The sequence below is a fragment of the Giraffa tippelskirchi genome, chromosome 1, assembly GCF_054371585.1.
Source record: "Giraffa tippelskirchi isolate mGirTip1 chromosome 1, T2T-mGirTip1v1.2.pri, whole genome shotgun sequence".
In the NCBI taxonomy this organism is placed as follows: domain Eukaryota; kingdom Metazoa; phylum Chordata; class Mammalia; order Artiodactyla; family Giraffidae; genus Giraffa; species Giraffa tippelskirchi.
This window is the reverse complement of record NC_137275.1, coordinates 37,701,901-37,773,989: the sequence shown is the minus strand read 5'-3', so window position 1 is coordinate 37,773,989 and position 72,089 is coordinate 37,701,901. Positions and strand designations below refer to the sequence as shown.

Below are 72,089 nucleotides of genomic sequence, written 5' to 3'. Positions count from 1 at the left end.
GATTCCAGTTTATCAGTCATCCAGCCAGGCATGTCATAAAGGAGGAGGCTTTTAAAGTCAGTTTCCACAGTAAAGTCCCATGAATTTATCATATCCAGATAAACAGAAAATAATGCAAAAAGAAAAAAAATTAACTTTTTTTTAATATCAGGAAGATCCACTGTTTGATAGTTTTATGACAACAAAATTCAGTTATTTCTATAATTAGAAGACAAGCTAAGCATTCAAAAAATCAAATATTTGAGTTTTTAGCCGTATGAAAATAAAAGAAGCAAAAATGGTCCCGTTGAAGAGGTGGAGCATGCAAAGCACTTTTCTACAATTCCCCTGGTCTCTCACTCACTAAAATCTATTAATATGTTATGTAGAATTTTTCAATTTTATAGAAAGTCATTTTCCCATTAAATATTAATGTATAAAGTCATTAAACAACAAAATCCAACTCACTGACACATGACACTTAGGTAAAAACATATCTATTTTATTAATGTTCAAGATAATTTATGGTTCAGACATAATTAAGAAGTACCTATATCTAGGAAGAAAATATGCCCTGTTTTCCCACTCATATGAATAACAGAATCTCATGAAACAACCACCCACTCCTGTTACCATATTCCCTGAGCACTGTCAGAGGAGACAGCTTAGAATTCTGTATCCCACCAATATTAATCCTCTCTCAAAGGAGATCAAGACTAATAAGATAAATGTATTCCCTCTTTCTTGGTCTCCCAACATTCTCTTAATTTCTGTCCTCACCCTCCTGTTACATTTCTTGTTCTTGCATGAAGATCTGACTCTCTCCCTGATTCCTTAGAAAATTAGACTTGAGACTATAGGGTTAGGCAGCAGATTCTGAAGTGTGTGCCCATTAGTGTCTCACCTTTCTTTACTTACCTTCACCTTCCCTATTAAAAACACATATAATAATATCAACCTTGTAGGATTTGGAAAAGATAAGTGCAAAGGATATATAAAATCTCCTAGAAAAACTGATCAGTCTGAAGTTGAATACTCAATCTTTCTTTTCTAAAACTCAGTCATAGGTGCACTCTAAGTCATGGTTATCTGTATTATTCTATTCCTTCTCACTTAATGTATGGTTTAAATTTTCAATAATAAGAGTATCATTCAGGACAAATTGTTATGGAAATTAGAATGCTGAAAAAAGTTACATACAAAATCACTTTATATCTAAGAAAAATGATATTTAGATTCTAATGGAGGAGATAAACTAAGTTCATAAGACACTTTTTTTCAGCAGATTTTGGGTGAGACTAAAATTCTCACCTGTATGAATATTTACCTCAAATTTATATGTGCATGGAATTATTTTACATTTCATCCAACAATACTGTATGATTTTCCCAAATATTTTGTGTAATAGTTACTGTAAGTCATGAAGCATAACTGTGGAATTCTGGAGAAAAAAACATCAGACAAACAACCCTATGGAAAAAGCAATGGCTGAATCATTTTAAAGGAATGTGTACTTCAGTAGAGGCTGGAATTTTAATTAATTTATTTATTCTTAATTGGAGGATAATTGCCTTACAATTGTGTTGGCTGGAATTTTAAACCTGGCAAAATATACAAAAGAGGCTAATCTGACTTCTTCCACAGCTTTGGCTCCCAGTCATAATTTTGTCTTTTTTAGACATATCTATCTTCAAAATAATACAGGAGGGGGTAAACTGTTACATTATGATTTTTTCAAATTTTCAAAAAAAATTTTATCAAGTTTGCTTCACCTTCTATCTATAGGCAAGATTCAACTATTCTGAATTAGACAATATTTCAGCTTTACCATCTGCATTTGATGCTACATAAGTCACTAAGGATTAATGTGAATAGTAGGTGTGCCTTATTGTTAACATTATTTTCCTTTCATTTTTCACAAAAATAATATTAATATAATACTGGAATAATCCAAAAGCACCTTTGGTTTGAAATAACTCAAAAATAATATACAAAGTAACCCTTTACTGAAATGTAGACTTAGCTGGCAGAGTGGCAATCACAGTGTCCTATTTTTAAAAAGGAGTCAGACTGGTTGGTGTCATAGATTTTACACAGTTCGTTGTTTCAGTTATGTTTATTCAGTTTACTTTCAAAAATAAAAGTGTATAAAGATGAACTTATATCACTAAATCATTGATTTCTAAAAAACTCTCATGGAAAAGAATTAGTTCTTACAAATGTAAGTTTAGGCAATTTAAATGAAATCTTTTGAGAAACTTGTATGATGTGCTCTACTTTGAAATTCATTGCCATACAGGGCATAAGAAAATGATATCTCTACCTGGTTATATGGGATTTCATAGAAGCAAAAGATTATTTTAAATCATTGTTAATTCAATCATATGCAGTATTTACTAATGGTTACTATTACTGACATTTCATACAGATTAATTCAGACGTCACAGCATTGTCAGAAATCTATCAGTTCTCTCATTACAGTGAGTTACATTCATTTCTATGGTACATCAATTAAAGCATTAGACTAGTCCATAAATTAAAGTATGAAATTATTTTATAAAAAATGTTCAGAAGTAGCTGTTCAGCATTGCTTTAAAAATTATAAACATAGTTAAAGATTACAGTTCTTGGCTCCCTTTTGGGTTATTTTGATCCTGAACCCTCACTTTTTAAGGGATATTTTACTTGTAAGTCTAAAACAAAGTATAAAAAATGATACAATAATAGTACTATGAAAGCAAGAAAATTGGTACATAATTTATAGTTTGAAGACTTCTTTTCTTTTTGTAATAACAGAAGCCTCCTGGCTATTTAGAGGACCATATGAGTAAGTAATATCATGATATCAAAGAACTTGATGAATGAATGAGATATTTTAGTAAGACATATCTAGTAACTGGCCCAATATATTTAAAGAAAACCTTACTCCTTTGGTTTCCTGGTTACCATTACTTGGTGGGAGATTACAAAAATCTGCTCCCAGAGACTCAGGACAGTACTATTCCATATGAAGAGGGAAATATATCAGCAACCTCACTCTCAAAAATCTTGAAGGACCTACAATTTATTGACATTTCTAGTCCTGACATTGCAAGGGCAATGGCTATTATTAATAGGTTCTCTATAATTCTCATCACTATAACCCCACGGGCTATTATTCCAACAATTCAGGTTTTAATGTGCCCAGAAAAGGCAAGCTGTGTATGAAATCCAAACACTCCCCACTCTGCTTCCTCAATAGTCTAACCCAATACTTCTCAATATGAGTTTCAAAACACATGCATCAGAATTATGTTTAGTCAGTAAAAACACAGCTCCCTAGGGAGTTGGGTTGCAGAGAAGATAGGAACTCTGGTATTTTCATAAGTTTTCCATTAATCTCAGATTTTCTAAAATTAAAAGCAAATATTTTATAAATGCAGCTCCCTAAATTCCAAAATTTATCTGTCAAATCATAATTCTTGAAGTGGTACGAAGAAAAATGCATTTAAATAAACACCTCACCTGATTCTTACACACACTAGAGTTTTCATGCTTCTAAGGATAAGCTTATATTTTTTAGGATCTCTGGTGTTGCCTAGTTGGCTGACTAATGCACTTTCAATGTGAATCTGTGGCATGGATATTATTACTCTTTGTCCATGACTGTTGTCATTGGATGTATCTATTGTGGTTTATATCTTCCTAGGCATAGAAGTTAGGCCTTCGCCTGAAGGCATGCCAACTTCCAAATGATCTCTTGGCATTAGTAACTGGCATAAATACCAGACTTCCCTCACCAGGTCCAATCTTATTCCAGCAAGGTTATAGCCTCCCTTACAAATTTTATTTTGCTTAGATCATAAAAGGCTGCCCACTGCCATAGTCCTCAGTTAGCATGGAGGCAAGAAAGAGAATGAGAGATTCTGTTTTGAAAAAAAAAAAAAGTGTTGCTATCACAGACTTATAAAAAATAAAATAAAATAAATGGATATAGTAAAATGGGAGTGTTTAATATGTTTCTTATGATTTTCAAGAAACAGAACATTAATTATTATATATTACTTATACTACATTTATTAATTTCCTTATTTAAAATGTTTCCCATTAGGAGTAGAAGAGGTAAATTTGTCATTGTATGCAGATGACATGATACTTTATATAGAAAAACTTAAAGATTCCACACAATTATTAGAACTAATAAATTTAGCAAAGTAGCAAGATATAAGAGAAGGTAATGGCACCCTGCTCCAGTACTCTTGCCTGGAAAATCCCATGGACGGAGGAGCCTGGTAGGCTGCCGTCTATGGGGTCGCACAGAGTCGGACATGACTGAAGTGACTTAGCAGCAGCAGCAAGATATAAGATTAATATACAGAAGTCTGCTGCAATTTCTTACACTAACAATGAAACATCAGAGAAGTTAAAAAAAAAATCCTGTTTAAAATAACATTAAAAAAAAAAACCTAGAAAAAAAGCCTAAAGAAGTGAAAGACATGTATGTTAAGAACAATAAAATAATGATAAAAGAAACTGATGATGATTCAAAGAATGAAAAGATATACCATATTCTTTGGTTGGAAGAATTATTGTTAAAATGGCCATACTACCCCAAGCAATCTACAGATTAAATGTGTTCCCTTTCAAATTACTCATGACATATTTCACAGACCTAGAACAAATAATCCTCAAATTTGTAACCATAAAATACCCAGAATTTCCAGAGCAATCCTGAAGGAAATGAACAAAGTTGCAGGCATAACCTTCCTAGACTTTAAATAATACTACAAAGTTACAGTAGTCAAAAGAGTGTGGCATTGGCACAAAAACAGACATATACCTCAATGGAACTGAATAGAGAGTCCAGAAATAAGTCCACACACCTCTGGTTAATTAATCTTTGACAAAAGAGACAAGAATATACAATGAACAAAATACAGTATCTTCAGCAAGTGATGGTGGGAAAGCTGACATCTCCATTAAACCAAATAAATTAAGGCACTCCTTCATATTGTACACAAAAATAAACTCAGTGTCTTAAAGACCTTAATATAAGACGTGATACCATAAAACTCCTAGAAAAGAACATAGACAAACATTCTCTGACATAAATTAAAGCAATACTTTCTTAGATAAGTCTCCCAAGGCAACAGAAATAGAAGCAAAAATAAACAAATTTAATTAGACTTTAAAACTTTTGCACAGCAAAGGAAACCATCAACAGCAGGAAAAGACAGCCTACAGAATGGGAGAAAATATTTGTAAATGATGAAACCAACAAGGGCTTAATTTCCAAAATATATAAACAGCTAATACAACTTAATATATATATAAAAAGAAAAAGGGGGTAGAAGAGCTAAATAGACATTCCTCCAAATAAAACATACAAATAGGCTACAGGCACATGAATAGATGCTCAACATCATTATTAAAGGAATGCAAATCAAAGCCATAGTGTGGTATCGCTTCACATTGGTCAGAATGGCTATCATCAAAAAGCCTGCAAATAATATATGCTGGAAAGTGTGTAGAGTAAAGGAAGCCCTCCCACACTATTTGGTGAAAATGAAAGTCACTCAGTCGTGTCCAACTCTTTGTGACCCCCATGGACTATACAGTCTATGGAATTCTCCAGGCCAGAATACTGGAGTGGGTAGCCTTTCCCTTCTCCAGAGGATCTTCCCAACCCAAGGGCCAAACCCAGATCTTCCACATTGCAGGCGATCCTTTACCAGCTGAGCCCCAAGTGAAGCCCAAGAATACGGGAACGGGTATTCTATCCCTTCTCCAGCTGATCTTCCTGACCCAGGAATTGAACCAGGGTCTCCTGCATTGCAGGCAAATTCTTTACCAACTGAGCTATCAGGGAAGCCCTGTTTGGTAGGAATGTAAATTGGTGCAACCATTATGGAAAACAGTATGAAAGTTCCTTAAAAAATAAAACTAGAGCTACCATATGATCCAGCAATCACACTCCTGGGCATATATCTGGAAAAGATGAAAACTAATTTGAAAGATACATGCACCCCAATATTCACAGCAGCACTGTTCACAGTAGCCAAGTCATGGAAGCAACCTAAGTGTCCACTGTCAGATGAATGAATTAAAATGATATGGTATATATATATATACATATGTATATATATATTTACACATATGTATATATGTACACATCCATATGGAGAAGGCAATGGCAACCCAATCCAGTACTCTTGCCTGGAAAATCCCAGGGACAGAGGAGCCTGGTGGGCTGCAGTCCATGGGGTCGCGAAGAGGCGGACACAACTGAGTGACTTCACTTTCACTTTTCACTTTCATGCACTGGAGAAGGAAATGGCAACCCACTCCAGTATTCTTGCCTGGAGAACCCCGGGGACAGCGGAGCCTGGTAGGCTGCTGTCTATGGGGTCGCACAGTCGGACATGACTGAAGCAACTTAGAAGCAGCAGCAGGACACATACATATACATACATGCAATGGAATATTAGTTTAAAAAAAAATGAAATATTGCCATTGGCAGCAACATAGGTTGACCCAGAGATTATTATACTAAGTGAAGTAATTTGGACGAACACAAATATCATACAATATCACTTATATGTGGATCTAAAAAATGTTACATATGAATTTATTTACAGAATACAAATAGAATCACAGACATACAAAACAAACTTATGGTTTCCAAAGCAGAAAGGGCAGAGGAGAGAAAAATTAGTAGGAGTTTGAGATTGACAGATACAGTATATACAACTTTACCATACATAAAATAGATGAGCAACAACTATTTACTGCATAAGACAGAACAATATGCAGTCTTATAATAATCTATAATAAAGAATAACCTGAGAAAAATTGTGTGTGTATATATATATATATATATATATTTATAAATATCTGAACCACTTTGTTCTACTTGAAACTAGCACAATATTATAAATCAACAATACTTCAACTGAAAAAAAAGAGAAAAATAATTCTCACTAAGTAGTCTCTAACAAAATGTAAGTTACTAGTTACTTAACTGTAATAATCTAATATAATACAAATACATTAACATTTCTGTAATCATCCATCAGTATTTGTAGAATCATCAAAAATTGTTCATATTTGCTTTGTATGAAACATTCCTCCTATGAAATCTGAAAATTACTTTGAGAAAATAAGCAGATCACTTTGGACTCTTTTTGTAAATGATCTTTACTACTCTTTTCACTCAAAGGAGCCCATAAATAAAATTAATATTATTTTAAGGCACAAATTGTGATACCTAACCCACTTTACCTTCCCATTTTCCCTCTTAGATCATTTTCCATACTGTTCAATTTAAATGCAACATTCAAGTCTCCTGGTCCCCAAATGATTGCAAAGAGTTATGTTTCTAACAGACTTCTTAAATTACTTGATATCAATCTCACTTTGTTTTCATAATTTAAATTAATGAAGAGAAAATGTCTATGTGTGTCTAACTAGAGAAGAAGCTGAAATATTAAAACAACCTGCTGAAAACTGATTTCACATCACCCAGTGCTGGGGAGCCGGGGTCAGGCGTCCTGGCCCCCTGTGCTGCTCTTGTTCAGTGGGGACCACGCCAGAAACAGCTAGTCATTGTGGAGAATTGTTTAAAAATGAATGTGCTGAAGATTTTCTGATTCACATTCATTATCCACTGACCTGTTCTCTATGGATTTCACAAAGAGAAGCAAAACTAATTACCTCAGGCCAGGCTGTCTGGAAAATAATAGCACAGTGATTTAGAGAAAAGCATTCATGCTGTACAGCCCTTCTGGAATAGTGTATATTTTTAAATTAAATATCACACTTTTTTGATGACAAAACTTTTGCATTTGAACTAATGCACCATCATTTCCTTTTTTAAAAAAGCTGTACTAAACAACTGAGACCTTTGTGAGCTAAATATCAATAACATTAGTTTTTTCACGTTAAGTCATTTTAATATACTTAAAAAAAGAGGCACATAAAATATAGAGATCATATGTGTAGAAGGAGAGTTTTAGAAATGAGGAAAGAATAACATGATAAACTATTTGGGAAGTCTAGATTAAATTATCTATTAATACTAGTTATTATGTGTTTTAATTTACCACAAAAACCTTTGTTGTTTCTTATTAAAACATACCTAATGGTAAAGAGAATGATTTCTAATGAAGCCTGTCTTGTTACAGGGGATTGCTGATCATACAAATATGCAGGGAGATTATGCAAATCTCTTTAATATATTAGGTAGTGGAGACAACCTAGAAATTATTGCTTTGTTTTAGGGCAAACCATCAGAGTCGGTTATTACAAATATAACATGAGGTGTCCATGCATTCTGGAAACACAGAGTTCACAAGGCCTTTGAGAAAAATAGCTAATATAAAAGGGGACAGGAAATGTAAAACAATTATATTCTTGTGACCACAAAAGTGAGGCAAATCAAGAACACAGTGGGAGTTTAACCAAATGCTGGATAGCTCGGCTCCCAGAAGCCGTCATTATAGGGTCCTCTCTCTTGCACTGATAAAGAATAATCACATCCAAATTAGTATAAAAGAGTTAGAAATGGAGCTTAATTTAGTGTTCAAGTTGGCTCCATTTTGGATGAAGTCTGGAAGGATTTGGAAAAAAATTATATTGTATTCTAAACCTCAGGTCAAGAGGATATTAGATCGAGTTATACACAAAATATTAATGGAAGAATTGGGTTAGATTCATGCAAGTTAATTTTCCTCCTGAGCACTGTGAAGTCATTTTAAGTAGCAAAAGACACAATTGACCTTTACATGGTTTTACCACAGAAACACACTTGGCTTCCTTATGGAGTGAAAGGGGAACCTGCTGCTTTCAGTCTTCTCTCTTTTTTCACACTGGAGATGACTATGGGATTGGAACTGAAAATTAACTGCTCAAAACTGTTTTTATTTCTTTTTTCTCCCTTATCTTAATCTATCCTATTACTTGTAGAGAAAAGCAAATAGAAACTTCACATTTAACTTAATGAAGAGAAAATATAGCAGTATTGTTTTATATATTTGTAGACTGACAGTTCCCATAAATGTCAAGAATCACAGGAGAAACAAGCTTATTTCTTTGAGCCTAAAAAGAATGAAATTATTAGTATTTTCTGGAACATGTAAGTATATGTATAATCTTTGGTTACTCACAATAGACATAAACAGAGTGTCCTGCTTCCTTTAATGGTGAGACCAAATATTTATGTACATATTTAGATACAGTATATTACATAAACTTCTCCAAAGGCTAAGCGATTGGAAAGTGGAGAAAACCATTAGAACATCCAGGTATGAGCTAAATCAAATCCCTTGTGACTATACAGTGGATGTGAGAAATAGATTTAAGGGACTAGATCTGATAGACAGAATGCCTGATGAACTATGGACAGAGATTCATGACATTGTACAGGAGACAGGAATCAAGACCATCCCCGAGAAAAAGAAATGCAAAAAATGTAAATGGCTGTCTGAGGAGGCCATACAAATAGCTGTGAAAAGAAGGAAAGTGAAAAGCAAAGGAGAAAAGGAAAGATATAACCATTTGAATGCAGAGTTCCAAAGAATAGCAAGGAGAGATAAGAAAGCCTTCCTCAGTGATCAGTGCAAAGAAATAGAGGAAAATAATAGAATTGAAAAGACTAGAGATCTCTTCAAGAAAATTAGAGATACCAAGGGAACATTTTATGCAAAGATGGGCTCAATAAAGGACAGAAATGGTATGGACCTAACAGGAGCAGAAGATATTAAGAAGAGGTGGCAAGAATACACAGAAAACCTATACAAAAAATATCTTCATGACCCAGATAATCATGATGGTGTGATCACTCACCTAGAGCCAGACATCCTGGATGTGAGGTTAAGTGGGCCTTAGGGAGTATCACTACGAACAAAGCTAGTGGAGGTGATGGAATTCCAGTTGAGCTATTTCAATTCCTAAAAGATGATGCTGTGACAGTGCTGCAGTCAATATGCCAGGAAATTTGGAAAACTAAGCAGTGGTCAGAGGACTGGAAAATCAGTTTTTATTACAATCCCAAAGAAAGGCAATGCCAAAGAATGCTCAAACTACCGCACAGTTGCACTCATCTCACACCCTAGTAATGTAATGCTCAAAATTCTCCAAGACAGACTTCAGCAATACGTGAACCGTGAACTTCCAGATGTTCAAGCTGGTTTTAGAAAAGGAAGAGGAACCAGAGATCAAATTGCCAACATCCGCTGGATCGTCCAAAAAGCAAGAGAGTTCCAGAAAAACATCTATTTCTGCCTTATTGGCTATGCCAAAGCCTTTGACTGTGTGGATCACAATAAACTGTGGAAAATTCTGAAAGAGATGGGGATGCCAGACCACCTGACCTGCCTCTTGAGAAATCTGTATGCTGGTCAGGAAGCAACAGTTAGAACTGGACATGGAACAACAGACTGGTTCCAAATAAGTAAAGGAGTACGTCAAGGCTGTATATTGTCACCCTGCTTATTTAACTTCTATGCAGAGTACATCATGAGAAACACTGGGCTGGAGGAAGCACAAGCTGGAATCAAGATTGCCAGGAGAAACATCAATAACCACAGATATGCAGATGACACCACCCTTATGGCAGAAAAGAACTAAAGAGCCTCTTGATGAAAGTGAAAGAGGAGAGTGAAAAGGTTGACTTAAAGCTCAACATTCAGAAAACTAAGATCATGGCTTCTGGTCCCATCACTTCATGGCAAATAGATCGGGAAACAGTGGAAACAGTGGCTGACTTCAGTTTTCTGGGCTCCAAAATCACTGCAGATGGTGATTGCAGTCATGAAATTAAAAGACGCTTACTCCTTGAAAGGAAAGTTATGACCAACCTAGATAGCATATTCAAAAACAGAGACATTATTTTGTCTTCAGTGGTCCATCTAGTCAAGTCTATGGTTTTTCCAGTATTCATGTATGGATGTGAGAGTTGGACTGTGAAGAAAGCTGAGCGCCGAAGAATTGACGCTTTTGAACTGTGCTGTTGGAAAAGACTCTTGAGAGTCCCTTGGACTGCAAGGAGATCCAACCAGTCCATCCTAAAGGAGATCAGTCCTGGGTGTTCATTGGAAGGACTGATGTTGAAGCTGAAACTCCAATACTTTGTCCACCTCATGCGAAGAGTTGACTCATTGGAAAAGACCCTGATGCTGGGAAAGATTGAGTGCAGGAGGAGAAGGGGACGACAGAGGATGAGATTTTTGGATGACATCACTGACTCAACGGACGTGGGTTTGTGTGGACTCTGGGAGTTGGTGATGGACAGGGAGGCCTGGTGTGCTGCGGTTCATGGGGTCGCTAAGAGTCGGACACGACTGAGCGACTGAACTGAAGTGAATGGCTAAGCAGTAAAAGATCTGCCTAAGATGCAGATCAATGCAGGTTCAGTCCCTGGGTCAGAAAAATCCCCTGGTGGAGGAAATGGCAACCCACTTCTGTATTCTTGCCTGGAAAATCCCATGGGGAGGGGAGACTGGGTCACAAAAGAGTCTGACATGACTGAGTGACTGAGCACAGCACATATTACATATATTACACTACGATGTGAATTTTATTTTTATAATATACATTTGATTGGTTGTATAGACAACATAGAAGACATAATGATAATTGTCCAAAATAATACAGTTTTACTAGCATTGAATTTACAGTTATATTAACTTTTTCTGTCAAGTTGATTATCATCATGGGTTCTTTGTTTCTTTCTAACTTTTATCATAAAAGTGTCTTTGTCTTTCAACAAACTATTACTCAAAACACTCTACAGGTCTTTTCTTCATGCCCTAGCACAGAACCCACTACCTACAGTATTTCTACTACCTGATAACCTTGTGCTTAAGTCTGTATTGCTAAATTTATTGCACCACATTATAAGCAGACATTTGCCCTCAATACACTCTGTATTTCAATGCCAAATAGTTGAATGTTAAAATCAATATTAGAGTAAGCCACTAATACCATCACAGAATGGGACTTAAGGAAAAAAAAAAAAAAACTCTGAATATGTTTCCAAAAAGGTAATTATCATTGTACTTTCACTATTAAAATTGTTAAAAGCCAATTCTAAAAGTTTGAAGATTTAGTTAGAGAAGGACAGTTTCTCCACTCACTTCCAAATGAGGTCAGTGGGTGTGTAAATGTTTGAAGATAATTCCGCCAATATAGTCTACTGTTGATGGTACCATTGCCACTAAGTTTGAAAGTTTTTTTTTTATCATCAAAGTAACAATTTATCAGCTTTCAAATTCCTGTAATTTCATCTAATCAATTCCTCAAATTACAGATGTCTGCACTGCTTGAAGAGATTCTCTATATTTTTGGAAGAGTTATGTCTTCACATATTATTTTATCAGGAATATTTTTGCTTAGGTGCTATTTTAAATTCACTTGTGGAAAAAAAGATTCCCCCAATCTTGGATCTAGAAATACAGTCATGGAAAAATTTGGTTTCAATATGACAAATCTCCAAATGTCTACCTGCATCTCAACTTTTATTTCATACACACCAATTTCAGCATGTTCTTTGAAGAAAAATATTGGGAGACTCCTTAGAGCAGGCACAATGTAAGAAATACTTTTGCTCTCAAGTCACAACTGTTTGATTTTTCTTACCCAGTTCTAATGAAACATGTTCTTTATAAGCAATCTCTCTTGAAAGCTGGCTTTATTATTGGCAGAGTGCAATGTTAAATCTTTAATTCAATCTTTTTTAAAAAAAATGTAATAGCTTCTATTCCATCTTGCTTGAACATCTGATATCTGACAAAGCAGTTCCATCGGCTCTTTTATGTCATGTATTAATAGATACTTTTGAATTAGGTAGAGTGACAACATTGACTCACTATTTTCCTGCCTAAGGGCAGTAATTCTGTTACATTTTTTGTGTTATAATTACTTTTCTAATATGTAACTGAAAGATGTGAAAAATATTCATCATCTGATTATTTACATGTCATTCCCAGCTTTGCTACATTTGTTTCATTGTCAATCACAATTATATGACATCTGTTTTACTGATTTTCCATTCCATAAATAGTCCATCAATCAGATCCACTCTGTTATCAGCTATGTGAGACCAAGAGGCTTCTCAACAAGTAAAGCAGGAGAGTAATTAAATTCTTTATTAACTTAGCATAGAAAAAAAATTAAATATATATGGTTGTACCTTTACATAAGTAGGTGATTATAAAAAATCAATTCAGTAATATTGCTAACATCTTTGTTAATATGCATAGCAGAATATAAATCAAGAACTACTGTTTCAGCCACATGTCTTATACTAGAATTCAGTTACTTAAAATTTACAGGCTGGTTTAAACTAAAAGTTCTTTGATCTTCATCCACAGTAAATGCTTGCTATTCTATTGCAGTCATTTCAATAAGACTGCTCAAAATTTTTGCCTCTTTAGGCTTAAAATCATCAGAAGATCTATTCCTAAATCATTTGTGAAAACTCTTTCAAAGTTCAATAAATGAAAACAAAATACATTTTTTAGTTCACTGTTTACTCTAATTTTTAAAATTCTCTTCTTATCCATTATTTTAATGTCGTAATTAAAGATAATTTATCATAGATATTTAGGGAATCTTTCTCATGAAATTTTATAGTGGCATTCTTCTCTTAAATCAATTTCTCAACTTGTACAGAATTCCCAAAAAGGAATAATAAGGTCAAACCAGATTTCCATGCTTCAACTGAAGTGACTTAGCAACAGCAGCAGCAGAAATATGTTTATATGAATACTTTCTCTACCAGACTGTGAGACTCATAAGAAAAGTGACTGCATTTTATTTCTCTCAGTGTCAAGAGTAAAGCATGACAGATACTAGGCACTCAGTGAACACTTGTAGATTAAATATATATATATATATGTGTTTAAAATAATGCACCAATATGTAATAGAAAAGACTTACATTTAGAAAGATACATCTTCTATTTGCTCTTACTGTGATGCTGGGCAATTTAATTAACATCTCTGAACATACATTTGCTCATCTGCAGAATATTCCTTGAAACTCCCTGAGTTATTTAAATATAAGTGTATTTCAAAACACCAGCACAATGCTTGCCATCTAATGGGTGCTCAGCATGGTGACTAATAGGAAGGAAAGAAAAAAGAAATGGGAGTTAGTATAGCCATTGATTAAAGAACTATTTGTTTCACAATATATGACCACATATGTTGTTTAGTTGCTAAGTCGTGTCTGACTCTTTTGCAATCCAACGGACTGTAGCTTGACAGACTCTTCTGTCCATGGTGTCTCCCAGGCAAGAATACTGGAATGGGTTGCCATTTCTTTCTCCAGTAAGTACGTATACAGTTGGCGAAAATTTGTTTAGAGTTTTCCATAACATAGTATGATAAACCCCGAACAATCTTTCTGGTCAACTCAATATTTAAGGTTCTAATTTACTGAACTGAATTTATTGAAATGAAAAAAAAATAGTAATCTTCCATTAAAATAATTAATTATTAAAAATTACAGAATAGATTAGGAATATTACAAACATTAGATATTTTCTGAGAAGTCTCTTGAAGTTTGTCCAATTAACTTTAGTAAAAAAAAATGACCAAATTTTGTATGTCCAATGTCTATGGATGCTTTAGCATTTGGGTCATATTTCTATCAAACTGGGGTTCCCTTGTAGCTCAGCTGGTAAACAATTCACCTCCAATGTGGAGACCTGGGTTCGATCCCTTGGTTGAGAAGATCCCCTAGAGAAGGAAAAGGCTACCCACTCCAGTATTCTGGCCTGGAGAATTCCATGGACTGTATAGTCCATAGGGTTGCAAAGATCCGGACATGACTGACCGACTTTCACTTTCACTTTCTACGAAACTATAAAGAAATCCCGTAGATTGTTATATTATCTCCTCACAGTCTCTTTTATTTCTAATAATTAGTAGGACTATTTCTTGGCTTACAACAGCAAACACAAAGGAATCTCTCCATTTTGATCTCTGCAGACTTCCAGATTCATACGAAAAATGATTTCAATTACTCACATTCTTCATGCTTTCCAATTCCCTTAAGTATTGCATAGTATATTAACCAGAATAATGTTAAAATATTAATATTCTCATCTGTCATTTCAATTTCTCAGTCTTGGTCACTGCTACCAATCACTCTTTGTATGAATGCTTTTTAGTTTCACTACAAAAGGGTGCATATGCCCTCAAGTTAATGAGAACCTGCTATATCAAGTGTCCAGTAAACATTTCCTTATTGATAGTTTGATGACTTATTTTCCCACTGAATATATATATAGTCCATAGACATATATGTGTGTATACATACAAGTTATTTTAGTGGAATTATGAAGTTATAAAATAGGAATTCATTGAAAATATTGATAGTTTTCAATCAATTCTTATTAATCATTAAAGAATACTATTTAGCTGTTCTATATAATATTACATATATTATAATCTATATAGTATTATAATTGGCTGTTCCTACTGCCTGATATTTAACTCTATGATTTAAACAGTGCACTGCTGTTGCTTAATTTTAAAACTTCATATGCTTCCTTTATGATGTATGATGAATTAACTCTCTTAGAAATATATTCCCCTCAGTCTTCCTCTCAACCTTCGTCAAATGTATATATGTATACACATCAAGAACAAATGTATACATTCGTCAAATGTATGTATGTGTACATTGTCACTCTGGTTGTTTAACTTCTATGCAGAGTACATCTTGTGAAATACCAGGCTGGATGAAGCACAAACTGGAATCAAGGTTGCCAGGAGAAATATCAGTAATCTCAGATATGCAGATAACACCACCCTAATTGCAGAAAGTGAAGAGGAACTAAAGAGCCTCTTGATGAAGGTGAAAGAGGAGCGTGAAAAAGTTGGCTTAAACTCAACATTCAAAAAACTAAGATCGCATATCTGGTCCCATCACTTAACTACAAATAGACGGGGAAACAATGGAAACAGTGACAGACTTTTCTTGGGCTCCAAAATCACTGCAGATGGTGACTACAGCCTGGAAATTAAAAGATGCTTGCTCTCAGAAGAAAAGTTACGACAAACCTAGACAGTGTATTAAAAAGCAGAGACATCACTTTTCTGACAAAGGTCTGTATAGGCAAAACAGTGTTTTTTTCCAGTAGTCATGTATGGATGTGAGTGTTGGACCATAAAGAAGGCTGAGTACTGAAGAACTGATGCTTTGGAACTGTGGTGTTGTGAGAGAAATAATAGCAAATGAAACAACTGACAAAGAATTAATCTGCAAAATATATAAGCAGCTCCTTCAGCTCAATACCAGAAAAACAAACAATGCAATCAAAAAGTGGGCGAAAGAAGTAAACAGACATTTCTCCAAAGAAAACATACAGATGGCTAATAAACATATGAAAAGATGCTCAACATCACTCATTACTAGAGAAGTGCAAATCAAAACCACGATGAGGTATCATCTCACGTTGGTCAGAATGACGGCATCAGAAAGTCTGCAGACAATAAATGCTGGAGAGAGTGTGGAGAAGAGGGAAGCCTCTTACACTGTTGGTGGGAATGCAAGACGGTACAGCTACTATGGAGAACAGTGTGGAGATTTCTTAGCAAACAGGGAATAGAACTGCCCTAGGACCCAACAATACCAGTGCTGGGCATTCACATCGAGGAAACCAGAATTGAAAGAGACACATATACCCCAATGTTCAGTGCAGTACTGTTTGCAATAGCTAGGACATGGAAGCAACCTGGGTGTCTATTGGCAGATGAATGGATAAGGAAGCTGTGGTACATATAACGTGGAATATTTCTCAGCTATAAAAAGAAGCCATTTGAGTCCGTGCTAATGAGGTGGATGAAACTGGAGCCTATTATACAGAGTGAAGTAAGTCAGAAAGAGAAACACAAATACTGCATATTAACGCATATATATGGAATTTAGAAAGAAGTAAGGATGATCCTATAACAAGGCAGCAAAAGAGGCACAGATGTAAAGAACAGATTTTGGACTCTGTGGGAGAAGGTGACGGTGGGATGATTTGCGAGAATGGCATTGAAACATGTATATTACCATATATAAAATAGACAACCAGTACAAGTTTGATATATGAAGCAGGGCACTGAAAGCCAGTGCTCTGGGACAACCCAGAGGGATGGGGTGGGGAGTGAGGTGGGGAGAGGGGTGGTTCAGGATGGTGGGACACACGTGCACCCGTGGCTGATTCATGTCAATGAATAGCAAAAACCATCACAATATTGTAAAGTAATTATACCCCAATTAAAATAAATTAAGCAATTTTTTCTAAGGGAAAAAATACATGAAAAGTAACTGTGGTGCTGGAGAAGACTCCTGAGAGTCCCTTGGACAGCAAGGAGATCAAACCAGTCAATCCTAAAGGAAATCAACCCTGAATATTCACTGCAAGCAGTATTGCTGAAGGTGAGCCTCCAATATTTTGGCCAACTGATGTGAAGAGCTCTAGTACTCTTGCCTGGATAAGCCCATGGACGGAGGAGCCTGGTAGGCTGGGCTGCAGTCCATGGGGTCGCTAAGAGTCGGACACGACTGAGCGACTTCACTTTCACTTTTCACTTTCATGCATTGGAGAAGGTAATGGCAACCCACTCCAGTGTTCTTGCCTGGAGAATCCCAGGGACAGGGGAGCCTGGTGGGCTGCCGTCTATGGGGTCGCACAGAGTCGGACACGACTGAAGTGACTTAGCAGTAGATGTGAAGAGCCAACTCATTGGAAAAGACCCTGATGCTGAAAAAGATTGAGGGCATGAGGAGAAGTGGGCAACAGAGGATGAGAAGGTTGGATGACATCATCAAGTCAATGGATAGGAGTTTGAGCAAACTCTGGGAGATGGTGAAGGACAGGGAAGCCTGGCGTGCTGCAGTCCATGGGGTCACAAAGAGTTGGACAAGGTTGAGTGACTGAACAACAACAAATATTTCTAAAAATATAGGGCAAAGTATTTTAAATTGTGAGTTGATATTTACATTTTTTGACTATGGAAATATTGACTGATATTTTAGTTATGGAATATTTTTCACAGAATACTGAATATGTTCATCTCTCTATTTATAGTTTCCAGCTATAGCAGCTGAGAATTATCAGTAACAGGTTCATGATCACTTGCATGAATCATTTTTTTCTTAATTCCTAAAAATATTTGACCTTCTCTTAGGCCTTGTCGCCTACAATTTGTAATGTGTCACTGATTTTCTATAACATCACCTCCTAGAACTCAAAATTTGAATCTTTTTTTTTAAATTGAATCTTTAATATCTTAAATCAGTCATTTAATTTTTCTGTCTTTTCCTGAATTTATTTCTGTTTCTTCTAATGCATTTTAATTCTCTTTTCTGAAACTTTCTTGAATCTTTAAAGTGAAAGTCACTCAGTCATGTCCAACTCTTTTGTGATCTCATGCACTGTAGCCTGCCAGACTCCTCTGTCCATGGAATTCTCCAGGCAAGACACTGGAGCTGGTAGCCAGTCCCTTCTCCAGGTGATCTTCCAAACCCAGGAATCAAATCCAGGTCTCTTGCATTGCAGGTAGGTTCTTCCTGTTTAAGCTACAAGGGAATCCAGTTAACTAATAAATGCTTAATTCTCTATTACTGTTTTTTTTTTTTCAAATTGCTCTTTCCTGTTGTGATTCTATTTTATAACATCTTGTAATAATTGAAACTATCTAACTCTGCATCTCTTCACATGGATCATTTCCTTCCGATTTTTAAGTTCTTTTCTGCTCTACTCTCTCTTTTTCCTCTTGTTTCTTTTGTGTTTGCTTTTTTAATTAATTAATTTTTTAATTGAAGAATAATTGTTTCACAGAATTTTGTTGTTTTCGGTCAAACCTCGACATGAATCAGCCATGTGTATGTATGTATGTATATATATATCCTCTTCCTCCTGAACCTCCCTCCCATCTCCTTCCCCATCCCACCCTTCCAGGGTGACAGAGAGCCCCTGTTTGAGGTTCATGAGCCTTACAGCAAATTCCCATTGGCCATCTATTTTACACAGGATAATATAAGTTTCCATGTTACTCTTTCTATGCATCTCACCCTCTCCTCCCCTCTCCCCATGTCCAGAAGTCTATTCTCTATGTCTGTTTCTCCGTTGCTACCCTATGAATAAATTCTTCAGCACAAGTATTCTAGATTCCATATATATATGTTAGAATATGATATTTATCTTTCTCTTTCTGACTTACTTCACTCTGTATAATAGGTTTTAGGTTCATCCACCTCATTAGAACTGACTCAAAGGCATTTCTTTTTATGGCTGAGTAATATTCCATTGTGAGTATGTATCACAACTTCTTTATCCATTAATCCATCAATGGACGTCTAAGTTGCTTCCATGTTCTAGCTATTGTAAATAGTGCTGCAATGAACAAAGGCATACATGTGTCTTTTTCAATTTTGGTTTCCTCAGGGTATATGTCTAGGAGTGGGATTGCTGGGTCATATGGTGGTTTTACTCCTAGTTTTTTTAAGGAATCTCCATACCGTCTTCCATAGTGGCTGTATCAATTTACATTCCTACCAACAGTGCGAGAGCGTTCCCTTCTCTCCACACCCTCTCCAGAATTTATTGCTTGTAGACTTTTTGATGAAGGCCATTCTGACTGGTGTGAGGTAGTATCTCGTTATAGTTTTGATTTGCATTTCTCTAATAATGAGCAATGTTGAGCATCTTTCCATGTGTTTGTTAGCCAACTGTATGTCTTCTTTGAAGAAATGTCTGTTTAGGTCTTTTCCCACATTTTGGTTGGGTTGTTTGTTTTTCTGGTATTGAGATGTATGAGCTGCTTGTATATTTTGGAAGTTAATGCTTTGTCAGTTGTTTCATTTGCATTGTTTTCTCCCCTTCTGAGGGTTTTCTTTTCACCTTGCTTATAGTCTCCTTTGCTGTGCAAAAGCTTTTCATTTTAATCAGGTCCCACTTGTTTAGTTTTTTTTTATTTCCATTAATCTAGGAGGTGGGTCCTAGAAGATCTTGCTTTGATTTGTGTCGAGTGCTCTGCCTATGTTTTCCTCTAAGAGTTTTATAGTTTCTGGTCTTACATTTAGGTCTTTAATCCATTTTGAGCTTATCTTTGTGTATGGTGTTAGAATGTGTTCTAATTTCATTCTTTTACATGTTGGTGTCCAGGTTTCCCAGCACCGTTTACTGAAGAGGCTGTCTTTACCCCATTGTATATTCTTGCCTCCTTTGTCCAAACTAAGGTACCCGTAGGTGCATGGGTTTATTTCTGTGCTTTCTATCTTGTTCCATTGGTTTATATTTCTGTTTTTGTGCCAGTACCATGCTGTCTTATGACTGTAGCTTTGCAGTTTAATCTGAAGTCAGGAATATTGATTCCACCAGCTTCATTCTTCTTTCTCAAGACTGCTTTGGCTACTCGGGATCTTTTGTGTTTCCATATGAGTTGTGAAATTTTTTGTTCTAGTTCTGTGAAAAATGTCTTTAGAAATTTGATAGGGATCACATTGAATCTGTAGATCACATTTGGCAGTATAGTCATTTCCGCAATGTTGATTCTTCCTACCCAGGAACATGGAATATCTCTCTATCTGTTTATGTCATCTTTGATTTCTTTCATTAGTGTCTTATAATTTTCCATGTACACTTCTTTTGTCTCCTTAGGTAAGTTTATTCCTAGATATTTAATCTTTTTGTTGCAATCATGAATGGGATTGATTCCTTAATTTCTTTTTCTGATTTTTCATTCTTCGTATATAGAAATGCAAGTGATTTCTGTGTATTGATTATGTATCCTGCAATTTTGCTAAATTCACTGATTAGCTCCAGAATTTCCTGATACTATCTTTAGGATTTTCTATGTACAGTATCATGTCATCTACAAACAATGAGAGCCTTACTTCTTCTTTTCCACTCTGGATTCCTTTTATTTCTTTTCCTTCTTTGATTGCTGTAGCTAGAACTTCCAGAACTATGTTGAATAATAGTGGTGAAAGTGGACACCCTTGTCTTATTCCTGATCTTAGTGGGAATGCTTTCAGTTTTTCACCATTGAGAATCATGTTTGCTGTAGGCTTGTCATATATGGCCTTTACTATGTTGATGTAGGTTCCTTCTATGCCCATTTTTTGAAGAGTTTTAATCATAAATGGGTGCTGAATTTTGTCAAAGGCTTTTTCTGCATCTATTGAGATTTATCATATGTTTTTTATCTTCAGTTTGTTAATATGGTGTATCACATTGACAGTTTGCATATATTGAAGAATACTTGCATCCCTGGAATAAACCCAACTTGATCATGGTATATGGGCTTTTTGATATGTTCCTGAATTCTTTTTGCTAAAATTTTGGTGTGGATTTTTGCATCTATGTTCATCAGTGATATTGGCCTGTAGTTTTCTTTTTTTGTGTTGTCTCTGTCTGGTTTTGGTATCCAGGTGATGGTGGCCTCGCAGGATGAGTTTGGAAGTGTTCCTTCCTCTGCAATTTTTTGGAAGAGTTTTAGAAGGATAGGCATTAACTCTTCTCTAAATGTTTCAGAATTCTCCTGTGAAGCCATCTGGTCTTGGGTTTTTGTTTTGGGGGAGATTTTTTTTTATCACAGCTTCAATTTCAGTGCTTGTAATTGGATTGTTCATAATTTGTATTTTTTCATGTTTCAGTCTTGGAAGATTGAAATTTTCTAAGAATCTGTGCATTGCTTCCAAGTTATCCATTTTATTGCCATATAGCTATTCATAATAGTCTCTTATAATCTTTTGTATTTCTGCATTATCTGTTGTAACCTCTCCTTTTTCATTTCTAATTTTGTTGATTTGATTCTTCTCTTTTTTTCTTGATCATTCTGGCTAAAGGTTTGTCAATTTTGTCTATCACCTCAAAGAACCAGTTTTTAGTTTTATTAATCTTTACTATTGTTTCTTTCATTTCTTTTTCATTTATTTCTGCTTGGATCTTTATGATTTCTTTCCTTCTACTAATTTTGGGCTTTTTTGTTGTTCTTCTTCTTCTTATTCCAGTTGTTTCAGGTGTAAGGTTGGGTTGTCTATTCAATATTTTTCTTGTTTCTTGAGGTTTGGATTGTATTGCTATAAACTTCCCTCTTAGAACTGCTTTGGTTGTATCCCATAGGTTTTGAGTTGCCATGTTTTCATTGTCATTTTTTCTAGAAATGTTTTTATTTCCCTTTTGATTTCTTCTTTTACCTGTTGGTTATTTAGAAACGTAGTGTTTAATATCCATGTGCTGTGTTTCTTACAGTTTTTTTCTTGTAATTGATATCTAGTCTCATAGCGTTTTTGTCAGAGAAGATGATTGATAAGATTTCAATTTTCTTAAATTACTGAGGTTTGATTTGTGACCCAAGATGTCATCTCTCCTGGAGAATGTTCCATGTGCACTTGAGAAGAAGATGTATTCTTCTGCATTTGAATGGAATGTTCTGATGATATCAATGAGATCCATCTCACCTAATGTATCATTTAAAACTTGTGTTTCCTTATTAATTTTCTGTTTTGATGATCTGTTCATTGATGAGTGGGGTGTTAAAGTCTCGTACTATTATTGTGCTACTGTCAATTTCTCCTTTTATGCCTGTTAGTGTTTATCTTATGTATTGAAGTGCTCCTATGTTGGGTGCATAGATATTTACAATTGTTGTCTTCCTCTTGGATTGATCCCTTGATCATTATTTAATGCCCTTATCTCTTCCTTATCTCTTGTAATCTTCTTTATTTTAAGGTCTATATTGTCTGATATGAGGATTGCTACTCCAGCTTTCTTTTGCTTCCCATTTACGTGGAATATATTTTTCCATCCTCTCACTTTCAGTCTATATGTGTCTTTAGGTCTGAAGAGGGTTTCTTTTAGACAGCATATATATGGGTCTTGTTTTTGTATACATTCAGCAAGTCTGTGTCTTTTGTCTTTTATTTACATTTAAAGTAAATATCGATACATATGTTTCTATTGCCGTTTTCTTAATTGTTTGGGGTTGATTTTTGTAGATCATTTTTCTTCTTTTGTATTTCTTGACTATATAAGTCCCTTTAACATTTGTTGTAATGCTGGTTTGGTGGTACTGAATTCTCTTGACTTTTGCTAGTCTGAAAAGCTTTTTATTTCTCCATCAATTTGAATGAGATCCTTGCCAGGTACAGTAATCTAGCTTGTAGATTTTCCCCTTTCAGTACTTCAAATATATCCTGCCATTCCCTTCTGGCCTGCAGAGTTTCTGCTGAAAGACCAGCTATTAACCGTGTGGGGTTTTCCTTGCATGTTCCTTGTTGCTTTTCCCTTGCTGCTTTTAATATTCGTTCTTCATGTTTAGTCTTTGTTAGTTTGATTAGAATGTGTCTTGGTATCTTTCTCCTTGGGTACAACCTGCATGGGATTCTTTGTGCCTCTTCTAGTTAATTGACTATTTCCTTTTCCATGTTGGGGACATTTTCAACTATTAATTTCTTTAAAAATTTTCTCATGCCCTTTCTTTTTCTCTTCTTCTTCTGGGACCCCTATAATTCTAATGTTGGTGTGTTTGATATTGTCCCAGAGGTCTCTGAGACTATCCTCAGTTCTTTGCATTCTTTTTACTGTATTCCTCTCTTTGGAGGTTATTTCCACCATTTTATGTTCCAGCTCGCTGATTTGTTCTTCAGCTTCATATATTCTGCTATTTATTCCTTACGGAGTATTTTTAATTTCAGTAATTGTGTTGTTTGTCACTGTATGTTTACTCTTTAATCCTTCCAGGTGTGTTAAATGATTCTTGCATTTTCTCCATTTTGTTTTCAAGGTTTTTGATCATATTTACTATCATTATTCTGAATTCTTTTATCAGGTAGTTTGCCTGTTTCCTCTTCATTCACTTGGACTTCTGTGTTTCTAACTTGTTCCTTCATTTGTGTAGTATTTCTCTTCATTTTTATGATTTTTTTAACTTATTGTATTTGAGGTCTCCTTTCCCAGGCTTCAAGGTTGAATTCTATCTTCCTTTTGGTTTCTGTCCTCCTAAGGTTGGTCCAGTGGTTTGTGTGAGGTTTGTATAGGGTGAGATTTGTGCTGAGTTTTTTTGTTTGTTTGTTAGTTTGTTTGATTTTCCTCATGAGCAAGGCTAAGTGAGATGGTAATCCTGTCTGCTTATGATTGGGTTTGTATTTTTATTTTGTTCATTGTTTACATCAGGTGTCCTGCACAGGGTGCTACTGGTGGTTGGATGATGCTGGGTCTTATATTCAAATGGTTTCCTTTGTGTGAATTCTCACTATTTGATACTCCCTAGGGTTAGTTGTCTGGTATTCTAGGGTCTTGGAATCAGTGCTCCCACTCCAAAGGCTCAGGACTTGATCTTTGGTAGGAATGAAGATTCCATAAGTGTTTTTTTTATGGCACTAACGGAGCTTAAAACAAATATCCAAAAGCAAGAAACCAAAGATGAACCACAGACAAATTGCAGGCAAATAATAATTAAAATAGATGAATATACACATATACACCCATAAGCGAAGTAGAACAGTCCAACTTAAATAAAGTACAGTAGATTGACCTGGCAAACAGAGGAAATCAAAAATTATACTTACCAGTTAAAAACAAAACTAACTGAAGCACAAACTGGAAACCAAAACTAAAGCAAGGTGCTAAGTAGGGAATAAAGCAATGGGAACAAAACTAGCAAATATGTTGAGAGGAAAGGAAAGTGAAAAAAGAAAGAAAGAATAGATATTCAAAGTTAAATAGAGGTAGATGAAGAAGATTTATATACATTAATAATTAACTGCAAGGGGAAAAGAACAGTAGGAAAGGCAAACAAAGGAATAAATGTAGAAAAAAATAGAATAGGTTAATAAAAATTAAAAATTAAAATTATAATAAAGAGAATAGAAAAAAAACAAAAAACAAAGAAAAAAGAAAACTCCACAGAACTGCAAAAACCCAATGTAGAGGAAGAGGTTTATAACAACAGTGAAAAGTGTAACTGAATATACACATATACATATACACCTATAATCAAAATCAAAACAGTCCAAGAAAAATAAAGTATAATATATTGACCCAGTGAACAAAAGAAACCAAAAATTGTATCTACCAGTTGAGAATAAAACTAAAACACAAAATGGAAAACAAAACTAAAGCAAGGTGCCAATTGTGGCATAAGGCAATGAAGACCAAACTAACAAATATGTTGAGAGGAAAGGAAAGAAAGAATAGATATGCAAAGTTAAATAGAAGTAGGTAAAGTAGATTTATATACATTAAAGATTAACTGTAAGGGGAAAAGAACAGTAGGAAAAGGAAACAAAGGAATAAATGTAGACAAAATAATCATAGGTTTAACAAATTAAAAATCAGGAAAAAGAAAAAAAAAGGAAAACTCCAAAGAACCGCAAAAGCCCAACATAGAGGCAGAGGTTTATAACAACAATAAAAAATGTGACTGAGTGGAAAAAAAAGGTGAAAAGCTTAATTAGATTTCATAGTGCCAATAAAATTGACAACTACAACAGAGGTTGGAAAAATAGGAAAAGAAAAAAAAATCCAAAGGAATCTACAGAACAAGTCAAAACATAGGAATAATAAATGTTTTTCTTGAGTCACTGCTGTCAGAGTCCTTTCCTTTGCTGGGAGTCACAGTCCACCTCACCTCCCTAGGATGCCTTCCAATGCTGTGTTGATTTCTAGACCTGTTGTGGGGCAGCTCAGATTCTAATATGGTCCTACTCCTGTGTGTTCTTGCCTCTAATGTCCACAGCTATCAGAACAAGTGCGTTTTTTGTTGTTGTTGTTTTTGTTTGTTTTTTTGGTGAGAGCTCTCAATGGCTTTTTATATATTCCATAGCCACAGATTCTGCCTAGTTGATCGTGTGGATTTAATTTGCAGCTTGTACAGCTGGTGGGAAGGTTTTGGGTCTTCTTCCTTAGCCGGACTGTCCCTGGGTTTAAATTGTGGTTTTATTTCCACCTCTGCTTGTGGGTTGTCCACTGGGGTTTGCTCCTGAGACTGCACTGGAGGACTTTAGTTTGCCCCTGTGAGGGCCAGGTGTGGAGGTGTTGCAGCTGCTTGGGTCGCAGGGGTTCTGGAAGCACCAGGTTCTCAGGGGAGTTGGCAGCTATGGCAGCAGGAAATACAGTGCTCTAGAAGGGTATGGCAACCAGTATTGACCAATACACTCCAGTATTCTTGCCTGGAGAACCCCCCTGATAGAGAAGCCTGGCACGCCACAGTCTACAGGGCCGCAAAGAGTTGGACATGACCGAAGTGACCCTTTGTGCATAGACACAAGGCTTTTTTTTGCCTGTGACAGCTCTGCTCCAGTGAGAGTAGAGCATGAAGGTGGCGCAGCTGCTTGGCTTACGGGGACCCTGGGGGCACCAAGTGTGCAGTTATATGGACTGCCTGCACTGCAGGAGTTATGGCCCTATCAGTCTTTTTTCGACCCTCTTGTAGCTTGCAATCAGAAGGCCTCTTTGGCCAGTCTTTATCCATAGCCCCACCCATTCAGGCATTTAGAGGGCTCCCTCACCTGGGGTCCTTCTCTGTTGTTCATTGCATCAGGCACATAGACGGGCCCCCCTGGCTGGGGTCCTACTGTGTATCGGCACATCAATCACTTAAAAGAGCACCCTGGATGGGATCATACTCTGTAGTTCAGTGCTTCCGGCACTCTCTGGGCCAGCCTCTCTATTGTTCAGCTGCTGATGCTGGCGTGTGGGGAGAGAGAAAGGCTATGGTGATAGCTCCACCCACTGTGTGTGACTCAGCAGTATCACCTTGGTTCCATAGCTGCCTGGATTTCCTCCACCAGCATTTTCCACCACAATCTCCTCCCTCACATGCCTTCAATCCATCTCTCCCCAGTCAACAACAGCCCTCACCCTGGGATTGCTCCACAATCCCTAAACTCCACCTCTAAGCCTCCAGGGGACCTGTGTGCCTGTGCAGAGTATGTATGGCTGTGACAAGGACTATCTGATTCTCATTCCATTTAAGCTGCCACAGATCAACTGTTTCACTATCAGCCTTAAATGTTTCTCCTCTGAGTCAGACATTTGCCCCAATGTGGGGAACAGACCCCTGCTTCAGTTCCCCCACCCACCAAGGGAAGGTCCAATCTTACTAACACTCCTGTTTTTCCCTCAGTTCCTTCATCCTATGGAGCTTTGCGTGGTTCTATATATTCTTTTCTGCTTGTCAGGTACTCCTATCTGCTCTCAGCCGGTGTTCTGCATGCACGTCTGTTTCTGAAGGTGTATTCCTGATGTATCCGTGGAGAGAGATGTACTACACGTCCACCTACTCCTCTGCCACATCTAAATCTCCCTGTGTGTTTGTTTTCAAATAAATCATATCTTGGAATGCATTAAAAATTCTTACAGATCAGTAAGAGAAATACCAATTTAAAAAATGGATTAAATAATTGAACAAGAACTTCATAAAAGAGTCTATCTAAATAGCTGATTTTCAGTGAAAGTGAAAGTCATTCAGTTGTGTCCAACTCTTTGTGACCCCATGGAATTACCTAGGCCAGAACACTAGATTGGGTAGCCTTTCCCTTCTCCAGGGGATTTTCCCAATCCAGGGATCGAACCCAGGTCTCCTGCATTGCAGGCGGATTCTTTACCAGCTGAGCCACAAATTAAGCCCAAGAATACTAGAGTGGGTAGTCTATCCCTTCTCCAGGTGATCTTCCTGGCCTAGGAATTGAACCAGGGTCTCCTGCATTGCAGGCAAATTCTTTACCAATTGAGCTATTAGTGTCATCTACCATGAGGAAAATGGAAAATAAAACTTCAATGTGATACTCCTATGCATGAGTGTGTGCAAGTTGCTTCAGTAGTGTCTGACTCTTCACAACCCCATGAACTATATAGCTCTGCAGGCTCCTCTGCCTGTGGGATTCTCCAGGCATGAATACTGCAGTGGGTTGCCATGCCCTCCTCTAGGGGATCTTCCTGGCCCAGAGATTGAACCCATGTTTCTTGTATCTCCTGCACTGGCTGGTGTTATTTACCACTAGTGCCACCTGGGAAGATGATACTCCTATACATACCTCCAAATGACTAAAATTAAAGGTTGATAAAAACAAGAGTTAACAAGAATGTGTAACAATGCAAAGTTGCAATAGAATAAGTCTTATTTCAGGCAGCCATGTCACACTTAACTAAAGCTTACTAGATCCTTTTTAAAAACTATAATCTTTTATTCTTTGTCTATTTTATGTTGCAGAGATGATGATGGTCAAGGTTCTACTGCTATTAAATATCTGTGATTTATCTTCTGTATTTTTATGTATTTTTACTTTATATATTTTATGTCATCCAGTACACTGGATACTATAATATCTTCAGTATGTACTATTCCATTTATTACTGTAAGATAACCCTTTTCTTATTGCATATTTCTTACCTTCTCAAACACTGGATCAGATGCTAATGTTGACCCTAGTGTTTTGGGCATGGATATTTTCCTTCTAATTGACATTGTACAAATTTCTATTTTCATTTATCTTATGTGTTTCTCATTTTAACCTGAATAGTCTTTTCTTTCAACTCCTTTAAGTACTCAATTCACTATCAGTTTAAACATCAATTTACTTGCCTTCCCACAAACACAGAAACAAAAACAACACTGCTCTTAAGTCAGAGTTAAGACTTCAGAAAGATGTTTATACATCATCTCTTAAGTAGAGATCACAATTCCTGTCTTTTTCTTTTTTTCCTTGTACTTAAAATTCTATTCTTTTAATTTAAACCATTCAAGATAGGCAATTGTAACTGAACAAACTCTGGTTTATAATTCAGAATTTTTCAAAATACTGATTTCAGCCTTGTTTCACCAGTACTAGTCACAGGCCAGAAGTGTGGTGCCAACATAACCAAAGTGAGACTGTTATCAGGATAACTCAGGAAAAGTGATGTCAGCATCATAGAGCTTTAATTCACTCTTATTTTATCTCTCCCCTATTTTTTTTTTTTTTTTTAGCAATTAAGGACATTCATAGATGAACAAAACGCCTACAGCAAGAGACTAAGGAATATTCTTGCCTATCTGTGAATCAAAAAAATAAATACAACTTCAGTAGGGACTTCATATCCAAAAAATTCAGTGAACTTACCCTGTCCCCACTCATCATGATCAGAAAAATACCCAGAGAGAGCAAACTTGAGCAGAGAGGCACAGATGGGAGACAAAATGTGCAGCATGCCTGGGGGGAGATTCCAGCATATTATTGAATCAGGAGAGTTTGGATGTAGAGGCAGAGGAGGAACTTACCAGAGTTGACCCTGACCTTAAGATGATATGTCAAAGGGCTTAAATGTTTGGCAGTGGTGGCGCTGACCTTTCCCACAAGAGAGGTGGGAAGCAGAGACCTTTCCCAGACAGGAAATGAAAAGCCAAAGTGATGAGTCACCCTGACTATCCCAGTTGCACATGTTGTGGCTGGAGAAATCTGTTTCTCCCCAGGACCCCTCTGATTTCTGAGGAACAACTTCTATCACTAGGGATAGGATTAGGAGGTAGAAAAAGAAGGAGGCAGAGAAGAATATCAAAGGGCACTAAAAAATCTTGTTTCCTACTGTCTACTTCAGGACTTAACAGGAAGTCAACTCACAGATCTCTAGTGTTAGTTGCTCAGTCATGTCCAACTCTTTGCAACTCCATGGACTGTAGCCCACCAGGCTCCTCTGTCCATGAAATTCTCCAGGCAAGAATACTGGAGTGGGTTGCCATGCCCTTCTACAGTCACAGACCTCTAGGAGTACCCCATTAGAGGATCTCCCCACTGGATTGCTGAGCACCCCTAAACCTTGATTGATAAACCCACAACTTCCTTCACTATGCTGGAAATGAAAGCTCTATTACAGCCAAAGCTAAAACTTCATATTTGTTAGAATGGCTATCATCAAGAAGACAGGATATAACAAGTGTTGGTGAGGATGTGAAGAGAAGGGAACTTTGTACACTGTTGCTGGGATGGAAATTTTTTCAATACTATAAAAAAGCAATATAGAGGTCTCTCAAAATATCTTTAAAAATAACTATCATATGATCCAGCAATTCCACTTCTGAGTATTTATCCAAAGGAAACAAAATAGTAATGCAAAAGTTACAAGCACGCCTATATTCACTGTATATAAACCAAGTAAAGGCCTACACTCTATTCTTAGATATTCTGATTCAGTTGTCCTAAAATCATGTCTGACAGTCAGTAATTTTTGTTTTAATTTCCTCAGGTAATTCTAATGTACAGCCTGATCTGAGAATCATTGACTAGCTCCTGCTCTGCCTTTATTTCTCTGGAGGTGAGTGGTATCCCTGTTAAGAAAAAAGGTTCATTTAGAAAGGAAAAAAGTTAGATTTAGAAAAATCATTTCATACAAGATATTGAACAAGTAATTTAAGCTTTCTTGTTCTCATATTTTATCTATAAAACCTGGAATATAATGAATGCCTACCTCACATTACTGTTTGAAAGAATACATGTGGTAATGTATAAAAGGTGGGGTTTTTGTTACAATAGCTACACACTAACCATATTTTATTCATTAATTCATCTGTTTTTATATTAATTCAATAAGCCTTTAGTATGTGCCAGATGTTGGTGATTAATTAGAAAACAAAAATAAATGTAAATGCTTTCCTAGAGCCTAGATTCTGATGGTAGAAAAACAATAAGTAAATAGATGGATAGATAACTTAATGTCAAGTTGCACTGTGACATTATGAAAAACAAATAATGGAAATAAAAATTAAGAGGACATACTGTTTTAACTTGGATAATCAAAGAACTCTTGAAAAGGTAATATTTGTGGTAGTTCAGGTGATAAAAAATTTGCCTGCAACCCAGGAGACCTGGGTTCAATCCCTGGGTCTGGAAGACCCCCTGGAGAAGGAAATGGCAACCCATTCCAGTATTCTTATCTGGAGAGTTCCATGGACAGAGGAGCCTGGTGGGCTACAGTCCATGGGGTAGCAAAGAGTTGGACAAAACTGAGTGACTTCCACTCACTCATTTGTATGAAGACCTCAATGAAACAATGAAATATACCACTGGAATATCCAAAGAGAATATTCCATTCAGAGATAACAATGAAAAATACCTGAGGTGAGTGTTATTGCTGTTTTTCGTTTGGCTGGTTTTTGGCTTTGGTTTTGCTTTATTTGTCTGTTTAGAGATTAGCTAGTTAGCCAGATGCCTAACAATGTAGTCTTATAGGTACCAGGCAGACTACTTTTTATTTTAAGGTTGGAAAGAAATCATTTTAGATCTTTAAAAAGTAGAATGATATAAACCAACTTTATTTTAAAGGATCCAAGAAAGTGGTGTATTTTTTTTGGATAAATACTTTTGTATTCAAGACTGAATACTTAGCATCTAAGTAGTAGGAGTAATGTGCATTGGCTGTTCATTTGACTAAAGGGATATTGGTGTAGGTGTTGAGAAATGGTAATTTCAAAGATATGTTTTGAAATCATAATTTGTTTTGTTGATAGATAAGAGGTAGGCTTGAAAAAAATGTGACAAATTCAGGATAACTCCAAGTTTATACCAAGGAGTGGATTTTATTCACATACTTTCTCTTTTAACTTTAAAATAGCCCTTCAAATTCAGTGACATTATGTTATTTTACAAATTAGGAAAGAGATTTTAGGGAATTTTAGTTTCTGTGCATCACACAAAGCTTAAATTGTGATAGCTTGGTTGATAAAGAATTTGCCTGCAATGCAAAAGACCCCGGTTCAATTCTCAGGTGGGGAAGATCCCCTGGAGAAGGGATAGGCTACCCACTCCAGTATTCTTGAGCTTTCCTTGTGGGTCAGCTGGTAAAGAATCTGCCTGCAATGCAGGAGACCTGGGTTTGATCCCTGGGTTGGGAAGATCTCCTGGAGAAGAGAAAGGCTACTCACTCCAGTGTTCTGGCCTGGAGAATTCCATGGACTATATAGTCCGTGGGGTCACAAAGAGTCAGACACAACTGAGAGATGTTCACTTTCACTATTGTTTTAATTTTACTCTTCATTCTTTGTTTTGTAAGGAGCTATACAATTGTTACTGTATTTTATGAGCTTTCACAGTTACTTGGTTGATACAATTTTCAATCTGAATTTATTTTCAGTGACATAATGAGATGACAGTAAGAAGTTCAAATACAGATGAGTTTATTAATAGAAATTTAGATTTAAGAAGTATAACATATGGGCAGAAAATGACAGCACTTTGTTGTTTCTGGAGTATAGGGAAGAATGAGAGATATGTGGGTTCAGACTTCTGGGAGAGATTTATTCACCACGTTGAGTAACGTGGACTTGACTTTTGAACCAGTTATTCCTTCACAAGCAAAATCTTAAATGGTGGATTTTTTGTCTAAAGCTTTGAAATTATGAACCTTCGATAGACTATGGGAAATCACAACAAAAGAGCTAATTCTTTAAAGGTAAGTATATATTCTATACCAAAAAATCACTTCAGAATTGACAAAAAAGTATCATAACTATTGTAATATTGTCATTCCCTGCCTGATTTAATGATTTTTATTCCTTGTGTTGAAATAATAACTAGTTGAAAAATAACCTCTAGATTCTTAAGTATTTCAGTTTCAATAATTAATTACTGTGGATTAATACATAAATGAATAATATATTAATACATAAATGGTTAAAACATAATTGATAATAGTTAAAAGCCTACCAGGTTCATCTATTTATATTTAATTAGAACAATATGATTTTACTTTCCAGGAATCTGTCAAAATTCTGGATGTGGTTTTACCACCATGGTAACTGGCAACCATGCCTGCTAATATAAATCACAAAGTTATAGCTAGTTGCCTGAAGAAAATATTCTTGTCTCTCTTCTGTCTGCCTCTGTATCTCCATGACTTTAAATTGTTCTGACAAGCGGTGTATAATTTCTCTGGATTGAATGCCTCTTCCATAATGAAATCACAGTAAAGAACCGAAAAATAGTTGACAACAATGACCAAATTTCTACACATTCCATTCTAAGATTGTTGCTAAGCTTCAACACAACTGGTTTTCCAGAGTATAAAGAAATATTTTAACATTCTCATGGTATTAATAATACAACGTACCATTCTCTCTTTTAAGTACAGGAAAAAAAAAAAAAACAGGTGGCTTTAATAGTAACCCCAATTTCAAGCTATGTGTTACACTTTATGAAAATACTTAAGTATTGTTTGCTTTGATTTGATTGTCTGTCATCCACACTTAGAAAATGGAATTACAAAATAAAAGGCATTATATATCATTAAAAACTCTTGGTTTCAGGAATACTTATTAACATGAAAAAGTCAAATATCTAAACAAGAGTGAATTAAACAATTGGTAATTATTCTGCTGTACTTGAAATTTTTCCTCAGCTGACACCTATATCCCTAGTGTTTTAGAACTGCACTACTAAGATGCAGCCACTGTAATTCTAATAGAGTTTGAGTCCTTGGTCTGTGTTCTGATACAAAGAAAAGTAGGCATTATTTTCATACTTGTTGCCAGTGAGAGACTTATTGCAATACAATGTGTCTCTCTGTACTCAATTAACACCTCAATCCATTAAAGTTGTATTCACTTTTAAAGGACAAGAAAAATGTGAGATAGGAGTTGTCAAAATGAATAAATGATAAAGGAAGCCAGAATAGGCCCATTTTAGGGAGCAGGGTAAAATTGTTCCCATCAAAATCTCCCTTCACAATGAATCCTGAATCTACATTCGTGACAGCATCTTTTGACATTAAAGGCTTTACCATATATTAATTTACAGATATTCTTAGAAATGATATGATATGATATGAGTCATTGCATAGTGGGTACAGAGTTTTCCGTTCCATTCACTTCAGTCACTCAGTCATGTCCGACTCTGTGACCCCATGAATCACAGCACGCCAGGCCTCCCTGTTGGTTAGCAACACTTGGAGTTTACCCAAACTCATATCCATCGAGTTGGTGATGCCATCCAGCCATCTCATCTTCTGTCATCCCCTTCTCCTCCTGCCCCCAATTCTTCCCAGCATCAAGGTCTTTTTGAATGAGTCAACTCTATGCATGAGGTGGCCAAAGTATTGGAGTTTCAGGTTCAACATCAGTCCTTCCAATGAACAACCAGGACTGATCTCCTTTAGGATGGACTGGTTGGATCTCCTTGCAGTCCAAGGGACTCTCAAGAGTCTTCTCCAACACCACAGTTCAAAAGCATCAATTCTTCGGCGCTCAGCTTTCTTTAGAGTCCAACTCTCACATCCATATATGACCACTGGAAACACGATAGCCTTGACTAAACGAACCTTTGCTGGCAAAGTAATGTCTCTGATTTTTAATATGCTGTCTAGTTTGGTCATAACTTTCCTTCCAAGGACTAAGCATCTTTTGATTTCATGGCTGCAATCACCATCTGCAGTGATTTTGGAGCGCAGAAAAATAAAGTCAGCCACTGTTTCCACTGTTTCCCCATCTATTTCCCATGAAGTGATGGGACCAGATGCCATGATCTTAGTTTTCTGAACGTTGAGCTTTAAGCCAACTTTTTCACTCTCCTCTTTCACTTTCATCAAGAAGCTCTTTAGTTCTTCTTCACTTTCTCCCATAAGGGTGGTGTCATCTGCATATCTGAGGTGATTGATATTTCTCCTGGCAATCTTGATTCCAGCTTGTGCTTCCTCCAGCCCAGCGTTTCTCATGATGTACTCTGCATAGAAGTTAAACAAGCAGGATGACAATATACAGCCTTGACGTACTCCTTTTCCTATTTGGAACCAGTCTGTTGTTCCATGTCCAGTTCTAACTGTTGCTTCCTTACCTGCATACAGGTTTCTCAAGAGGAAGGTCAGGTGGTCTGGTATTCCCATCTCTTTCAGAATTTTCCACAGTTTATTGTGATTCACACAGTCAAAGGCTTTGGCATAGTCAATAAAGCAGAAATAGATGTTTTTCTCGAACTCTCTTGCTTTTTCAATGATCCAGCACATGTTGGCAATTTGATCTCTGGTTCCTCTGCCTTTTCTAAAACCAGCTTGACCATCTGGAAGTTCACGGTTCATGTTTTGCTGAAGCCTAGCTTGGAGAATTTTAAGCATTACATTACTAGGGTGTGAGATGAGTGCAATTGTGAGGTAGTTTGAGCATTCTTTGGCATTGCCTTTCTTTGTGATTGGAATGAAAACTGACCTTTTCCAGTCCTGTGGCCACTGCTGAGTTTTCCAAATTACTCTCATATTGAGTGCAGCACTTTCATAGCATCATCTTTTAGGATTTGAAATAGCTCAACTGGAATTCCACCACCTCCACTAGCTTTGTTCATGGTGATGCTTCCTCAGGCCCACTTGACTTCACATTCCAGGATGTCTGGCTCTAGGTGAGTGTGAGTGATCACACCATCGTGATTATCTGGGTTGTGAAGATCTTTTTTGTACAGTTCTTCTGTGTATTCTTGCCATCTCTTCTTAATTTCTTCTGCTTCTGGGCATTAATGGCGGTTTTTATTTTCTGATGCTTTGATATCTGGGGGCCTTACTGACATTCCCAGTGCTAGCCAGTTTCTAGAGATCAGAATGGACTAGCTTGCAAATGTGCATTTCACATGCAAGTAAATCCATTCAAAGCCTATACCCTAAACACTCTCCTTTGTCCAGATCTCATGCCACTTTTTTTCTACATGAATTACCCCAGAGCCAGGTAAAAACATCTAGACACAGCCCATATATCCCAGAGCCTACTAAAATTATTCAAACTTGCCAATACTGAACTTGCCCACCCTGCCTTGCCTTTCCTGTGAAAGTTACAATAAAGACTCTTCCAACCTCTTCTTCCTTCTTATTCTGCCTCCTGCCTCACTCAGGTGTTCTTCCACGTGGCCCTGTGTGGCATGGCAAAGCCCTTGCCTTGGAAGCTGTGAGAAACAAACTATCCCTTCAATGGCAATTGTACTCAGATTTGTTGGCCTGAGTGTACCTGAATAATAAAATCCACCTTTTAAAATAATAATATCTGATGTGAAAGTTGGCAGTGGATTGCTGAATGAGAGAAAAAAAGGCAGCTCACAATTTCTTTTTTCATAGACTTTCTTTGAGTTCAAACAACTGATTGGTTTTCTGATGAATACTCAAGCTTTGCATGTATATAGTCCTTAATGAGCACTAATGCCCTAACCTTGTGTGAGGAAAGCATTCTGAAGTCAATTTATGGTAGATGGAAAATTACATTCAAAGCATCTGGAGCACTTTTAATTTTCTTATCCTCAGAAAATAATAATAATCAGACTTGCCCATATAACTAGTTATGCATTTCTTCAAAAAAATTGAATAGTCTCATTCTTCAAAATACCCAACCTATAGGAGCACCCAAATAATTAAATCCTCTCCTGCAAAATGAAGGATTGAAAGTGAAGACATCTAACTAGAGACAGATGCACAAGAAAAACATTACATAAGACTACCAAGAATGAAAAATAGAAAACATAAAGCTGGCTGGTGTCTAATACCAGTATTCTTCAAATATTTTTGATGGCCTCTCCCCTCAGTAAAAAATTTTGTGTGCATCCCCCAATATCAAAACTTATTTCAAAGTATAAATGTGTACTGACAAGAGTAGTGAAGTACAATTTACTTCCTAATTTCTAGACTCATGGAAAGAATTCTTATTTTCTTTTTACAACTCAATGCATTATTTATGATAGTCTCTTTAATAACACATATTTCTTGGAGAGCTTTAGGTAACTATAGCTTACTATCTAGTCCAGATTATTGAAACAGCTTTCTGTCTTTGTTTCTTCTTTTCTGGCTACACTCTGCCCCTACTAACATTCTTCAGACAGCAACCACAGTGATATTTTAAATGATTAGTCAATTTGTGTCTGCTTTAGATTCCTCCAAATCTCCCAACTGTCAGAGTTTGAGTTTCCCAGATGAAGACTGTGAGATGAGGTTTGGTATGCAAGTGATTTTATAAGGAAATGTTCCCAGGGAAACTGGTAAGAAGCTGTTCCCAGGGGAAACTGGGGGAGAAGAACAGAGAAAGGAAGAAATCCAGGCAGGGCTCTATCATAGGCAACGTCCCAGAGAGGGTCATTTCAGCCCAATTCCAGAGAAGAACTCTTGAGAGAAAATTAGCCCTCAGTGTTTTCTCAACTAGAGACTGCACCCATGAATTTAATGAGTGGTAGGGGTCACAGACATAAATTTTCAGATGGTTTTCTGCAGTGTGGACAAAGCAGGCCACTGCCACTTGCAGACATCCGTCCCTAAAAAGAAAAAAAGAAAAAAGTCACAGGCACTAGTTCTTGGAAAAAAAGCACACTGAAGCTGAAATATGCACAAAAATGGTCATACAGATCCCAGGGAATTTGGGCACCAATATCATTCATTACATAATCTCACTTAGAAAAGAAGAGTGAGGGACAGGGAGGTCCGGCCTGCTGCAGTCCATGGGGTCACAAAGAGTCGGACACGACTGAACAACTGAACAACAACATTGTTCATTACATAATTTCACTTAGAAAAGAATGGCTATGTGAGATTTAGCCCTGACTCTCTGTAACTTCATCCTGTAACTCTCCCACACCCCAACCCAATTAGTTTCCTATACCCAAACTAATCCACGTACATGCTCTTGCTTTAGCAAACCAAGTTTGATCCATGTGGCTTTATTCCTCTGCCTGAACTTGCTGACCTCCTTGTCGTGTGACTCCTCTGTTTGATTCTAATTTAAGTTAAAACGGTTTCTTTTATCAGAGTCCTTCCAAAGAAGTTTCTGTGCCCCTCAGACTCTTGGCTATAGGAATTTATTCTTTACAGTACTGATTGCAGTCTGAAGTCATCCTATTGTTTTAGTCTCTGTCACCTTCATTACAATGTAAACTTCATGTCCATCTTATTCATCCTTTTATTCCCACCACACAAAATGTTGTCTAACATGTGCTAGGTTATCAATAGTTGTTGTTTAAAATAAATAAAAGTTCATACATGACCTGCTTGTATCTTGTTGTCGACTTCATCTTATCTTCCTAAAATTCCTATCCTCTATTAATAAGGCTGTTCTTAGGAAATGGAAAGCATCTCATCAGGAATAATTCGGAGAAGGAATTTAAGAAGGAATTTACTCAGCATAAAATGAAGCAGCTATATAAACTATCAGAGTGCATTGCCATGTCGTTCACACTGCTTGTTTGTGAATCTCAATTAATGCATTTTTTATTGATTTCACTGAGGTCCCTTGCCTTGGACTTCATAGCTTAGGAAAGTAAACAAATCTGTTTGTATAAACTATATTCTAGAAGGCAGCAATATACCTGAACACAACAGGAACAGAATACAATCTGAGATTTTTGATGTATAAAATGGCATATGTGGGTGTCAAAATTTAACTCACAATACTCCACATATACTAAGGGAAATAGGCCTAATTTAGTTTGCCTATAACCAACGACCATTACTCCTCAAGTCTCCACTGTTAAGTTATAGAAAACTTTCGATTTGGAAACTTTTGGTTTAAAACTTAACCTGATTCAATAATTTAAAGAGTCTATTTAATAATTTAAATAATTTAAATCCAAGTCCATGATTAAAGACTCCATTTAGATGACGATCAGTCTTACTAGAAAAATTACTCAGTCATTCAAATATCTCAGGCATCTACCTCTTATCCTGAATCCTCTCTAGGGTTGGATACAAATGTATAAAGCAAGAATGTGCCTTCTGTACATGTCTGGCCAGAGGAAAGTTTCGGGGGCTCTCATTGTGATGTCTGTCCCCAGGACTATGTCCCTAGTCTGTCCCTTGGCTACTTCCAAATGGGCAAGGTATGTGGCTGCTTTGACTCAAAGTCGTGCTTTTCTCTCCCTTTATGTTTGGTTTAAATTCTAAGATACTCTTTTATTACAGGTAGAAAATACAAAGGTATAAAAATAATTTTATAGAATATGTATAGCTCAAAATTTATATATAGAAATGGATAAGTAATTTTATTAAAATAATTATGTGTGCTTATGTGTATGACAAGTCAAAATTATTTACATTACTATATATAATCTCTTTCATTTGGTCACAAATTCTAACATTTTATAAATAAATGAGTCTTGAAAATCAATAAATTAAATCCTTTTATTTTTTAAATGGTTTTAAAAGCTAAGACATATAGCAAAATATGGGACTTTTTCTTCCCAAATCTCAAAACTCTGGGAGTTTCAAATGTGGAATTAAGGTCTCAATTCCCAGCATAATATGTTTTCTTCTTTTCTACAAGGTTTAACATTACATTCTATGTATTTCCACAGCTGATCTTAAAATACAAGGGACATTTCTTAAGTTCTCCTTCTCTCCTTGGTATTTGACAGTCTTGACAGCATGTAACATACTACTACACATTACTGCATCTCCTCTGGGTATTAGTAGCTTCTTTTTTTTGTGGGCTTTCCTTTATCTCATTCTGAAATTTAACTAAAAGAGCACAGACTTCTCTCCAAAGCTGTTACCCACTTTCTAGTATCTGTTCTTTCTCAGGACTCTCTCTGAGTCAACTTTTTCTTCTCAGTTGTTACCACTAAGTAGATGATTCACTAATCATCTTTTAAAAAAATTTATTTCAACTTCCTCCTGTTATTTCCCACCCACACAAGCTGAATTTCTTCTCAGGTAATCATATTCCTGAGAGTAAAGAGCAATTTTCCCACAATTTTATGTATTTAGTATAACCCAGACACAAAGTCAAAAGTACAGTCAGAGTTAAAATAAATACAGATAAGCAGTGCCTTAGTTACTCATATATATATATATATATATATATATATATATATATATACATACACACACACATTTTTTTTTTTGTACTGTTGAATCAGAAGTGGGTATTTCTGGTGAGGGTAGAGGTGGGGAGTGGGACTTACAACCCTGAGGTTCCAGTGACTCTCACATGCTAACCATCCTGAAAAGAACAGAAAAATTATATTTCTACTGTGTCTGTGTGTAAGGCTTCTCTCCATGTATTGTATTGCATGTTATGTATTCCATAACATCTTATGGGAAACCCAAGTGAATATCTTGGCCAACCAAATAAATATACTTTACATTATAAAATCCCATTCTCCTCTGCCACAGATTATAATCATATGAAACTCAAAACTCCAAAGTTTTCTAAGAACCTGGTTATTCGTAATTAACAGGTAATTTCTATTCAGCCTATGTAGCATTTAGTTTGGACCTAGTAATGGAGACTATGATATTATTACAGCCATTGAAACGTTTTTAGAGAATGTGTTAATACTGGAGAATATTTAGTCAATAATATAATGAGGAAAACATAGAATAATATATAAAGGAAAACCTGAGTGAAAAATATGTCAAAAATTTAATGGTGGACTTCCCTGGTGATCCAGGAGCTAAGAATCTACCTGTCAATTCAGAGGACACAAGTTCAATCCCTGGTCCGGGAAGATTCCACATGCTGTGGGGCAACTAAGCCTGTGGGCCACAACTAATGAGCCCATGCTCTAGAGCCTGGGAGCCTCAACTACTGAGCCCAGGAGCTGCAACTACTGAAGCCCATCTGCCCTAGAGTCCATGCTCTGCAATGAGAAGCCACTTGTTGCAACTGAAGAGTAACCTCCGCTTGCTGCAACTAAAGAAAACCTACACACAGCAATGAAAACCCAGTGCAGCCAAAAACGTAAAATTAAATGAATTAAAAAAAAAAAAACTTATTTCTAAACAAACAAAATTATTTAATAGTGTTTCACTTTGCAAGAATATGGGAAGACTGGGCTGGTTAGTTTTGTGTTCTGATTCTCAATATTTCTGTTGATTTTCAATTAGAAGAAAGTCTTACTTTTATAATTGAAAAAATTAAGATATAAATGGAAATGTATGGTTAAACTATGTTTTACGTATTTGTGACTTTGTCAAGGAAATTGTATTAAGCATATACCTTTGTTCAGTAACCTGTATTGTGAGTTCAAGAATTGCTTTTGGTTTATTTATTTATATTATTTTATTCTGGCATATAATAAATCTTCTAAAGCGTATTTTTTTATTTTGTGTCCAACTGTTTCAAGTATGTTTGTATTCATTTGTATGCCTAGTTCTGTGCTATAAAAATAAGTCAGTTTTTGCATGTTTCACTCACCAACATGCTTTAAAAATCTAGACATGTTGCTTTGTATAGACCCTTTTCTCCCAGCAGGTGAAGTTGAGTTCCCATATCCCTAAATTCTACCAACATGTTTTCAAAGTTAACTTACTCTATTTTAGCCCTTTATTCTTCCATAAAAACTTAAAATAATTTCCTTAAATCTCTCAAATAAATACAACCAGAATTTCAGAATGACACATTCACAAATTAATTTTTGTAATTAATTTTGATTAATTTATAGTAATGTCACTTCTCATTATTTAAACCTTTAGGCTTTTAGGTTGACTTTTAATATTTTTCCATATCAGATATTCTTAGCAAATTCTAATTCTTTTTATGAATGCTTATATTAGTGGTGTCTTTATTATAATCTCTTATTTATTACTGCATTGTATGGAAATACAATCAGTTTTTGTGAATAATCTTGTATATGGTGACCATGAACTGTGTTATTTCTAACTGATTAAATTAGACCATCAGATTATAAACATTTTCCACAGTAAATCTATTTTTTGTAATTTGAAATAAAGTATAAAAAAGTGTGAGTTACTATATTTGAAAATGTTGCCATATTCTACATATACTTGAATTCTGTCAGCATTTTCCCTTATCACTGTAACTGATGAAATTGTCAACCATAAGACTGAAGAAAAATCTAATTAACCAACAGTTATAAACTGTGATCCTCCCTGTCATTAATCTCTAGCAAGGCAATCTTTCTAGACCATTTTCAGAAGGACTTTGAGACATTTAATATTATGGTGTACTACCCCCTACTCTGTGCTCCACATTTCATTCGTTCTGACAAAATGCCATTAGACTTAGTCCTAAGCATTAGAAAAAAATGTATCTATTTCTGTCCTAAAGTTTCTTTTTACATAATAGCATTTTCCTTTAGAAAAACTCTCCTAGTCTCTCATCACCTATTCATTCATTTTTCCCCAGCAAATACTTGACTTTTCTGATTATGGGGCTTTAGAAGAATGAGATAGACCTATGATACTTACTTTCTCCATATGTGGGATCTGCCTGGAAGCAGAAGTCCTACCCTCTCTTCTTGGTCTCCAGCTGATCACAAAATTTAATTTTATGATTAAATATAGCTCTCATCTATATATTTAATTTTATGATTAAGCATGGATTAAGTTTAGCTAAATATAGCTATCATGGATTTAGTTTTCCAGTAATATAATGTAACTTCATTCACAAATGGCAGATTGTTCCTAATAAACACAGTATTAAAGAAAGAGACTATGAAAATATCCTATCTACTTGTATTAAAGCAGATAAACAACTCAATGAAATGACTAGAAATCTAAAGGCTGAAGAGGTTCTTACAAAACCTGTGCTTGGAACTTATGCCTCTAAGAGTAATGCTTGCTCAGAGAATCAAGGTGAAACTGGGGTGATCAGAAAAACATGATTCAACTCTCTCATCAGATAAAAGATAGCAAAAGAGTTAAAACGAAATGCCATTTATTCTGGTGTAAAGAAAAAGATGCCTCCTGCTATTCCAGTTCTACAAGATCAAGTGATTAGTCACTGCAGTTGTCCACAAACAGCTGAGGGGAATAAGGATGGAGAGAAAGAGGAAGCATTCTGTGCCTTGTTTATACTGGCCCCTAGACAGTCACAATATGTATCTGAGGAAAAATTTTATGACCCCAGAGTCTTGCCTCTTCCTATAAAGAGAAAAGCACTAAATCATTACTTGAGATGTCTCTTTTTTCTGATTGTCAGTCACTTTCTTTATGCTTGTTTACTGCATGTTTTTTTGCAGTAAAAAAGTTCATATGTATCTTGGCTGCTGCCTTACCTCTTCAGAGTATTTCACTGGAGCTACCACAGAGGCTGTCACCTAGGCTATAGTCCTCAGTAAGTCTTCGAAATAAAACTTAGCTTACCACTTCTAGGTTGAGCATTTTTTTTTCAGCCAATATGGAAAGAGAGAAATTTCCTTATGGGGAGAAAGTTGAACCTTAGAAACATGTTAAACAGATAGAAACTGGAAAATGATCTACAAGATCAAGATAAAAAGATACAAAGGTGAAAATGAGGTCGATTTGAATGTAACTGCTCTTAGAGACTATCTGGAAAGATTATGTTTCTCTAGTTGTTTTCTATCAAATAGTGTTACTCTGGCCCAAGAATGTCAAGGTCACAGAATGCAGACTAAAATGACTTCCCAAGCAAGATTCAGGGTCTAGAGAAATATTGAGGACAGTCCCTTATACCTGCAGATGAAGTGTCTAACATAGGAGGAACTAAAAACCTAAGGATGGCTACAGCATGTCCAGTGGCTGTTGAAAACTTGAGCAAATTTTAGAGAAGACCAGAAAGATCATTGTAAAATACTGATTCAAAAGTGAACTTTACTAGAGGGTGGAGTACAGGGTTACCTGTGCCCTGGACACATATGACTGAAAATGTATTAAATAAGGATTCCAATAAAAGATAGAGAAAACGGTAAGCATGGCCACAACTTTTCCATAAGGCAAAAGTGAGTAAATTAAAATAAACTATGTTGTGTTTTGGGTAGACACAGTGCCACGTACCGGCATAAAGCCCTAGGATGGAAACACAGGTTGAACACCTCCTTTTGCAGTTCCTCATCTAAAAAGTAAATTCAACACTCTGAAACTAACCACACTGAAAGTAAGTAAGTCATAGGGAAGAACTATAGTAAATACATTGTAAGATTGAAGTAGATGTTTGTGTGATGGGAAAATAGTTCCTAGGTAGGATTATCCGACTCAGAATGAAGCAGAGGGAAAATACTGTTTTGAACTGGATATACCTGGCAGGCCTGTATTTCTCATGAAGGGAGACCCACAAGGAAAAATATCTAGAATAACATGCTAAAAACAATAATAACCTATCATACAAAATCATAGAAATTGTAAAACAAAAGTAGGCACTCAACTTCAACAAACAATATCCCGACATGTATTTAAAGTGAGGAAAAGGGTGAACCCAAGAAGCAGGTTAAAATGTTAAGAAGGATCATCCAATCATTTCTAAAGTAGTAGGAAAGTGGTTCTTAACACTGCACACACTCATGCACCTCGGGTGCTTTAAAAAAAATAATTAAGGCTTCTGTCATAGCTCAGATCTATTGAATTAAGAACTCTGGGAAGGAGGGAGGTTTTTGTTTTTTTTTAAGAACTCCCGTAGTGCCTTCCAAGTACAGTCAGAGTTCAGAGGAACCACACTAGAGGCAGATTTTGCTGCTGCACAAAGATATGGAGTGGAGTGCCATGCATAAAGCTGAGAAAACGCAATGTCTTAAGACAGTCATGGTAAAGCTGCTGTGTACTGTTGGGCCCCTACTGGAACCCCTCTAGAAGGATTAAGAGTTCCTTCAACTCAGGAATCTTCAGGGAATAATTCCATAGCAGGAGCATTTATGGGGACTGGGAGCCAAGTTTCCCTTGGACACAAGTTTCACAGAATAGTCAATTCCAGAGCAAGAGAAGATTACATTCACCAATGAGCAGGACAAGAAATGCCTGATCAAGGGGCTGAAAGTGCCACGTCTCTACACAGAGCTCATACTCAGTATTATACAGGAAAAACAAACATGGAGATTAGGGGGAAATAAAAATTAGGTGGTTCCTAATTTTTATTAGGAAATAAAAATTTACCCTCTAATAAAAGTTAGATGGTAAAGAGTCTGCCTGCAATGTCGCAGAACCAGATTCTATCCCTGGGTTGGGAAGATCCCCTGGAGGAGGCCATCATAACCCACTCTAATATTTTGCCTCTAGTATATTTTGTCCTCACGGACAGAGGAACCTGGCATGCTAAAGGCCATAGAGTTGCAAAGAGTTGGAAACAACTGAAGCAACTTGGCACGCACGCACAAAAATCAGGCATCTTGAACTATTCTGCATTAGGACCTGGGGCTAACAATATTGCAAATTCTATTATCAAAGGTCAGAAATGTTTCACATAACACTCTCTGCAAGAGAATCAAGTAGAAGTTATTTTATACATTTAAAAACTAACCACAGATTCCTGAACTGGGAAGCAAAACAAAAACAAGACCATTACAAGCTCTTGTTTTTCTTAATGTTGATGCCACCACTTCTTGAGTCTGTGTCTATTGCTTATGAAATAAACCATTGGGATATTTTTCTTCTCATTCAGATGGCCTTCCTTACCCCTTTTCTGCTTCTCACTTTTTAAGAATACCCATTCCAAAAGCTCAAAATGCTAGCAGCCAGGATTCCATCCGTCCCTCGTGAATCCAATCATCTTACCTCTCCACCAACAAACCACTTTACCCATCAGGGAGTCAACAAATTCAGATTATCTTACATTTGTCTTTCTTCTCCAAGCTTTAATTTTCTTTTCTTATTTCAAAATGCAGCCCTATGAAGTGTGAGATATAGGGTCTAAAAATTCATTCATATAAAATGCTGAGTCATGTTGTTGTGAGGTTACTGAAATGAATAGGATAAACCCGTGGAGCTAGTTGGTCAGAAACATCAGAGTCTGGGAGATCCAACTTCCTCCAAGTCCCGCCTGCATCTGGTGCCACCTGGTGGCAGTTGTCCAAAGTAGCTGAAATAGTAAATAGGGATATCTCTGGGTCTGGGATAGAAGCAGTGATGCCAGGAGTCTGCCTAGGAATGGACTCATTTTGTTGTCCCACCGTTGAGCAATTGGACCAGAAGAATAATGAGGATACGAGGACATACCTTCTCAAGATACAGCTGCCTATTTCCCTCCTTGGCCTTGTCTTCCCTTCAGAATGAAAAGACTTTATTCCTATTCAAGAATGTGGTTTGGGGACAGAATAAGAACTAATCACTAATGTCATTATTTCCAACTTGGATAAACTTGGATTAACTCAGGGCAGACTACCACAGGGTTTCTCTATATTATTTTTCTAGCTCATGCCTAGTTTTAGCTTCCTTTTTTTAAAAGATATTTGTCATGCTTTTCCTAGACAATTACAGCAGCTTCTCAGTTTGTTTTCCTGCATCTTTAAGATTTAGCTCAAATAGAATTTTTTCCTAAATGCTTCCCATTCGCCTTCCCCTAGCTTTCATGCCCTTCCTCTGTGCCTCTTTAGCATCCTCCATAAATATTTATATAAAGCATATCAACCTTTCATAATACATTGCTTAGTCATCTGTCCTTTTGATGTGAGCTGCTTTAGGGCAATGTCCTATAATCGTTTTATTCCCATCATTGACCATAGTGCCTAGAAAATTGCAGATGATTATCTTAAGTGTAACTATGTATCCCCCCATTTTAAACATTCATAACACTACAGATCATTTATTCATTGGCACTCTTCTACTTTACAGGACGTTTTACTCATAGCAGCAGAATCACAGCTTATTTGAGCTGAAAGAGTCTTTGTCTACAACTTAAGTATTTACTTTGTTGATCTAACATAAAAACTAAACAGTGACTCCAGGATATTAATTTTACTGTCCACATAAAGTCATCTTACCTTTTATCTTTCTTTTTTCTCCTCTTTCTTAATTAATATCAGTCAGCTATTAATCAACAATTTTTTGTGCACCTACCTTGAGCAAGACATACTTCTGGGAAGTGTGGAGGTTATAAAAATACTGCAAGAGAGGGGGGCGGGGCTAAGATGGCGGAGGAATAGGACGGGGAGGCCACTCTCTCCACAAATTTATCGAAAGAACATCTGAACGCTGACCAAACTTCACAAAACTACTTCTGAAGGCTGGCTGAGGACGTCAGGCTTCCACAAAAACTGCGCATTATCTTCAAAAGAGGTAGGAGAAATTATAAAAGATAAAAAGAGAGACAAAAGAGCTAGGGACGGAGAGCCGTCCCGGGGAGGGAGTCGTAAAAGAGGAGGAATTTCCAAGCACCAGGAAACCCTCTCACCGGCGGGTGTGGGGGAGGATTTTTTATCTCGGAGGGCAACGTAACTGGGAGGAAAAAATAAATAAAATCCACAGATTACGTGCCTAAAGCAACTCCCAGCAAAGAACCCCAGACGCTCGCATCATCCGCCACCAGCAAGTGGGGGCTGAACGGAGAGGAGCGGGCGGCATTGCCTAGGGTAAGGACCGGGCCCGAGTGCCCCGAGGGCAATCTGAGGGAGCTAACGTGAGATAGTAACCTAAACTGTGGGACAGCGAGAGAGAGAGAACTATCCCACGAAAAGCTCAACTCTAAGGCACTGCCGGCCCGCTCACAGAACAAAGGACTGAGCGATACCAGAGGAGAGCTAGCCGGCCGCGGACCGCCCCATCCCCCGCCGGATACAGCGGGCAGGCGGGGCCCGCCAGAGCCGGAAAGGGGCAAACTCGGCTCCAGAGAGGGCACCCCCTACCAAACTGCAAACAGGCTCCCAGTTTCTAAGCAAAGACTGGCTGAGATCCCGGAGGGTCGACAGCCGCCGGGAGGGTCGCAGCCAGAGACCAGCTCCCCAGAACCGACACAAAGCACACCGGAGCCGGGCGCGCCCGTAAACCGAGGCGGGGACCAGGGAGGTGTAAGCCGCACCGCCCCAACAGGGGAGAGCGCCCTCGCCAAACTCCTGGCCGCCTGGGCAGCTCCGACCGGGAACGGCACAAGCCGCGGGCGAAACCGAGTCTGCGCCTTTGTGGAGTAACCGGGAGCCTGAACCTGAGCGGCTTAGACCTGGGAAGTGCACGCAGCTCAGGGCCCGCTCCCCGGCCGAGTAACCTGAAGCCTGAGCAGGGTAGACGGGGAAAGCACACACGCCGTGAGCGGGGGCGAACCCAGTGCGGCCGAGACACTGCGAGCTTACCACACACACGCCAGAATTGCAGTGTTCCTTCCTCCCCACAGCACGATTGAACAAGCGAACCTAAAGAGATCACCTCCACCGCTTTGTTGCAGGGTGGAAATTAGATACTGAAGAGATCTCCAAACAGAAGCCAAATAAACAGAGGGAAGCGCTTTGGAAGGGACAGGCCAACAGATTAAGATCCCTGTAGTTAATACCGACTGCATTGAAAAGGACCTATAGATCTTGAAAAGTATAAGCAGGAATAAGGATCTATCTAAAGCTGAGCAGATCCCACACTGCTCACAACAGCTCCAGAGAAAGTCCAGGATATATATATTTTTTACTATTATTTTTTTTTTTAATTTTTTTTTAATTAAAAAAATTTTTTTTTCTCTTCTTTCCTTTTTCTTCAAGTCCTCTATTACACCTTTAACTTTCATTTTCATAACCCACTATTAACTTGCAAAAAAAAAAAACCCTATTTTTGAAGCAAACTACATACATATATCTTATACCTTTTGTGTTTTCTTTTTTTTAATGTTTTTTTCCTGTTCTACATTTTTTTACTGTTTCTTTTTTTACTGTTTTACTGTTTTTTTTTCTTTTTACACTGTTTCCTTTTTTCTTTTTTTTTTTTTTTAGATTGTAAGTTTTATAAGAGTCTAACCTCTACTCTAGATTTTTAATCTTTGTTTTACATATTTGATATCAACTTTGTACATTTAAGAACCCAATCTTTAGGACCCATTTTTACTCAGGAGTGTGATCACTGGCCTGATTACTCTCTCCCCCTATTGATGCTCTTTCTTCTCCCCCAGGGAACCTCTATCTCCCACCCTCCTCCTTCTCTTCTCAACCCAATTCTGTGAATCTCTGAGGGTGTTCTGGGTACCGGAGAACACTTCAGGAACAGGATACTGCCCAGATCTCTCTCTCCCCTCTTGATTCCTCCCTTTCTACTCATGCTCACCTCTATTTCCTTCCTCCCCCCTCTCTATGTATCTCTGTGAACCACTCTGAGGGTTCCAAACTGTGGAAAGCACAGAGGGAAGTGCTTACTGGCTAGATTGCTCTCTCCACATTTGAATTCCCCTCTTCCCCTCCTGGTCACCTCAACCCCCCCCCCCCACCTCATCTCTCCATGTAACTTAGTGAACCTTTCTGGGTATCCCTCACTGTGGAGAATCTTTTCACCATTAACCTAAAAGTTTTATTATTGAGGCTGTATGGAAGGAGAAGTCTTGAGGCTACTGTAAGAATAAGACTGAAAGCCAGGGGAAACATTAATTAATAAGAGACCATCCAATAGCCTCCATAAATTCACTGAAACCAAGCTCCACCCAAGAGCCAATAAGTTCCAGAGCAAGACATACCACGCAAATTCTCCAGCAACGCAGGAACATAGACCTGAGCATCAATATACAGGCTGCCCAGAGGCACACCAAATCTATAGACATCTCAAAAATTAATACTGGTCACTCCATTACACTCTAGAGAGCAGAAATCCAGCTCCACCCACCAGAACACCGACACAAGCTCCCCCAACCAGGAAGCCTTGACAAGCCACCTGTCCAACCCCAACCGCAGTGAGGAACCTCCACAACAAAGAGGAACTTCATACTACCAGAATACAGAAGGGCCACACCTAACACAGCAATCTAAACAAGATGAAAAGACAGAGAAATACTCAGCAAGTAAAGGAAAATGAGAAATGCCCACAAAGCCAAACAAAAGAGGAGGAGATAGGGAATCTATCTGAAAAAGAATTTAGAATAAGGATAATAAAAATGATCCAAAATCTTGAAAGCAAAATGGAGTTACAGATAAATAGCCTGGAGACAAAGATTGAGAAGATGCAAGAAATGTTTATCAAGGACTTAGAAGAAATAAAAAGGAATCAATATAGAATGAATAATGAAATAAAGGAGATAAAAGACACTCTGGAGGGAACCAACAGTAGAATAACGGAGGCAGAAGATAGGATAAGTGAGGTAGAAGATAGAATGATGGAAATAAACGAAGCAGAGAGGAAAAAAGAAAAAAGAATCAAAAGAAATGAGGAAAACCTCCGGGACCTCTGGGACAATATGAAACGCCCCAACATTCGAATCATAGGAGTCCCAGAAGAAGAAGATAAAAGGAAAGGCCATGAAAAAATACTCGAGGAGATAATAGTTGAGAATTTCCCTAAATTGAGGAAAGAAATAGTCACAGAAGTCCAAGAAACCCAGAGAGTTCCAAACAGGATAAACCCAAGGCGAAACACCCCAAGACACATATTAATCAAATTAACAAAGATCAAACACAAAGAACAAATATTAAAAGCAGCAAGGGAAAAACAACAAATAACACACAAGGGGATCCCCATAAGGATAACAGCTGATCTTTCAATAGAAACCCTTCAGGCTAGAAGGGAATGGCAGGACATACTTAAAGTAATGAAAGAGAATAATCTACAACCCAGGTTACTGTACCCAGCAAGGATCTCATTCAGATATGAAGGAGAATTCAAAAGCTTTACAGACAAGCAAGAGCTGAGGGAACTCAGCACCACCAAACCAGCTCTCCAGCAAATGCTAAAGGATCTTCTCTAAACAGGAAACACAGAAAGGATGTTTCAACACGAACTCAAAACAACAAAGTAAATGGCAACGGGATCATACTTATCAATAATTACCTTAAATGTAAATGGGTTGAATGCCCCAACCAAAAGACAAAGGGTTGCTGAATGGATACAAAAACAAGACCCCTATATATGCTGTCTACAAGAGACCCACCTCAAAACTAGAGACACACACAGGCTGAAAGTGAAAGGATGGAAAAACATATTTCATGCAAACGGAGACCAAAAGAAAGCAGGAGTCGCAATACTCATTTCAGATAAAATAGACTTTAAAATAAAGGATGTGAAAAGGGACAAAGAAGGACACTACATAAAGATCAAAGGATCAATCCAAGAAGAAGACATAACAATCATAAATATATATGCACCCAACATAGGAGCACCACAATATATAAGGCAAATACTAACAAGTATGAAAGGGGAAATTAACAATAACACAATAATAGTGGGAGACTTTAATACTCCACTCACGCATATGGATAGATCAACTAAACAGAAAATTAACAAGGAAACACAAACTTTAAATGATACAATAGACAAATTAGATTTAATTGATATTTACAGGACTTTCCACCCCAAAACAATCAATTTTACCTTTTTCTCAAGTGCACATGGAACTTTCTCCAGGATAGATCACATCCTGGGCCATAAATCTAGCCTTGGTAAATTCAAAAAAATTGAAATCATCCCAGCCATCTTCTCTGACCACAATGCAGTAAGATTAGACCTCAATTACAGGAAAAAAACTATTAAAAGTTCCAACATATGGAGGCTAAACAACACGCTTCTGAATAACCAACAAATCACAGAAGAAATCAAAAAAGAAATAAAATTATGCATAGAAACGAATGAAAATGAAAACACAACAACCTAAAACCTATGGGACACTGTAAAAGCAATACTAAGGGGAAGGTTCATAGCAATACAGGCGTACCTCAAGAAACAAGAAAAAAATCAAATAAATCAACTAACTCTACACCTAAAGCAACTAGAAAAGGAAGAAATGAAAAACCCCAGGGTCAGTAGAAGGAAAGAAATCTTAAAAATTAGGGCAGAAATAAATGCAAAAGAAACAAAAGAGACCATAGCAAAAATCAACAAAACTAAAAGCTGGTTTTTCGAGAAGATAAACAAAATTGATAAGCCATTAGCCAGACTCATCAAGAAACAAAAGGAGAAGAATCAGATCAACAAAATTAGAAATGAAAATGGAGAGATCACAACAGACTCCACAGAAATACAAAGGATCATAAGAGACTACTACCAACAGCTATATGCTAATAAAATGGACAACTTGGAAGAAATGGACAAATTCTTAGAAAAGTATAACTTTCCAAAACTGAACCATGAAGAAATAGATGATCTTAACAGACCCATCACAAGCACGGAAATCGAAACTGTAATCAGAAATCTTCCAGCAAACAAAAGCCCAGGACCAGACGGCTTCACAGCGGAATTCTACCAAAAATTTAGAGAAGAGCTAACACCTATCCTACTCAAACTCTTCCAGAAAATTGCAGAAGATGGTAAACTTCCAAACTCATTCTATGAGGCCACCATCACCCTAATTCCAAAACCAGACAAAGATGTCACAAAAAAGGAAAACTACAGGCCAATATCACTGATGAACATAGATGCAAAAATCCTTAATAAAATTCTAGCAAACAGAATCCAACATCATATTAAAAAGATCATACATCATGACCAAGTGGGCTTTATCCCAGGAATGCAAGGTTTTTTAACATCCGCAAATCAATCAATGTAATACACCACATTAACAAATTGAAAGAAAAAAACCATATGGTTATCTCAATAGATGCAGAAAAAGCCTTTGACAAAATTCAGCATCCATTTATGATTAAAACTCTCCAGAAAGCAGGAATAGAAGGAACATATCTCAACATAATAAAAGCTATATATGACAAACCCACAGCAAACATTATCCTCAATGGTGAAAAATTGAAAGCATTTCCCCTAAAGTCAGGAACAAGGCAAGGATGCCCACTTTCACCACTACTATTCAACATAGTTTTGGAAGTTTTGGCCACAGCAATCAGAGCTGAAAAAGAAATAAAAGGAATACAGATAGGAAAAGAAGAAGTAAAACTCTCACTGTTTGCAGATGACATGATCCTCTACATAGAAAACCCTAAAGACTCTACTAGAAAATTACTAGAGTTGATCAATGAATATAGCAAAGTTGCAGGATATAAAATTAACACACAGAAATCCCTTGCATTCCTATACTCCAATATTGAGAAAACAGAAAGAGAAATTAAGGAAACAATACCATTCACCATTGCATCAAAAAGAATAAAATACTTAGGAATATATCTACCTAAAGAAACAAAAGACTTATATATAGAAAACTATAAAACACTGATGAAAGAAATCAAAGAGGACACAAACAGATGGAGAAATATACCGTGTTCATGGATTGGAAGAATTAATATAGTGAAAATGAGTATACTACCCAAAGCCATCTATAGATTCAATGCAATCCCTATCAAGCTACCAATGGTATTTTTCACAGAACTAGAACAAATCATCTCACAATTTGTATGGAAATATAAGAAACCTCAAATAGCCAAAGCAATCTTGAGGAAGAAGAATGGAACTGGAGGAATCAACCTGCCTGACTTCAGGCTCTACTACAAAGCCACAGTCATCAAGACAGTATGGTACTGGCACAAAGATAGAAATATAGATCAATGGAATAAAATAGAAAGCCCAGAGATAAACCCACGCACATATGGACACCTTATCTTCGACAAAGGAGGCAAGAATATACAGTGGAGAAAAGACAATCTCTTTAACAAGTGGTGCTGGGAAAACTGGTCAACCACTTGTAAAAGAATGAAACTAGAACACTTCCTAACACCGTACACAAAAATAAACTCAAAATGGATTAAAGATCTAAACGTAAGACCAGAAACAATAAAACTCCTAGAGGAAAACATAGGCAAAACACTCTCCGACATAAATCACAGCAGGATCCTCCATGACCCACCTCCCAGAATATTGGAAATAAAAGCAAAAATAAACAAATGGGACCTAATTAAAATTAAAAGCTTTTGCACAACAAAGGAAACTATAAACAAGGTGAAAAGACAGCCTTCAGAATGGTAGAAAATAATAGCAAATGAAGCAACAGACAAACAATTAATATCAAAAATATACAAGCAACTTCTGCAGCTGAATTCCCAAAAAATAAACGACCCAATCAAAAAATGGGCCAAAGAACTAAACAGACATTTCTCCAAAGAAGACATACAGATGGCTAACAAACACATGAAAAGATGCTCAACATCACTCCTTACTAGAGAAATGCAAATCAAAACCACAATGAGGTATCATTTCACACCAGTCAGAATGGCTGCTATCCAAAAGTCTACAAGCAATAAATGCTGGAGAGGGTGTGGAGAAAAGGGAACCCTCTTACACTGTTGGTGGGAATGCAAACTAGTACAGCCACTATGGAGAAGAGTGTGGAGATTCCTTAAAAAACTGGGAATAGAACTGCCATATGACCCAGCAATCCCACTGCTGGGCATATACACCGAGGAAACCAGAATTGAAAGAGACGCGTGTACCCCAATGTTCATCGCAGCACTGTTTACAATAGCCAGGACATGGAAGCAACCTAGATGTCCATCAGCAGACGAATGGATAAGGAAGCTGTGGTACATATACACAATGGAATATTACTCAGCCATTAAAAAAAATACATTTGAATCGGTTCTACTGAGATGGATGAAACTGGAGCCCATTATACAGAGTGAAGTAAGCCAGAAAGAAAAACAACAATACAGTATACTAATGCCTATATATGGAATTTGAAAGATGGTAACGATAACCCTATATGCGAGACAGAATAAGAGACACAGATGCATGGAACAATTTTATGGACTCTGAGGGAGAAGGTGAGGGTGGGACGTTCTGGGAGAATAGCATTGAAACATGTATATTATCATATGTGAAACAGAACACCATTCCATGTTCGATGCATGTGACAAGGGCTCAGGGCCGGGGCAATGGGATGATCCAGAAGGATGGGATGGGGAGGGAGGTGGGTGGGGGGTCCAGGAAAGGGAACACATGTAAACCCATGGCTGATTCATGTCAATGTATGGCAAAAACTATTACAATATTGTAAAGTAATTAGCCCCCAACTAAAATAAATAAATTTATAAAAAAAAAATAATAATAAAGCATTGGCTAAGTGAAAAAAAAAAAATACTGCAAGATCTTATGCTTATCCACTTGGACATAAAACATAGTTACAGAAATGATGTTGAGAATAATGAGGATAAAACACAGTATCATCTTGTAAAAAGCAGACTATATACCAGTTAGTATACTGATTGTTTTATAACAAACTGAAAAAGCAAATAAACATTTCCTACCCCATGGATGTTCACATGAGGAAGGCTTAATGATACCAAAACCTGCCCAGATATACAGAGTGAATAAAGGTAGAGAGAACACCTCAACCTCAACTCTTTAGATCAATGGCTCATGTCCTAAACTATGATATTATTCACATATTAAAAAAGGTAACATAGGCAGGATAGAAAATTTTGATGCTGAAGATGAAAAGAAAAAGATTACCTTTCAGTGGACTTTTCAGGAAAAGTTCTGCAAAGGATTTGAACTGGATCTTAGAATCTGTGGAAGGAAAGGAATGGCGAGGTGAATTAAGGAAATATGTTTGGAAAAGAGGTAACTAAATATCAAGTTTCATACTAGACAATTCTATAGAATTCTCTTTCTTTGGTTTTTAATAAATAAAGCTCTCATATCCTCCCTCTCAATATGGTATTCACATTAATTTATTGTCCCAAGAGATATTTTGAGTTCATAGAGATTCTTCTAACTAACTTTTGTCCTGGAGCCTTTGGGGAAAAAATGATAATGCAGAAAATAATTATTCTACATTAGGTCTAAAGTCTGTAATCATGGGGCAGGATTATGTAAGTATAGAGATTAAAAAAGTAAACATTGGTACTAGGCATTTTTACTACTCACTGGCAAATGGTATACAAAATGGTCAATATTTCTGCACATCTTTTTAATTTTAAGATCATACAATTTAAAAATTAATATATTTTTATATTTCACTTGGGAACATAATAGTAACTTTTTATGAGCCTTAATATAATGGCTAGAGAAGTTTTCTTGCTGTTTCATTAATATGCTAAAAGACCACAGAAATCAAAAGAATGAGCAAAATGTCAGAAGCCTATATTAATTTTAAGCTAACTAGAGTAGTAGTAAAAGAATGAGCATTACAAATATTAGAGTCATCATGTTTTGATACATGAGTAAAATAGTTGGTCATTGATAAAATGTTTTATTGGATAGAGATATTAAAGGGACTAGATACACTCCCTTTAAAAAATACTTTAAGACAGCCAATATTTCATTATTGAATTTTGTTGGAGTAGCTCAGTTGGTAAAGATTCCACCTGCAATGCAGGAGACCCTGGTTCGATTCCTGGGTCAGATCCACTGGAGAAGGGATAGGCTACCCACTCCAGTATTCTTGGCCTTCCCTTGTGGCTCAGCTGGTAAAGAATTCACCTGCAATGCGGGAGACCCGGGTTTGATCCCTGGGTTGGGAAGATACCCTGGAGAAGGGAAAGCCTGACCAGTCCAGTATTCTGGCCTGGAGAATTCCATGGACTATATAGCCCATGGGGTCACAAAGAGTCAGATACAACTGAGCGACTTTCACTTTCAGGGAAATATTTTTAAAATACCATCTCCACTTAGTAGCAATGACAGAAAAACTATTCAGTAAGAAACTATAGTTTTTATATTCTGATATGATCCATTTTGTCAATGCTAATTGCTGTTTGCCAGACTGAGTTTTACTCTGTACAAGCAAGGTGTCCATGACCTTTGAGCAAAAGGAGCAAATCTTTTTCTGTTTCCTTTGTAGTTTATTTGCCCAAAACCTTCTAGCAGTCTGCAACTGTGTGGCTGGATCAAGTGTACTGTTTCATGGTCCATGAATCATTTTCTGAAATCAGGTAAGAAATATGAAACTTCTCTGAAACTGAATGGTGATTGGGAACTCTATGGTATTGTCATTACTATTATTTCCTTATTATTATCTTCTTATTATATATACATATAAATCTTCCCTCAAGACATCCAACAATCATCCGTCCTCAAAAAAAAAACAAAAACAGATGGAGCTAAAAATTCTCTTGTTCAAATCTCAGTTTTGTCTGTTTTACTGAGAAACTTTTGTGTCCAGAATAAGCACATCCTGACATTTGCTTTTGTGTCTCTCTCACACATAAAGGCCAAGTTAAGAGTGAAAATAATGGCAGATCAAAGTTTCATACCAATGAAAGTTTTAAATTACCATTTTCCTGGACTTTTCATTTCTCTAAATACATTTTATAAAATATATTCACCAGAACATAATTTCTCAGGACATTAACAGATAACATACAACAGGCAGTTCTGTGGTTTAAACATGTAGTTAACATTACCATATGTAAAATAGATAGCCAGCAGGAATTCGCTGTATGGCTCCAGACATTCAAACAGAGGCTCTGTATCACCCTAGAGGGGTGGGATGGGGAGGGAGATGGGAGGGAGGCTCAAAAGGAAGGGGATATATGTATACCTATGGCTGATTCCTGTTGAGGTTTTTACAGAAAACAACAAAATTCTGTAAAGCAATTATCCTTCAATAAAATAATAAATTAAAAATATATTAGATTCAAGTAGTTATATAAGCATAGTAATAATAGTTCTGATAACTAGAATTCATTCATAGTTCCTAGAAAAATGTTAGCCTGTAAATAGCGTTAGAATATTTTCTCAGTCTTTACATTTTACAGGTGAGGAATCAGAATTTAGAGACTTTTTTTAATTAGTTTATTTTCTATTTTTTAACTTTACAATATTGTATTTGTTTTGCCATACATTGACATGAATCCACCATGGGTGTACATGTTTTCCCCTTCCAGAACCCCTCTTCCACCTCCCTCCCCATCCCATCCCTCCAGGTCATCCCGGTGCACCAGCCCCGAGCACTCTGTATCATGCATTGAACCTGGACTGGTGATTCGTTTCACATACGATAATTTACATGCTTTCCATGCCATTCTCCCATATCATCCTGCCCTCGCCCTCTCCCACAGAGTCCATAATACTGTTCTATTTATCTGTGTCTCTTTTGATGTCTCACATACAGGGTTATCTTTACCGATTGACTAAATACCATATATATGTGTTACTACACTATATTGGTGTTTTTCTTTCTGGCTGACCTCACTCTGTTTAATAGGCTCCAGTTTCATCCACCTCATTAGAACTGATTTGAATGTATTCTTTTTAATGGCTGAGTAATATTCCATTGTGTATATGTACCACAGCTTCCTTATCCATTCATCAGCTGATGGGCATCTAGGCTGCTTCCATGTCCTGGCTATTATAAACAGTGGCTTTTAATAAATGTTGAAAGTCACATAATTAGTAGTAGAACCAAGACTTAAATCAAGGTTTTTCTACTCATTTTAAAATTTATTTTATATTAAAAGATAGTTCTTATTCTTTACTCCAAACAGTCTCAGAGTCATTACTATATTAACATGTTCATGTTTTATATGCTGTATTATTCAGGGTTTTAAAGAAAAGAAAAACCAATGTGTGTGTATATAAACCTCTCTCATATATATGTGTATATAATATATATATATAACTCATGTATAAATATCATATATATATATATACACACACACACACATTTATATAAATATCCCAGATAGATGGGCCGATTTATTAAAAGGATTTGGCTCACATGATTATGGAGGCTGAGATCCAAGATCTTCAGTTGGAATTGACAAGCGGGAGACACAGGAGAGCTGATGGTATGTGAGTGAAAGTCACTCCGTCATGTCTGACTCTTAGGGACCCCATGGACTGCAGCCAGCCAGGCTCCTCTGTCCATGGAATTCTCCAGGCAAGAATATTGGAGTGGGTTGCCATTCTCTTCTCCAGGGGGATCTTCCCAACGCCTGGATCGAACCCAGGTCTCCCACATTGCAGGCAGATTCTTTACCATGTGAGCCACAGGGGAAGCTTAAGAATGCTGACTGTATCAGTTCAGTTCAGTCACTCAGTCATGTCTTACTCTTTGCCACCCCATGGACTGCAGCATACCAGGCCTTCCTGCCCATCACCAACTCCTGGAGTTTACTCAAATTCATGTCCATTGAGTTGGTGATGCCATCCAACCATCTCATCCTCTGTTGGCCCCTTCTGCTGCCACTGACTGGATAATTCTAATTGATTCCAGAGGCCTGAGAACCATAAAAGCACCATTTTCTAGCTCCCAAACCAGTAGGCTTAAAGCTCCAAAGAGACACTTTTTCAGATTGATTCTGAAGGCAGGAAAAAGACCAATATCCAAGCTCATCAGTTCCTTTTGCTTAGGCTTTTTGTTCTGTACAGTTCAACTGATTGAATGAGGACCCCTCACATCAGGGAGGAAAATCTGCTTTTTTTAGTTTACTGATTCAAGTGTTAATCTCATGCAGAAACACCCTCACAGAACACACCCTGAACACTGTTTGATCAAATATCTGAGCATCCCATGGCCCAGTTACACTGATCAAAAAAATTAACCATCATACATGCTAAAATGTAAACCTCGGAACTGAAATAAGCCAGGAAAATGAATATTTTCTAAACATTTTTATAAAAAATTCCAATCCTTTGAAAAGTAAATCTCGGAAACAATGTGCCATAGAATATCATTGAGATTTGTTAGCCAAGACTTTAGAAACTTACTGAATTATATCACAGTCTTTGCATAATCTCTGAAAAGTTTTGTTCTTTCATTGATTTTTGAATCAATGAACCCTGAGAAAGCAACAACCTTAACAGAACCTACTGGAATGGAGGGGATTTTTCTTTTAAGTGTTCTGGTAGATTGCTGTAATAATAATCTCAAATTTGTATATACCTCTCTGTACTGATGATCTTGATTCCCTCACATACTGACACTAGATTTGGCCTTGTCATTTTCTTTGAACAATGAAGCAGCAGCAATGAAACTTAAGCAAAGATCTGAAATGTGATTGATTATTAAGGTTTTTCTTTTCTGACTTTGAAAACTTGCTAGATGAGAAGGCCATGGCTAAATTTTCCCCAACACTTCAGGTGACAGACAGCCAACCTTCAGAGCTGTTGACATCGAGCTGATAAGAAGTTGACTGCAGATACTTGAGTAAGCCTAGCCTGATCATCAGAATAACCACCCAGCTAAATTCAGTCCAAACTGCTGAACTGTAGAAGCAACCATGTTGTTTTAAGCTAATCAGTCTTGGAGGAGGGAGGGGAGACATTTTACTAAGAGTCTTGAATTAAAAGACCTAGTTTTACCTATCAAGTTTGGGCAGTGTGACTCAGCCCATGAAAACCTTAGCTTCCTCCTCTTTAAAGTTAGGACAGTAATAAAATATATTAAATAATTTTGCTTTCATAGGTAAATAATGTATGATGAATTTTGGAACTATTTTATAAACTATAAACACTATATATATACAAGTTATTGCTATTTTTATATGAAATTTTATCAGTTATTTTTATTAATCATAATGCTAACTATTATTGGTATTATTTTTATGATGTTATTTGATGCCTAATCAATCTAGTGTTCAACAGCTATAAAGATTATTTGGTCTTTTGGCCAGCTCTATATGGAGCTGGTTCCAAGGCTAAGGCAGAAAAAGGGTTCAGAATGGATATATGACCAGAATTTTGTGTGCCTTGTTCAATGAGAACCCTATGTTGATCACATAGATTTTGTTGGACATTTTCAGAAAGCCCAGGACATGTAGAAATCCTTGCACAAAAGTCTCACATCAGGCCTTATTAATCCCTCTATTACGTAGGAGAAAAATGGGGCCAATCTGACCCATCTCAGGCAACCCATAATCAAGAGCTTCCTTCCATATGTTTCTTGATTTTTCTCTGCTTCAGTTCTTCTTCTACTACAGCAAGAAATTAATAGTAACTACTGCATAGTATCGCGGTGACAAATAAATTAATTAATGCTTATTATTAAGTGATCTAAACCATACCAGTAACATTGTAAGTACTTAATAATAGACATTACAAATATTGAAGAAGTAGATAGTTGTCAGTACTCTTGCTATTACTGTGAAATAATAGTACTATTATACTGTTGCACTCATCTCACACACTAGTAAAGTAATGCTCAAAATTCTCCAAGCTTCAGCAATATGTAAACCATGAACTTCCAGATGTTCAAGCTGGTTTTAGAAAAGGCAGAGGAACCAGAGATCAAATTGCCAACATCCGCTGGATCATCAAAAAAGCAGGAGAGTTCCAGAAAAACATCTACTTCTGCTTTATTGACTATGCCAAAGCCTTTGACTGTGTGGATCACAATAAACTGTGGAAAATTCTGAAAGAGATGGGAATATCAGACCACTTGACTTGCCTCTTGAGAAACCTGTATGCAGATCAGGAAGCAACAGTTCGAACTGGACGTGGAACAACAGACTGGTTCCAAATAGGAAAAGGAGTATGTCAAGGCTGTATATTGTCACTCTGCTTATTTAACTTCTGTGCAGAGTACATCATGAGAAATGCTGGGCTGGAGGAAGCACAAGCTGGAATCAAGATTGCCAGGAGAAATATCAATCACCTCAGATATGCAGATGACACCACCCTTATGGCAGAAAGTGAATGAGAACTAAAGAACCTCTTGATGAAAGTGAAAGAGGAGAGTGAAAAAGTTGACTTAAAGCTCAACATTCAGAAAACTAAGATCATGGCATCCGGTCCCATAATTTCATGGCAAATAGATGGGGAAACAGTGAAAACAGTGGCAGACGGTATTTTTCTGGGCTCCAAAATCACTGCAGATGGTGATGGCAGCCATGAAATTAAAAGACGCTTACTCCTTGGAAGGAAAGTCATGACCAACCTAGACAGCATATTAAAAAGCAGAGACATTACTTTGTCCACAAAGTTTCATCTAGTCAAGGCTATGTTTTTTCCAGTAGTCATGTATGGATGTGAGTTTTGGACTATAAAGAAAGCTGAACACAGAAGAATTGATTCTTTTGAACTGTGGTGTTGGAGAAGAGTCCCTTGGACTGCAAGGAGAGCCAACCAGTCTCTAAAGGAAATCTATCCTGGGTGTTCTTTGGAAGGACTGATGTTGAAGCTGAAACTCCAATACTTTGGCCACCTGATCCGAAGAGCTGACTCATTTAAAAAGCCCTTGATGTTGGGAAAGACTGAAGGCAGGAGGAGAAGGGGATGACAGAGGATGAGATGGTTGGATGGCATCACTGGCTCGATGGACATGAGTTTGGGTAAACTCTGGGAGTTGGTGATGGACAGGGAGGCCTGGTGTGCTGCGGTTCATGGGGTTGCAAAGAGTCCGACACAACTGAGCAACTGAACTGAACGGTTACTATTTTGTTACATTGTTGCTCTTTGGACTTTTCAGTCTACAACTTTTTTTTATTATTTTTCTTATTTTATTATTTTTTTTAGTATACATAAGCAATCATAAATGAGCAAATATTCCAAACTGATCATCCTGACAACTTTTATCAGCAGTTACATCATATTCAAATGCTGAAACATAATCCTAAAATAATAGTTTTAGGAGATAGGGACATTAGGATGATTAAATCAGGAGGGTAGAGCCCTCATAAATGAATGAGACTAGCAACCTTGTAAAAGAGACCCTAGAGAGCACCTTGCCCCTTCCACCACAGAGGACACAGTGAGAAGTTGAACTCTGTAACTTGAAAGAGGGCATTCACCAGAACCTGACCATGCTTATACCCTGAGTTTGAACTTCCAGCCCTCAGAACTATGAGAAATAAATTTCTGTTCTTTATAAGCCACTTGGCCTGTGGTATTTTGTTACAACAGCCCGGATGAACTAAGATATTACGCACGTTATCTTCAGATAAATTAAGTCAATACATTTTTGTGTAAGTTATTGTAATTATAGGAATAAACATGGGACTTCATTAATTCTAAAATCTTGAACATGCTTCCATTAGGGCTAATGTTAGAAAAATATCAAAAAATTTTTACATTGTGCTTTTTTTCACCTTTTGTATTTGCTTTCTATTGCTATGTAACAAATTACCACAAACATTGAGGTACAAAACAACATATATTAATTATCCATGGCTCAAAAAGCTGAGTATGATCTAGTTAGGACCTCTGCTCAAGGTGTCACCAGGCTGAAATCAAGATGTTGGTTATCATTTTGTTTTCCTTTATGATTCAAAATTCTCTTCTGATCTTACTGGTTGTTGGCAGATTTTAGTTCCCAAAAACTATAGTTCTGAAATCCCCCTTTTCCTTCTGGATATTAACAAAAGGTCACTCTCAGTTTTGGAGACCCCCTTCAATTTCATGCCATGTGATCGCCTCAATAGGCAGTTCAAATGTGGATTTTGCTTCTTGAAGGTCAACGAGAAAAATTTCTCCCGCTTCAAATCTTTTTAGCCCCCTTTTTAATGGCCCACATATTTAAACTGGGTGAACCAGAATAATCTCTCTTTTGATTACCTCAAAGTCACTGATTAGGAATTCTAATTACATCTTTAAAATCTCTTTGCCATATAATGTAACAATCACAGGAGTGATATGTCACAAGTACCTTTCAAAAGGAGGAGATGTTATACAGGGTATGTACACCAAGTTCGTGAAAATCCTGGGGATTAATTTAGTGTCCTACTTATTACATCTGTAATATGGATATTTTGAAATTTTAAATTGGATGTTTGTGATAGCTGCTAAACAGCAAACTCTAAAATGTTCAAAAAGAAAACTTTAGCTTTTAAAATGAACTCAGAAGTTGCTACCTATAATGATCATGTACAGTGCTAACTGACGATAGCAATTAAAGATTATTTGCTCCAAGTAAATGTATAAAATTATTAGCATTGTGTTGAACTGTCTAAATAGCTACAGATGTTTATTCTGAGAGTCAGAAATTATGCTTTTGAACTGTGGTGCTGGTGAAGATTCTTGAGAGTCTCTTGACAGCAAAATCAAACCAGTCAATCCTAAAGGAAATCAAACCTGAATAGTCATTGGAAGGACTGATGCTGAAGCTCTGATACTTTGGCTACATGATGCGAACAGCTAACTCATTGGAAAAGACCCTAATGCTAGGAAAGGTGGAAGACAAAAGGAGAAGAGGGCAGCAGAGGATAAGATGGCTGGAAGGCATCATCAACTCAATGGACATGAGTTTGAGCAAACTCCAGGAAATAGTGGAGGACGGGGAAGCCTGGTGTGCTGCAGTCCATGAGGTTGCAGAAAGTCAAACATGACAATGACTGAGCAACAACAAAGGTAAACATTTTGCCACTTAAATCTTTAAAAGAAAACTATGAGACTGCAGATTTTAGGTATGGCATGCAAATAGATTTTAAGTTGTCACTTCCAACCTTAAAATAAGAAAAATCTGAATAAATGAAAGATCAATAATTTTTAACTTATCAGAGAATGGTGGTTTCAGGACAAATTATCATCCCAAAAGTTGGACAAGAAAATATAGAGTCACAGTGCCTAGATCAGTTTAGCTAGAACAGAAGCTGCTAGAGCCACAAATAGGTAGGAACACATACATGATGAAGAGAGTAAGGAATTTCTGGAAGCTGCAGTCTTAGGGGACTATCCGCAGTTTCATAGATTTTACCCTGTGTAAAAGGGTAAAATCTGTACTAGGTTCTGTACTAGGATCTCATAGTGAAGAATCAAGCAAGCTCTTATTGTGGTTCTGGCAGGAGGAGGAAAAGGGTGCTTGGGAAATATGCTGAGATAATTCTCTATAACAAATATTTACTTTCCAGAGGAAAGACTTTGCCAGAGTCTTATTCCAGCTGTGGGCTTCCCAAGTGGTACTAGTGATAAAGAACCCACCTGACAATGCAGGAGACGTAAGAAACAGGGGTTTGATCTCTGGGTCCAAAGGATCACCTGGAGGAGGCATGGCAACCCACTCCAGTATTCTTGCCTGGAGAAATCCATGGACAGAGGAGCCCAGTGGGCTGTAGTCCATATAAGATTGCAAAGAGTTGGACACGACTGAAGTGACTTAGCACACATACATGCATCCCAGTTACAGGAGAGAATTCCTCTCATTCCCCAAAGCTTTCCTTTCTCAACTAAGGTGGGGCTGATGCTATATACTGGAAAATACTTGTGAGAGCACCAGCCTAGAGACACAAGCCCAAGAAAGGACTGTAGTTTAATCAGAAGGTGACAGAACATTTCCCTCCTCACCTCCATGCTACCACACCAACAAGGTTATATCATATTAAAAGGAAATTACCACTGATCAGTGTAGCCCCTTTCTGAAGAGGAATACTTAAGGAAGTTTAAAGTCAAGAGCAGAAACAAAAACAAGACACATTAGGTTTGGGCAAAACTAAGTGAGGTTTCAGACCATGAATTTTAAATCATTATAAGTAGGCTCAAACATAACTTTATTAATCAAAACAGAAGCCATTATAATAAACACATTTTAGCCAAGGAGAAGTAAGTTTGTTTATTCCTGTAGCATTAAAATCATGCTTCAGGATTTGACGAACTCTTGGAAAGTATTTTCTGCCTCTTGCTGGTTGAGGAAGCATTTTCTCTGCAAAAGTCATCAAGATGCTTGAAGAAGTGGTAGTCATCTGGTGAGAGGCCAGGTGAATATGGTGGATAAGGCAAAATTTCATAGCCCAATTCGTTCAACTTTTGAAGCATTCGTTATGCAATATGTGGTCAGGCATTGTCCTGCAGAAGAATTGGGCCACCAATGCCAGCTGCAGGTGTTGCAGTTTTTGGTGAATCTCATTGATTTGCTGAGCGTACTTCTCAGACATAATGGTTTCACCAGTATTCAGAAAGCTATAGTGGATCAAACCAGCAGCAAACCAAACAGTGATCATCACCTTTTTTTTTTTGTTTGGTGCAAGTTTGACATTGGGAAACATTATTTTACCAACAAAGCAGAGACATTACTTTACCAACAAAGGTCATCTAGGCAAAGCTATGATTTTTTCAGTAGTCATGTATGGATGTGAGAATTGGACCATAAAGAAAGCTGAGTGCTGGAGAATTAATGCTTTTGAACTGTGGTGTGGGAGAAGACGCTTTAGAGTCTCTTGGACTGCAAGGAGATCAAACTAGTTAATCCTAAAGGAAATCAATCCTGAATGTCCATTGGAAGAACTGATGTTAAAGCTGAAACTCCAGTACTATGGCCACCTGATGTGAGAAGCTGACTCATTAGAAAAGACCCTGAAGCTGGGAAAGATTGAGGCAGGAGGAGAAGGGAACAACAGAGGACAAGATGGTTGTATGGCATCACCGATTCAATGGACATGAGTTTGAGAAAGCTCTGGGATTTGGTGATGGACAGGGAAGCCTGGAGTACTGAAGTCCATGGGGTCATAAAGAATCGGACATGACTTGATGACTGAACTGAACTGAACTTGGCATTGGGAAGGACTTGGGAGCTTCTTCTCGGTCCAGCCACCAAGATGATTATCACCAGTTGTATAAAATTCACTTTTCATTGCATATCACAATCCAATCAATAAATGGTTCATTGTTGTTGCATATAATAAGAGAAGACAACACTTTAAACCTACGATTTTTTGGATTTCCAGTCAGCTCATGAGGCACCCACTTGAACTTTTTCACCTTTTCAGTTTGCTTCAAATGCTAAATGATCACAGAATGGTTTATGTTGAGTTATTTGGCAACTTCTGGTGTAGTTGTAAGAGGATCAGTTTTGATGATTGCTCTCAATTGGTGTTTGTCAATTTCTAATGGCCAGCCACTGTGTTCCTCATCTTCAAGTCTCTTGTCTCCTTTGCAAAACTTCTTGACCCACCACTGCACTGTATGTTCGTTAGCAGTTCCTGGGCCAAATGCCTTCTTGAAGTTGTGAGTTATCTCTGCTGCTTTACAACCCATTTTGAGCTCAAATAAAAAAAATCGCTCAAATTTGCTTTATGTTTAACATCATTTCTATATTCTAAAATAAATATAAAATAAACAACAGGTAATAAACCATTAGCAAAAAACATAAAGCAAGAAATCCACATTAAAATGATGCATAACTCATTTATTTAAGAATATATTCCAACATATAATGGCTAAATTCAACAATGAAATATCACAATTATTTTTACATCAACCTAATATGAAGCCTGTGGTACCTATCCTTGGAGGAAACATTAAACACAGACAGTTACTAGCCCAATTAACATAAAAATACATCCTCTAGGCCTAGTCATGTCAATTTTAATCACTTAATACAACATGTGTCACTTTCAGCAACCAGCTACATTCACCAAGACAGACAAACACTCTGGACCATAAAAAGACAACTAAATACATATTATAAAACAAAAATTATACAAGGTATGTTGTCAGATCATAATGGGATTAAATTAGAAATCAATAATAAAATGATACTCGGAACGTATCTGAATACTTGCACATCAAATAATAAATAAATAAACCTGAATCAAAGAAGTATTCTCAAGGAAAATTCAGAAGATATTTTAAACTAAATTACAAGAAAAATACAACCTATCAAAATTTGTGGAATGCAACAGAGACAGTGCTTAGAGGAAAAATATAGCTTTAAATGCATGTATTAGAAAATAAGAAAGACCTAAATCAGTAACCTAAGATTCCATCTTATAAAACTAGAAAATAGAGCGCAATTTAGCTTAAAGTAAGTTGAGAAAAAAAAGAAAAATATTGGCAGAAATCAGTGAAATTGAAAATCAAAGAAAAAACTAAATGCTAATTATTTGACAAATATATTGATAAATCTGTTGCCTGGCTAACCAGAGAAAGAGAGAGAAGAGAAAGAAATTTCAGTATCAGAAATGAAACATGTAACTGTACAACAGAGTATTATTCAGCAATAAAATGAAATGAGCTCTCAAGATACTAAAACACATAGATGACATGTAAATACTTATTGTTGTTGTTCAGTCGCTCAGTCATGTCCGACTCTTTGTAACCCCATGGACTGCAGCACTCCAGGCTTCCCTATCCTTCACGCTTTCCTGGAGCTTGCTCAAACTCATGTCCATTGAGCCAGTAATGCCATCCAACTACCTTGTCCTCTGTCATTCCCTTCTCCTCTTGCCTCAATCTTTCCCAGCATCAAGATATTTTCTAATGAGTCAGCTTCTCGCATCAGGTCGCCAAAGCATTGGAGCTTCAGCTTCAGCATCAGTCCTTCCAATCAATATTCAGGATTGATTTCCTTTAGGATTGACTTGTTTGATCTCCTTGCAGGCTAAGGGACTTTCAAAGGTCTTCTCCAATACCACAGTTGTTCTTCAGTTCTTCGGTGGTTAGCTTTCTTTATGGTGCAACTCGCACACCCATACATGACTACTGGAAAAACCATAACTTTGACTAGACAGAACTTTGTTGGCATTGTTATGTTTCTGCTTTTTAATATGCTGTCTAGGTTTGTCATGGGCTTCCCTGGTGGCTCAGAGGGTAAAGCATCTGCCTGCAATGCTGGACACCTGGGTTCGATCCTTGGGTTGGGAAGATCCCCGGAGAAGGAAATGTCAACCTACTCCAGTACTCTTGCCTGGAAGATCCCATGGATGGAAAAGCCTGGTAAGCTACTGACAATGGGGTCACAAAGAGTTAGACATGACTGAGTGACTTCACTTTCACTTCAGTAGGTTTGTCATAGTTTTTCTTCCAAGGAGCAAGCATCTTTTAATTTCATGGATGCAGTCACCATCTTACTAAGCAGAAAAAGTCTATCTGAAAAGTTTACATATTCAATTATGCAACTGTATTAATTCTATAAACACCAAAACTATAGAGATGCAAACAGATGAGTGGTTGGCATTGTTTGAATAGATGCTACTTCCTCTCAGAGAATAAAATATGAAAAGATAGAGGCAAAAGAGTAATGAGAAATCTTACAAGCATTACCATAGCCAGGTGATCAAGGTTAACACCAACAGTGATGTCACTGTGATAGTATGTATGCATGATATATGATGAAAATAGCATTTTACCTCTGTGGTCTTCCTCCCCAAAAACACATAACCCAGAACAATCATGAGCTAACTATCAGACAAATTTCAGTTGATTCTACAAAATAGCTAAATTCATATTTGTCAAAAGTGTAAAGGCCATCCAAAACAAGGAAAGTCTGACAAAATGTCACAGTCAATAGGAGCCTCATGAGAAATGACTACTAAAAGTAATGTGATATCCTGAATGGGGCATTGGGACCAAAAAAAAAAAACAAAGAAAAGGTGAAAGGAAGAAGATAAAAGAGACAGAGACAGAAGGAAGACAAACAGTAAGTAGAAACTAAAGAACTCTGAGTAAATTATGGGCTTTAGTAAATAATAATATATGGACACTGATTCATTAATTGTAATGAATGTATCATGTTAATGTAAAATGTTAAATATAGGGCAAACTGAGTGAGGGGAATATTGGAATATTCTATACGTATCTTTGCAATGTTCTATATACCCAAAACTATTTTTAAATTAAAATTAATGTTAAAATATTATTTAAACAGTCTATTATGGACTGATTGTATTCCTCCCCCGCTCCTACAAATTCATATGTTGATGCCTCTAACTCCCAATATGATTATTTTTGAAATTAGGGTCTTTACACAAGTAATTAAGGTTGAAAGAATTCACAAGAGCTGGTATCCTTATAAGTAAGAGTCACCAGAGATCTCCCTCCATCCTCCTTTCCCTCTCTTTCCCTCCACCTCCCTCCCACCCCCGTGTTAATAGAGAAGCTATTTGAGGTACAACTAAAATAAGAATAGAATGCCTTGTCTATCATTGGGGAACTGCTTTTGAACAATGAACAAGATTAACATTTTAAGAAAAACAATTGGGCTTAGGCAATGACTGGAATTGTAAGTCATCCATATCTAATATTTGCTGTGTTTTTAGCATTTCATAGTACTAAAGGGTTTTACTTGAAATATTGTTTCATTTAAATGGGATATGTTTTTATTTTTAAACATGTAGTGGTGACTGAGGTTAGTCATTAACATTTGTAATCTACTTAATTTGGAAGTCAAATTATTATACCACTTGTGACTTATAACTATTTCTTCAAAGTAGGAAACAGTTCTATGTGCCTATACCTTTGGATAATGCCCCTCCTCTTAGTATTTTGGACTAGATAAATGTAGTCTTAAAATAGAATGTAAAGTGTATACAACTTCCACTGGTACATTTTATTCACATTTCTCATTTATGAGAATTTAAACCCTAACTAGAGCAACAGCCAGAATTGTATATTTAAACTAGATTAATATGCCACAGTTTTGCTGAGTACAAATTCAAACAATAATGCTTGGAGTTATGATGTCTGTCCTAATTCTCATTTAACATTAAATACATGCCCTCATTTTTTACTTAATTCAAAAGAATCATTGAAGTAATTTTCCATTTTATTTTAAATAGAATTCACAAGGATTTCCACCCACTCCAGGATCAACATTTGGAGGGCTTGAAAATTGGAGTTTTAATTATAGCTCTTCTCAAAGAATAATGAAATTACATAAAAAGTTTATTTGACTATAAACAGCAGAAAGCTATTAACTCATTGGACTCTGCTCACTAAAGATATGATTCTTAATAACCTTTGTTAAATATCAGAGCATACTTTTATCAACTATGAAAGCTAATAATTGATGCTTGGAGCACTAAATTTATTCATTAAAAATGTATAGTTCTGAAAAGTACATGACAGTTCACCATTTTATGTCTTAGGTGATGCTTTCCTTATTTAGAATATAAGTTCTTTGGTGGCAGTGATCTTTGTTTTATTCACTAATATATCTCCAGCAATAAAAAAAAGTACTGACAAAACAGGCAATCAGTAAATATTTGTTGAATGAATGAATGCAACCACCATAATTTTCACGAAAAGTATGAACTTGAATAGTAACATTTTTTTTATTGAACATTTTACCAAGAAAGACATATAGATGAACACTAGCTACATGAAAAGATGCTTAACATCACTAATCATTAGGGAAATGAAAATCTAAACCACAGTGAGCTATCAACACAAACCTGTTAGAATTGCTATTACTGAAAAGATAAGAAATAGCAAGTGCTGGCATGGATGTGGAGAAAAGGAAACACTTGGGAAATATAAATTAGTGCAGACTATCATATGACACAGTAATTCCACTTCCAGGTATTTATCTCAAGAAAACAAAAACACAAACTTGAAAAGATATTTGTATCCACATGTTCACAGTAGTATTATTTACAAGAGTCAAGACATGAAAATAACCTAAGTGTCCACCAATGGATAAATTAATAAATAAAACATGGTGTATATAAGATGCAATATTATTCAACCAAAGAAAGGAAGTACATCCTGACACTTATTACAGCATGGATGGACGTTGAGAGCATTATGCTAAGTGAAGTGAGACAGAGAAAAGACAAATACTGTATGATCTCACATATATGTGGAACTTAAAAAAAAAAAAAAACTAGTTTCAGAAACAGAGCAGATTAGCAGTTACAAGAGGCAGGGGGTAGGAGGTAGGTAAAATGGGTGAAGGTGGTGTAATTTGTTTTTAATTTTTCTTTTTTTTTCCTTAAATACTGCTGTGGAACTTATAACCCTAGTAGAACCTGTGTGAATTGTCTCTTGACAAGGTTTGAAGAAGAAATTCTCTAATGCAAATATAGATGCATATTGCTATGTGGCTACTAAAATATCAACAAAATTACAGGCTGAACCAAAGACAAAACTAAACTCAGATCAGAGTATATTTCATAGTTTTATTATAGTTTTTGATAATCACTAACAGACTGAGAACCAGTGTTCTGAGAATACAAAATCAAAGGCAGACAAACAGTATAGTGAGAAATCTAGAAATTCTTGCCATATGAATACTTAGCTGTATTTAAATTGCTGAAGGATTGTCCTGAAGAAGTGAATATGACCTACTCTTTGTTACTCCAGAGGTTATAATTTATTTTGGAGGCATTTTGAAATCAATATGAGGAATATTTAACAGCTATTGCAGTGGATTTATAGAGTGAGTACTGACAAGTTAGGGAGACTCCTGGTACTGGATATATTCAGGAAAAGTTTGACGAGAATGTTTGACAGTCAGAGACTTGGATAAATATTCATGAAGACCATTTGTAGTCCTAAAAGTCCACAAGACTGTGTTTCTTTACAGATATTTACAACAACTATCTATTTTGCTACTATAGAATCGGAAAGAAGTATAAATTTGGTATGCAGTATCTTTAGTTGGAATAGTGATTCTGCACACTAATTTTGAGAAATTGGATTATTGTATCTGAAAGTGTTAATGCATTCTTCGGAGAACAGTCAGGATTCAATAAGATCTATAAATTCTAAAATGTGATATATAATAAACCACATATTGAAAACTCATATGCAATTTTCATTTATTTTCTAAATATTAATTTAGTAGGGCTACTGTTTAACAGGAAAAAAAAAAAAAAACTGCTTTCAAGACATACAAAACTGCACTAGCAAGGTACAGCCCTCATAGATCCAACAGATT

General features: G+C 36.7%; 2 long non-coding RNA genes across 2 annotated transcripts; both read left to right on the top strand.

The window, feature by feature from the left end:
* Positions 1-18,399: 18,399 nt before the first annotated feature.
* On the top strand, positions 18,400-33,229 carry LOC145513110 (uncharacterized). Its single transcript, XR_014059133.1, has 4 exons — positions 18,400-18,517; positions 30,188-30,256; positions 32,193-32,389; positions 32,694-33,229. It is a non-coding gene; the product is annotated as an uncharacterized LOC145513110 (long non-coding RNA).
* A 13,442-nt stretch (positions 33,230-46,671) lies between these two features.
* Positions 46,672-70,753, top strand: LOC145513021 (uncharacterized). Its single transcript, XR_014059054.1, has 3 exons — positions 46,672-46,846; positions 56,403-56,493; positions 67,989-70,753. It is a non-coding gene; the product is annotated as an uncharacterized LOC145513021 (long non-coding RNA).
* The last annotated feature ends 1,336 nt before the right edge of the window (positions 70,754-72,089 follow it).